This window comes from Aphelocoma coerulescens, chromosome 3 (genome assembly GCF_041296385.1).
Source record: "Aphelocoma coerulescens isolate FSJ_1873_10779 chromosome 3, UR_Acoe_1.0, whole genome shotgun sequence".
In the NCBI taxonomy this organism is placed as follows: Eukaryota; Metazoa; Chordata; class Aves; order Passeriformes; family Corvidae; genus Aphelocoma; species Aphelocoma coerulescens.
The window spans coordinates 1,297,045-1,357,448 of record NC_091016.1 but is presented as its reverse complement, the minus strand read 5'-3'; the positions used below and the strand labels follow the sequence as shown (position 1 = coordinate 1,357,448).

The following is a 60,404-nucleotide window of genomic DNA, read 5'->3' as shown; positions in this document are numbered from 1 at the left end:
AACACTAAAGGTGTATCCAAAAACAAGGATGAAATGATTCCTCCTGCTTTTAGTGGGATCAGGGCTTATGCTGCCCTGGAATGACAAAGAACTTCTCCCTCAGCCCCCCAGAGAGCCCTCGAAAAGCCAAAGTGCAGCAGGGAAGGAAGGAAGGAAGGGCACCTGCTGGGGCAGCACAGGTCCAGCTGCTCATGGGGACTGGGAATGAGTGCGGAGCCAAAAGCACCTTCCCAGGCTGGAGGGGCTTGCCTAAAGCACCACCTCTGGGAAGCAAAGGGCTATGGAAGAAATGGAGTGGGAATTTACAATAATAATCATCATGTATCGGGAAAGAGCAACAACAGAAGCAACAATCATTCCAAGGGAGCAGGAGGGATGCTGAGCTTGAAACGAGGTTTGAGTGAGGCAGCAGCTCCTGGGAGTTCTAACCCACAGCTCCAGCTCTGCGATTCCAGGAGCACTGCAAGCTCCTACTGCCCCGTCCCCGGCTTTGCCTCCTGCCAGTACTCGGCACCTCGGGCACGGTTGGGTGCGAGTGCTCCAGTGCTGCTGCCCCGAGGGAGTGGGAAAATGGCCATTAAACCACTTCCCACTGGGCTGGCTCCGAGCTCGGGCTGGGGAAAACATTTGGCACCCCTGGCATTTCAATGAAATCAGTTTCCATCACTTTGAAGAGGCACTGAATAAACCCAGGGCACATAAGTAAACCTCTCCCCATAAGGACAGCCCCAGGGAATATACAATTATTCCTATGCCTGGCCAAACAAACCAGCAGCCAGGTTTTGGGAAGAGACTCCAGACTCTTATCTCCTTCCCTGGCTGTAAAACACTTGCAGAGGCTTTGGAGTTCATACAAGCTTGTCAGGATTTGGATGCTTCATGTAAATTCCATTCAGATACTGGAATGGAAGTGTCCTAAAGGCACCTCCACTCAGACTTTAATTTTAAGCCCTCTACCACCAAAGAATTTAGATGTTCTTTTCTTAGGAACACCCCACCTCTGCTTCTTTAGGTGTCTCCACGTGGGACATAAATTAAATGTGGACAAATTTTAGAATGCAGCTTCCAAGTCAAGTTACCTGCTAGGAAATTACTTCAGCTCTCTGGTACCTTGGGCTGTTTTAAACACAGCCTGGCCCTTCATGGCTGAGGCTCTGAGCTACACAACTTGTGAGTGGGCAAGTAGCAGCAGCTGAGGTCTCATCCCAGCTGTACACAAAAACAGGGAGTGGGGGCTGCACTTGGATACGTGCAGGCAGGGTTGGGCCCCTTCTGAAAGCTTCAATCCCTGTTTTCCAGAGATTCAATCAGGGATAATGACATTTTCACAAAGCTCTCTTAAGGCACGTGAAAACCCGAGTAAGAAAATGGAATCAAACCCTTTGTTCCACTGGCCTCACGCCCCAAATTCCAACGGGACAGACAAGTCCCTCTCCTCGGAAGGCAACGTCTCCTACCTGGATCTGTGCCTTCCGCAGCCTTTGGTGGCCGCTGTCTCCATCCTCCCACACCTCCTCATCTTCCTCCTCAGCAGGCCTGGCTTCCTCATCCTGCAGAGCAAGCACAGGGACAGTCACCAACCTGCTCATCCCAAACCTGGCCAGCAGGGATGGACTGCTGGGACCCCCTGGACGGTCACCCCTCTGCTGGGCACCATCCCTGCTCTGCAGTCCATTCCCGTTCCTGGCCTGGCATCTCCTTTGAACGGGATGTTAAACCACAACCACTTGCTCGGCTGGGTTTTGGGACATCAGAGACTCCCCCAAGGCAGTGGACAAAGCTCCTGTTCCCACACCCTCTGCCTCCCAAAGCCCTGCTAGGGCCAGGCAGAGCAAAGGAAACCCCTCACTTCCTGCTGGAAATTTCCTCTTGTGCTCGGAAACCCAGGGAAATCGTGGCTGCCCCATCCCTGGAAGTGTTTGAGGCCAGGCTGGCCGGGGCTTGGAGCACCCTGTGGATGGAATGAGGTGATCCTTAAGGTCCCTTCCCACCCAAACTATTCTGCCATTCCAGGATGATTCTGTGATCTCTCCCTGCATTTATTTTGCATCGCTTCCTCTCTAATTTGAATTCCCAAATCAAAATGAGTTTTTAAAGAAATCATTTAAAATTATCCCAGGAATAAAAAGGGGTGCATCAAACATACAAGAATCATTCCTACCTCCATCAAATCATTATTAATTGGAAGCCTCTTTCCTCATCTCTGTCCTTAGTTTTCCTTTCCTAGGAAACCTTGTGATCCCACAGTTTCTCCAAGAGATTTACTGGGATTGCAGAAAGCTTTGCTCTGTCAGGGAGGCAGGGGGGTTGACAACACTTGTTCCTCTGCATCTTTATCCTTTAACCAGCTTTCCCCCAGAATGGTGCTGCAAGAGAAGTTCAGAATTACTAGAAATGGATCAGGTTCACCTTTTGTCCTCACTCTTTTCCAACTACTTCCAAATTCTTGGAATTATCCTCAAATGAGGCCTAGCAAGCTACTGTGAAAACATCGATCAGAGGAACATCCTGAAAAGAGAAAACCACATCCAGCAGCAGCCAAAACAATCCCATTGCTATTCTTACCTGGTCTCCAGGTGCTCCTGCCAGAGCTCCCAACACCCATTGCCATTCCATGAGGGTGAGGAGGCAGTTTTGGACGTGTTCTTTGCCATGGGATGGGAAAACAGAGCCCAGAGGGTCTTTGTGTCCCTTCCAAGCCACCCCATGATTCCATGATACCATCAGCACCTATACCAATTCCATTCTGGAAAGCCCAATTCCATTCCTCCCATCAACTCAGAATTTCTCCCTTCCTCTCTCTGCTCCACATCAGGCATGTGTTGCCACGTGCCACAGGCATGGGATGCCTCAGCATTGCCTGGGAATGCCACTCAAGGCTGCCCTTGTGGCCTCAGCGCTCCAAAATGCCCAGCTGGCTCCCGTTCCAGCTGGGAATGTCCCAAACAGCAGCGTGGGCTGTGCCCTCTGCCATCCCACCATTGGGGCAGCTCCCATAGAATGTGACTGACTTACTGGGTTTGCAATTCCTGGCTTAAAAGTCAGGTGGTTGAATATCCTCTCCTGGGAATATCCAGAAGACCAGAAGGCTCCCTGGAAGCCACAGGTCAAGGACAGAGTCAGATGAACGATCCTGAACTGGTTTTCAGGGGATGCATCCCCAGCCTGTGGCTGCAAAAACTCCAGAGCTGTTCCTTCCCCTTGGGACAGCCAGGGAAAACATCCCCAGCATGGATTTCTGACAGGAAAAACCTCACTGCTCCAGGCTACTTGGCTCCTCCCAAATCCAGGCCAGCACTCCAACAGGCTCTAAGGACAAAACAACAGGAAAGACCATCTCAGGGCACACGCCACAAGCTGGGCGTCACATTCCTCACTGGAACTGGGCTGTTCCCACATCCCTGTGACAGTTGGGAGCATCTCCCGTTCCTCGCTCTTCCATTCAGGACAAAGAGACAACAGAGCTGTCAAACAGCCAGTGTGTAACCCCAACAATCCAGGGAAAACCACCTTGCTCTGGGGAGAAACATCATGCCCAGTTATGGAAAAAACCAAAGAGCGGTACTGGGAACACTCCCAGGCATGGAGGCTCCCAGCTCCAGAAATGCAGCTCACAGGCTTCTTCCCATGGGAACCCCAGTATTGCCCGGGATTGGGCTCAGGGAAAAAGTCCTGCCCATTCCACCACTCTGGCACAGACACCCCAGGAAGGTGTCCCTGACCATGGCAAGGGGCTGAACAGGATGGTCTGTAAGGTTCTTCCCAGCACAGACCACTCCAGGAGTTTAAGGTGGATTCGAGCAGCTCCTGAGGACATGAACACCACCCACACCTCCCACCTGGCTCAGCCCAGAGTCCATCCAGCACTCACAGAGAGCTGCTGGGAGCTGAAATTCTCCCTGCTCCCCCTGCCTGGGAAACCCTGCCTCCAGCTCCTGGGAAAGAGGAGCTGCATCCTGCTGGGTGCTCCCGGCTCTGGGCAGCTGCCGCCTTCAGGCGGGGGGATGGCTCGGGCAGCTCCGGTGACTGTTCCACCTCGATGATTTTGTGTTTTCCTGCATTTCCCTGGGCTGGAGGGGAGCAGGGAGTGTGGGAAGGCAGCGGCAGGGAGGGCAAGGAGTGCGGCCGGGCACCGCACGGCGCAGGGGGGCTTCTGCTGGGAGTGGAGGGGCGCGACCCGGACGGAGACGTCCCCGCCGCTGCCGGCCACTGCCCATGGGGCTCCTGCCCGCCCCCGGCGCCACTGACCCCACACCCCGTGTCCCCACACTGGGAGCCACCATGGAAAATCATGCTGAAACCTCTAATCCTGAGCCTGAGCCTTGACCTTTTACCCCCCCTGACCTTTGACCCCTCGACCCATTCCTTGACAACCTGACCTTTGATCCCTGACCCCTGACCATCCACCTTTACACCTTGAGCCCTGCCCTTTGACCCCCCCCAACCTGAGCCCTTTGACCCTTGCCTTTTGACCCATGACACCTGACCCCAGGACCTTTGACCCCCCTGAGCCCTGTGACCTTTGCCCCAACCTTCTACATGTGACCTCTGTGCTTTGACATTGACCACCTTGACCTTCGACCCCTGGACTTTCACCTTTGATTCCCTGACCCCCCAACCTATGCCCTGACTTTTGTCCCTTTATCCCCTAACCTTTAACCCCCTCTACTTTATACCCCTCACTGCTATTGCTGCCTGGAACCCCTCACTCCTGCTCTACACGCCCCAGCCCTCAACCCGTACCTGTCACTCTCCAGCCTGCAGCTGTCATCCCTAACTTTTTGGTGTGGGGCTTGTCCTCCTCTGAGGGTTCCAGGGTTATCCCAGCACCAGGGTTACTGAGCTCTGCTGCAGTGAGGGTTCCAGGGTTGCTGCACTGTGCTGCTGGTGGGGGGAAAATGGTGCTGTCAGGGGTGGTATGAGGGCTGGTGCACCTTTTCCCTGTATTCCTAACCTCCACTGGGTACTCTCCACCCTGTTAGGGAGGCTGTTTGTTTGGCTGCACCCAAACCTTGGCGATGAACATCACCTCGCAGACAGGACGGGACCAAGGAAAAACAAAACCCAGATGGGGGAAAAAAAACCTCACAGCTGGCTGTTTTCTTATTATAAAGTTAAAAATCAGTTGAAAAAACTGGAAGGCAAAAATCCCACACACAAGGTTAGAACCAGTCACACACGCTCTCACAGACTGACACACGCAGACACAGACAGACACACACTCTCACAGACAGACACCCTTCTTCAGCTTACACACTGACTTGCAGCCCTTACTCACAACACTCCACCGATGAAGACGCTTCAACACATCTTCCAACTGCTGCTCCCTGACGTGGAAGGGTAGATTCTGGGAAAAGCGGTAGCATCGGTGACTGCAGGGATCAGAATCGGCCTCGGGGACCTGCAAGACAACATGAGACAGTCTACAAGTAGCTGACAGCTCGGAGTTATCCCCATACACCAGGCCCATAAGTTTTCTACACAAAACCCCACAGCCAAGAGATGAACCACAAAGTTTTACAACTGTTCGACCCAGCCACGACTCTAAGTGCCAGGGCAGGGCAGCTCCAAGTGTAAGCACACCAAATAGAAGCAAAGATGACACGAGGACTTGAGATAACTCTCCAGAAGATAAATTCTAGACCCGATATGCTTTGAGGCAATGGAACCTATGGAACTACCACAGTGAGGAGGGTCTAATACACTTCATAGAGAAGTCCATGGCCCATGAAAGAAAAGATACTACCAAAAGTGAGAAGGAAGATGGAGGAGAACATCTTGTGTACTTCTCCTGGTCTCCAAAAGCAAAACTGTAAAGATGCCGGAATGAGCCCGATCTGGGAAAGCACGCGAGCAGAGACCCCCGCTGCCGCTACGGCCCAGAGCGAGGCCCATAAAGCACCGAGATGTAACAAAGACCTGTGACACGGGAGAGGATGGACACAAACTACAGAACACAGACACCCATGACATAGCACAGACACGAGCTGAAACTGCCCAGCAACGGGCACAAGATTGCTAGTGATGCCATGAGGATTTTTGCCTTTTCTTTTATACCCCTGTTGTACCTTTTTACAAATTCTGTATTCCTAGTGCTTTTTGCCTACATTCTTGGACTTGTTTGTCAAGCTGAGAGACTCAACATTTTAGAAGCTTCGTAGCTAGGGATCAGTGTGCCCCAGACCCCACGGTCCTCTCCAGAACACATTCTGTAAACCAAGATAGAACCATCCAGGGGAAGGTTCCTTGGGGAGGGGGGCTCACTTGAGCCTCTCATTGGGGAATCTTTGATAGATATGCTAATTAGTAACACCTATAATGTTACACCTAATGTTGGGGGAGAGGGGGGGACACAGAGACTCGGCGGGGTGCATCTCGATGCATATGACCTGGACGTGTGCACCTAAGGATCCTTAAAATAAATACCAAGGTAAAATCCCTTTTCCCCTTCGAACCATGTATGACTCTTGATTTTAAGACCAGGAAAAGGCATCATTTAATCACGTTTCCCTCATTAGAGGAGACAATTAAATGACCACTCAGGTGCACAACCACTCCTGCAGAGCACTTCACTAGACCCCGTTTTGCAATAACTCCCCCAGGCTGCAAAGCCCCGTTTGCCAGGGACCTGAGAGAAGAATTCGGTAGTTTTAAAGGAATGTCAGCAACTAGGAATACACCTGAGAGGAGTTCAGTAGCTGGGAGGGAGCCCAGGTGACAAATAAACACACAGGCCCCAGCAGAACCAGCTCATTCCAAAGAGTGGCACTGAGGAAGGGCCTGGGCAGTCCCACAGGGGCAGGTGGGTGCCTGGCTGCCAGCACTGGGAACGTGGGAATGCTTCAAAGCACCGGCACTCCTGAGAAAATGACCAAACAAGGCCGTCATAAGGCAAGAGATGAGCCGGGGGGACAGTGGGTCCCACACCTGCCCCTTTTCCCTTTCCACTGTACAGCATCTGCCCAGGCTGTGAGCGAGCTTTGGGCAGAAGCACTCAGTTCTCCCCCAGAATCCAGTGAACCACTTGCTCATCTCCAGAAGAGAATCACAGGCACAGCACTGAATGCACCGATACCCGGCTTACACCTCTCAACACTTTCTCGCTTTGGTTTGTTCATTGAAAAATGGCAAAAAAGGAAAAAAGTCAGCCCAGAGCCCAGGAACGTTAAGCGACTGCTCTTTTACAAAGTCCAACACAACCCCCCCAAGGATGAGGCTTTACGTAAGAGCCACCTACTCCGTCCGGACGGGATTGTGTCCGGACCCGCGACTCTTCCCTCGCTGACCTTCGGCAGCAGCCGGCGGAAGCCAATTCCCCGAGCACGGCAGCCCCGCGGAGCCGCCCAGAGCCGCCGGCCGCCCCCAGAGCCCCGCAGCCCGTGCCGGTGCTGGCCCGCTCCATCCCGGAGCGGCTCCGGCCGCAAACCGGGAGAGCAAAGGGGAAGGAACAAAGCCCTGACAAAGCCAATGAGCGGAACACCATTCAACCCATCAGCGGGGAGGGCAGCGCAGCGGCCCCGCCGGCCCCGAGCCCGCCCCGAGTCCCCGTTCCAGGGAATGCCCCGGGTTGCGCTGCCCGGGGAGGGACCCCCGCCCTCCCGGGGTGTCCCCCACAGCGGGGCGCGAGCGCGGGGAAAGCCGCGGGTCCCGGCGGGAGCTGCGCCTGGAGCGGCCGATGCCGCCCTCGGGCCCGCCGGTGCCGCCCAGGGGGTGCCGGGATGTGCCGGGAGTGCCCGGGGCGGGGACGGCGCGGCCCCGGCGCTGCCCCGGTGCCGGCGGGAGGCCAGGCCCGGCCGCGCTCACCTGCGCTGGTCGCTCCGCTAGGCCCGCACCATCTCTTGGCTGCCGCCACCGGCGAACGACGGAGGAGCCGCGGAGCCGCCGGCGAGTCACGGAGCGCCGGGGGGGGCGCGGGGCGGGCCCGGCGGAGGGAGGGGGGGGCGGCTGCCAAGCGGGCGGCCGATCCGGAAAGGTCCCGGCGGTCCATGGCGGGCTGGCGGCTCGCAGGGCTCGGGCAGGGCCGCGGCTGCGCTGGGCCCGATCCCGGCCCGGTCCCGCCTGGCGCTTCCCGGCGGCTCCCGCGCCGCCGCCGCCGCCCCGATCACGTGACGCGCGGGGAACCACGTGACCCCGGCGGAGCGCGCGCGCAGGGGGCGTGGCGCGGGTCAGGCCCCCCCTCCCCGCGGGGCGGTGGGAGAGTCACGTGGCGCAGCGCGCGCGGAGCGACACGGGGAACAGCGGGACAGACCGGGAAACACCGGGACACCCCGGGACAGACCGGGACGCACCGGGACACACAGGGACACACCGGACACCCCGGGACAGGCCGGCAGAGGAGCAGCTTCGGGGTGACCCAGCGGGGGCCGCCCAGTGCCTGAAGGGGCCGCAGGAAAAGATGGAGAAAGGATTTCCAAGGGACGGAGGGACAGGACACAGGGAATGGCTTCCCGGTGCCAGAGGGCAGCGATGGATGGGAGATTGGGAATTGGGAATTCCTGGCTGGGAGGTGGGGGAGACCCCGGCAGAGTTCGCCCAGAGCAGCTGTGGCTGCCCCTGGATCCCTGGCAGTGCTCAGGGCCAGGCTGGACATTGGGGCTGGAGCAGCCTGGGACAGTGGGAAGTGTCCCTGCCCGTGGCAGCGGTGGCACTGGATGAGCTTTAAGGTCCTTCCAAGCCCAAATCGTTCTGTGAGTCTTAGAGCCCTGAAATTCTCATGACAGAGGTGGAACTGCAAGAGCTTAAGGTCGCTTCCCAAAAAAACCCCATTGCACGACTCTGCAGCTTCTGGAGCCCTCGATCCATTGAAATGCAGTTTCAGAGGAGCTCCGAGGAAATGGTGCTTTGGGGAGAGCAGAGCGGCTGGAACAGAGGAACAGGAACAGTCTCCTGGAGCGAGCCCTTGTGTCTCAGAGAGCGGGATCGGCTCGTTCCTAACGCACCTGGTGACTCCCAGAGCGGAGGATGGAAACGCAGCCCTGGTCCGAAAGAAACCCTGCCCGGGAGCGCGGGCTGGGATTGGGAGCCGGCAGAGGGAGCTCGGTGTTAAAGAGGCTCTTTTGGCTGTAAAGGTGCGCCTTTGTCTCTCTGCGAAGCACCCGGCCGTAGCGGCGTTTTTGCTGCTGTCTCCTGATTTTATTAAACTTTCATTAAACTGTCCCTTTTCTTCAACTTTCCTTCAAATTCTACAAAGAGTGAAGCTCGTTTTTCACGGCCGCGCGGTTGGAGCGGCACCAGCGCTGATCCCTCCGCGGGCAGGACCGCATCACAAATAGTCCCTCCTGGCGGATCACTCCGCGTGGGGCCGCATAACCGGTGATCCCTCCGCGGGCAGGACCGCATCACAAATAGTCCCTCCTGGCGGATCACTCCGCGGGCGGGCGCCATCACCGCTAATACGAGTATTTATAAATTCCAAAGAACTCGTTAACGCAGAAGAAAGCAAGTACGCTTCATGCTGGGTGGGAAACATAGGGTCTAAGGGATAAGAATTTTAAAGCTGTCAGAGACCCAAGGAAAGGAGCAAAGGGGAAACAAGAAAGAGAAGGGCTGGGACCCCTGGAAGCATCGCCCCCTCCATTGCCGCCTGCCCCCCCCAAGCCCAGGCTCCTGTGGCGCCGCTCGCAGCTGCAGCGCCGCTCCTGAGCCCGAGGTCCCGCCTGTCCCGGCCCTCAGGCACCGCCCGCGGCTCCACCGCTTGTCCCAGCGGGGCGGCTCCGCCGGTAGCCCCGGTGTTCCCGCCGCCCCCTCCAGCCCCTGCGGGCCCAGCGGTAGCCCAGCCCCCCCTTACGTTGTCCCTGTGCCCGTCCCTAGCCCAGGGTTTTAAAAATCCTCAGGATATTAACTGTGAATTTACGTTTTGTATTAAGAAGACTAAACATCATGGAAACAGCTGAATTTAGGACAAACAATAGGCCAATAAATACAATACTAGTGCTTTAAAATAATTAAATAACCATTTGTTCTTGCATCTATGTTGCTTCCAAATACTGGCAGAATTCCTTCAAATAAACAAACTGCTAATTTTTTTGTTTTCTTTTGAATTTTTAAAGATTGCATTTTGGCAGTCATTCGGGCAAATCTGGACATTTGTTCCATTCGTCTGAAGTGAAAAAAAGCGATACATCTATCACATGGCACTTTCTCTCTTAGGAAGCCAAAACTAGGGCCCTCCAGGGAACAAGAAGTTTAATTACAAACTATCACTGTACAACAAGACAGATTATTGGGCAATAGTGCGTTCTGAAAGGTATTTGTCATAATGAGGAATGGGCAGGGTAATTGGTGTTTGCCAACTGACAGGCACTCGGTGATCGATGCATCTGAAGGGCCAACAGAAATTCTCCATCCTTGCTTAGGCTCTGCTGACAAGGCACTTTCAGCACTTCTCTCAGTGTTTGGTATCTCTCATTCCAAGTTCCTGCTACGTCCTGAACAGTTTTGGTGAGTGGTAATTTGTAATAGAGGATGGATGATCAGCAGGTGATTCTTCAGTCAAAAGGACTAGTTTTTCCAATTTATCTGTGGGATTTACTTGAAGTGATATGTCATGTAGTACTCAGATGACCTATTTCTACAAAGAATGAAAATTACTCAGCTGCATTAACTTACATATATGAGTGAAAATACAGTTAGATATTACTTAGCTCATAAATGTATAACTGAATAAAAAGTGTTCTCTGAAGGATACAAGTAATCTTTACTGCCATTTGGCGGTAGACAGAGAGAAGTGACACACCAAGGTTACTCTGCTCATCAGTGGCAGAGATGGGAAATGATCTCACCTGAGCTCCAGGGCAGCATCTTATGCATGAACTGTACTGCTCTCCTCGTTCATTTGGGAATAAGGTTAGCATCCAAAGATAGAGCAGAAACACATTCTCTGGTCAGGCCTGTAACTCTTTACAGTGCTCCTTGTACATTATTGTGAAGCACTTGACACCAGGCACAATCAAAAAAGGGATACTAGAATACCCTGACCCTTAATTTTATCTAGAGCAAAAAATTGTTACGTAGCAAAGTTCATGTCTTAGGTAGCTAAAGGAGAGCAGCTTCTTCATTTCACAAGATTTAATAGAACAGTCAAAGCACTAGAATGCTACTGAAATTAGGAAATGCTGCAATAAATCACAGAGTTCTACTGCTTGCATTAAAAAAAAAAAAAAAAGTTAAAGTTTCTGGATTCCCATTTTAAAAATAGACTTCACAGTCATTAAAGAGTACTAGGGGTCTCTGAGAAGAATAAGCACAGGCTTTAATCTATTGTTTTTAATAAAGGAAGTCCTGCCCCATCTGTAGGGTCAGAATCACAAATCATCTATCTTATTATCTGAGAATAAAGACTGAACATTAGTCATATTCTTTTTATAACACAGAGTGACCGATACTTCAAAGCATTGTCATCACTGCTCTCTGGCTGTAAATGAAAACGTCATGGTGCTTCACTCTCATCTTGTATTCATATGCTTGACAGACAAGTTAAATGAGAATTGTCCAAAGCTATGAACCAAACCATGACAAAAGTAGCTCTTAGAGTGGTTTTAAATCACTCAAGCTGACATTCCTCGGCCCCAAATGTCAGACCACACAGTGCTGCGATGCACGCAGCAGGCAGAGCGCACTGTCCTGTTCCTCGGCTCCCAGCTTCAGAAGTGGCTACTCGAGTAAATAGAAACCTCAGAAACGTAGTTATGGAAATAGTGCATGTCAGCAGACTTCAAAGGGCAGAACATATTGATAATTGCAGAAAGAGGCCCAAAAGGGCTTCAATCACTCCCTGTCCCTGCAGGTTTTTTTGTTGTCCTCTTAAAGGAGCAATGACTGGGTGAGGATGAAACTGCCTTCCTGCCCAGCTGACAGAGGCTTTACAGGCATTCTAATGCTTCTGTTTGCACGGCTGCCCTTCCAGCTCTGTGCTGTCTGCAGCCTGAAGGCTTCCCCAGCTCTGAGAGCACAGACCAGCACTGGAAACACGACCAGCGCCAGAGGAGCTCCAGCGGTGACATCTGCTGAGCCCCCGGGCTCGCATCCTGAGCCATCGCAGGTCCGAGGGAAGCACCCGGCTCTGGTGGCTCCTTACCTGCCAGCACTGAAGCAAACGGCTGCTGGGGATCGAACGGCATTTCAACCTGCCAGACTCCAGGTTCTGGGTATCCAAACGGAATACCATTTCCTGAGAATAAACACAAATTCATTATCCTGGTGTGGCTACAGAGAAAAACTCACTTAGACAGCCTGTTCTGCTAATGTACAAAGTAAAGATGTGTTAGATCGTGCAGCTGTCATCGCAGCATTGATGTTTACAGTCTGTGTCTCTTTTACATCTGTATATTTTCATTCAGTGTTTTACTGTATCCTGGTCACTCTATAGGGAAACACAAATCTTAAAAAAATACAATTATTTTCAAAAAAAAGGAGATGCATTGTTCATTTCTACTCCAGTGAAAAGCTGGATTGTACTTAAAAGGCATTGGCTTCTATTTGGGAAAGTGCTGATAGACTGTGTTGCAACAGGAGACCCTGAAGGGATTCTGGCTGACTCAGAAATTTCTCCAGGGACTGCTGAATAATGTTCACAGCAGACACAGTTCAGACTCTTTTAAAATGAAAGAGCATATGCTCTCTCTTATTATTTTTAACAAGGCTAACGATACAAGAGATATCAGAATAGATTTTTCCTTGTCGTTTCCAAATACCGTGTGATTAATTCCTGGGCCACAGAACAAGGGCATAGAGGAAGATAAAGAAAATAAATTATTTAAAAATTATTCCCTATGTTTTCAGTGGGTAATCAACAAGTCGATTCCTGTAAGCATCCATTTGAAGCTTTATTATAGTTCAGAATTGCCAACAAGGGCTCTTTTACTTGCCCCTTTCAGTGGTTTCCTGAAAGCACACTTAAGCTGAAATCCACTGTGAGTCCTGCTGAAGGCAAATTGATAGCTCAGAGGAGTAAAGTGAACTCTCTGCAGGTATAGAGACTTGATCTTCAGAATTGTCCTGCCATTAAGAGAAGGGAGATTGCCTAGAGAATGGCTTTTAACATATTTTCATTCACCATGCTTTCCTATCTACTGTGATACTTAAAATCCCTCTAGTACTCAAAAACCCATTCAATGTGGATTTAATGTCTATTGTAGAGAAAAAACTTTAGAAGCTAGTTTAAAAAAAAAATCAAAACACCTCCATGGTTTAAACGATTAAAAATATGTGAAGTGATTTTAATTATTTGTTTCCATACCTCTGACTTGCAAGACGCCTGGAGAGTACAAATGACAAGCAAGTATGTCCAAAGATGGCCACATAGGATTAGACTTCACAACACATTAATTCAATTCATCCTTAATGGACATCAGATTATAAATGACCAAACCTTTCTATGTTATTGAGGTGCCTCCTAAACTCTCTAGGCTCAGAAGACAAAAGCCCAGGATATTGAATAATTAAGCTCCTTAAGAGAAAAGAAAAATCAATTCCAATCCGTGAACATAAATTCAATTTCCTCCAGCCGTCCTAGCTCATACAAAGCAGAATTCAACCAGCAAAAAACTTGTTACCTTCCCAAACCTGTGGAATATCCAGCAAACCAAATTCTCAGGCTCCTACAGTGAGCAGAGCAAGGACAGAACTAAACTGATTTTTTTTTTTTTTTCTTACAATGTTACGCTGGTGTCCAATTGTCCTTAGTTCTAGGATGTGCAACCCTGAGCTGCTCAGGGAACCCTTGCCTTATCACATGCGAAGAGGCTGTCTGCAAGTCCAGCAATACTCAGGGGACCAAGGGAGTTACAGATCAACATCAAGTATTTCAGGCTTCACCCCGACAAACTAATGGACACTACCAAGCATTCACACAGAATTAACCTCCTGCTTTCACTTCGGGCAAAGCTTTCAAAGAAAAGAGCATCCCTTGGAGAGCTGTGGCTAACAGCACCAACCGGGCCAAGCCTCTTCTTCACCAGCCAAGAGAAGTTTTGGCAGCGACTCGAGCAATAACAAGACAAGGACTTTAATCCCCTTTAATTGTGTGATTCTGTTGGGGATTTGTGCTGCTTCAAAAGCAGTGTCTGCTGTGGTTTTGAGTCACCTGATCCACACTGTTTTCCTCTCTGTTTTCACAGCTCTGGCATTGGCCAGGAGAGCACTGTGCAGATCCACGAGCAGCTTTCAAAGGTCAGCAGAGCACTGCCTGGTTTCACAGCCTCCGTGAGGCTATCTCAGGGCCTGGCTCTCCCAAGCATCCCACAGCTTCCTGGAGAGGTTGCTAATTACCAGACATTCATTATCTGTTCTTATAACCCAGAGATTTAAATTGAAAAAAAAAAAACAAATTAAAAAGGGGAGGGACGGAAGAATGAAAAAATACTAAGAGAATGGATCTGCACTAAAAGTGCTTTGACTTATCCTGTAGGACTCCTGGCTTCAGTTCCTACAAGGAGACATTTTCAACTGCCTGTCAAATTCACATCACTGGGCCTATCCTCAGCACCCTCCAGCCTTGTCACATTTATATGGAGAGGTGGTGGAAGGATGGTGGCTGAAGGGTGTTTGGGGCTCCAAGAAGGAAAGGGAAAATATGCCTGATGCCATTCAAGGCTGATAACTCAGTAGGAGGCTGTAGAAGAGCTTCTCTGTCAGAAGAGGCAGGAGCAGTGCTGAACACTGCCCAACCTACCACTGCAGCTGAGCAAGCAGGAGGAATGTGGGAGAGGCAGGACTGGGAGACAGTGAGGGGATTAGGAAACACGATGCCAGGATTCTTCTTCCATTTCCTTTCTAAGGTAATTGGTCCTGTCTAACTGAGACAGACCCCTTGTCTAGACTGGCTGCCGGACTGAACAGTCAGACCAAATCCATAATTTCATAAGGTCTGGTGAAAATAACCTTCACAAATGAAGTAGTTGAAATGAAGTAGGGCAATGGTAGAGTGAATAAGGAATCTTGCTAATGAGCCAGAGGTAAACCAGAGCCTTACTTACACTCTTGCTGAGAGCTGTTCTGTTCCATTCAGCTGTGTATTTGATCATTCAGCTAAGAAACCAGCATGATACAAGGGATCTAAAATTTCAGTTGCTTCAACCGGAATATCTAAAGTAGCAAAGCAAAGAAGCCAACAAATTATTTCATTGTAAGCCAAATTATACAGGATATACCAGACAATACCAGGAGCATTAATGGTTTATTAGGGAAAGAACACCACCAAGTAGATCTCTCATAGCTTCAGTTTTCTGTTGCATAGGCAGCCCCTCTGGGTTGGTCATCCAACACACAGATTGGGGGGTACATAATTATGGGTCTCAGTCTGGGCAAGCTTAATCACTTTTTTTTCCATGAGGACCTTCCCTCGATTCCATGTGTCAGTGATAGAACAAGGGGGACTGGCTTTTAATGAAATATGGTAGGTTTAGATAAGATAGCAGGAAGAAAATTGTTTCCTTTGAAGGTGGTGAGGCCCCGGCACAGATTGCCCAAAGAAGCTGTGGATGCCCCATCCCTGGAAGTGTTCAAGGCCAGGCTAGATGGGGCTTTGAGTAACCTGGTCTAGTGGAAGGCATCCCTGTCCATGGTAGGGAGGTTGAAATGAGATAATTTTTAAGGGCCCTTTCAACCCAAACCATTCTATAATTCTATTATTCTGTTTCAGGTTATTGCATTTATTAACTTTAAACCTCATTTCCTATATTCCTATAGAATTTCACCAAGCCCTGAAGAAAAGAGAAAGCTATTTCTATAGCAGCATAGGAAGCCTGCACCACAGGCAAGCAGAGGGACAGGTCACACACATCTCAACACTGTCTGAGAACAGTATCAGTGGGATAAATACAGCCAAGGTGTGATACATATAGGAGTTAAAAAGAGACTTGTGTACTAAGTGGCTGCTTGACACAACACTAAAATTCTTCTGTTGTGGGGGTTAGGTCTCAAACATTTACCACTTAGGATAGTGATTTCTTTGTCACCAGTAAATGAAGACCAGTCAGCTGCTAACTTCAGCTCAGGAATATGCCACTAGTGATGGAGGACATCCAAGACCTGCTTGGTGACCAGACTGCAACACACTGCAAAGTCCTGAGATGCTGTCTCTGGACTCAGGCTTAGAGAACCTTTTCAAAGTGTTTATTACTCTCACGCACAAGGCACAGGAAACCCTCTGCGGTATATGTACATTAAAAGACAGAACCACAAGTTTCATCTTGAACTCTGAATGTGTGTGCGCAAGGAAAGTATGTGCAGAAATGACTTACTAGAAAGGAAGACATCTGGGTCAGATGTTCTCTTCACTTAGTTAATCACATGGAAGTGTCATTCTGAAGAACTTTGTGTATTAAGCCTGAGGAAAAGTGCTTTGTTCAAAAGCGATATGCACATAGCAAATGTGAGAACAAGAGTTCCCGTCTGACCCACAGAATCCACCACTTACCCTGTTATTTATGCAAGCTGCTGTCAGGTCATTTTTTACACACTCACATAGTATTTTCCAATCTATGATGAATGCTACACAAGATGAGGGCTATTCCTTGACATGTCAGACTAGTGAGAAAGTTAAATTACCTCTTTGTGAGTTCCAAGCTCAATGTATCCACAGAGAGGGTGAAACGCTCCTGTGCCACAGACATAAACATGGGTCCAGTTGTACGGCTGAAGAACTCGGATAAAATTGGCACACTCTGTTTGTTGGGAAAAGAAAGATAAAGGTTACTTTTCATGTTTATTCTTCTCTTTCACATTATACATAGAATATAAGTTACAGCCATATAAGCTTATATAAGTTACAGCCATAGCATTGGTGTATTTAAACTCAGAACTACTGTAGCAGAAACTGTTTACAAGTAGTTCAAACCTGTTAGGACTATAACTTGACAGTGGCTATCTACCAGGCAGTTCATCAATCAGACTTGAAAACCTAATTCTGCTGTATGCTTACAGCCACGAGAAACTGTCTGCTCACACCACGGTTTGGAGGGAATCTGTTCAGCCAGTGTTGTAGCAAACACCACCCGTCAACAATTGGGCAGAGGTCGCAGAGCCACTGGGTTTGTCTGGCTACCAGTCTTCCTGCCTTTGCTCCCAGCTCAGGGTACTGCACATGCTTTAATACCAAAGATCACATGGTTAAAGCGACTGCGGTGGGCTGAAAGGCTTCAACACACTTCCAAGGGCATGCTTTGTCTCTGCACCAACCACATCTTACTGGTGACTTTTATTTGGTCATTTCTGAGTCCAGTGGGACATCCTGGCTCTAGCTGGGCTTGCTCCATGTTGTTGTTGTTGGTAAGTAGCACAGGCATGCTTGCAAGGATGATACATGGGGCTGGGGGAAAAGCCTTGATTTAGCCTTGCCCAGAACGAAATGAACACAAAAACACATAACAGATACTTCAGAGGGAACACACAGGATTTGTTCATATGTTCAAGCCATCACCCTGCATCTAAGTGAGAGTCCGAAACAACTATTTCCCTCTCAGGACCTTCTCCTTTTTCTCTTAGTGTAGAAATAGACCAGCACAAATCTTCCACATGCACCAGTATCAGAATATTTCCAATGCTCAGCATTGTTTAGGTTCTGACTGCTGTAAAGGTAAGGGTAGTAACAAGTTAGAATAAAAAGCTAAACTCTTCAGGCAGAGAGCTGAGAGCATTTTGAGCTGGAAGATACCTTGGTAACCGACATGCTGGAGATTTTTTTTGGAGAGAAAAGGAAGAAATTTTATTTTACAGCCAGGAAATGTTTACATTTAGAGTGGGCTCTAGACACATGACGTAATCTGTGCTGCACAAAACATATAAAAGTTGTATTGTGTACACGTATGTACCTTAAATATACTTCCTAAAGAAGATTTGTGGTTCCTGGCAAAAGCCATTGAGTCTGAGATTTTTTTTTAAACCCCAACTGCAGCTGTCTGCAAATTAAGTTGATTTGTACACTGCTCTACTACTGTCTCTTTAATGAATTATAATGAAGTTACATTCAGGATACACCCAAGAAAAAAAGAAGCATTTTAATGTGAGAAAAGAGGATTCCAGGGAAATACTGCCTGGTATACATTTTTGAGGAAACGCCATTCATCTCTCAGCTGCATTTATTACATAAAAGAACAACATATCATGATTGATGCCTGCAAGATTGAATTTTTTTAAGTATTAATATTTAAAAACCAATAGAAATGTAACTTTGTTTTTCAATTAAGAAAAAACACTTAGGACATTAGTTCAGAAGAAGTGTAACAAGAGCTTACTAAAGCATTTTTTGCATTTAATAAAAAATACATAGATATGCATAATCCTCAGCCATAATAAAAAACATACATCATACTTACATGGGCATCTTTCCCAGCTAATTTGCATAATTCTACCTTTTCTTTTGCTGCAGGCCAGTAAATCTGTAATAGAGTTAAAACAAGACAAAGATGATGAAGATTATACACTGTCCTGTGACTGTAGATTATTCCAGGAATAAACAGTTAAAACAGATTTATGCATGTTGAAGGACCTTGCATGTAAATTGAAATGAACATGACTTCAAGTACAAGATCCCATTACAAAAAGTTAAGAGGCTTTAAATCAACCCCCCTGATTCTTGTTTATTTCTTCATTGGCTACATGTACTTTTAAAAAGCATTCAGTTAATCTGGCCGGGGCACCTTGTCACCATTATGTGTTTCTCTCAAAGTTATGATGAGCCAAATCATCTGGAAACTAAACTGATTGCAAAGCCAGGCAAATTACATTTGTAAGAATTTGGTCCAGTGGACTTGGCAGAACTGTTATAAAAAAAACACTTAGCTCTTTCTGCCAATTTTCAAATGAAAATAATTAGGTTCAAAAAACTAAGGACAGCTGAAGGGAAATTTGTAGAACAAAAAGTACATTTGGCAGGAATCAACAGTGCATGGTTTAAAAACATCAACATTAACTGAGTTTACTGAGAAAATGACACAGAAGTTTAGAGAAGAACTGTGGACCTTAGATAATTGCCAGTATATATTGATACTGTTTCTCTTTCTTTTTTAATCTGCCCTGCAGAATTCTACAAAATAGGTTTTGATGTAGATAAATCCAGATGACAACATACTATCAGTTACTGTAATCCAAATTGTGTTGGTGAAGAAATGTCAGTGAACAACAGTGCAGGTTCTGCCTCACTGATTTCAATTAAGCAGTCAAAACTGGATATGATTGAGTACATCTGATTCTATTAAATTTAAAATAGAAGCTAAATACAGATTCTTCTCGAATCACTGTGTTAAATATGGATATTTTGTACTTCTAATTTTGACAAGAAAAAGCAATTGTTATTTCTCATGACTAGTAATAAAAACACCACAAATCACACTACTTTTTAAGCAAATATTGATTAGTAAATTGCCTGAAGTCCCAGGCACCAGTCAGCAGGTCATTAGTAGTCACAAATGCTTTATAGTAGTCTCCAGTCATGCTTTACAAAATCTTAAATAGCAAATGTATAGGAATGAAGAATTATTATAATATGCACTAGAAATAAAAACAACATCAAGGAAGGACGCACAACTCAGTGGCATGCAAGAGGAGTTGACTGCTGTCATATTCCCCTTCACCCAGCTGTTGGCACCTTACTGGAAGTGGCTTGACATACCCAGGCTCAGTCCCACACAGGTAAGGAAAGCAAAAAGCAAGTGGCCTCCCTCAAGTACCTTTATCACTTTCCAAAACCTACAGTCACTGTTTCTCTCCATCTGGAAACAGTCTGGATTTTACTTCTTTCTCTTTCCTTCCCAGTGAAAATGGATGTATTGGATTTCTGCAAGGAAATTAATTTCCTCTCAAGTGAACTCCGTTACCTTCCTGATAAAAAACCTCTTAGCAGAGACAATGTAGTTTAAGTTACTTAAACCTTAACCCTCTGCGACAATATTTACATGGAGTCAGAGATAAGACAGTGTAACAGCATTGCAGCACTGGAGCACAAATTTGCTTTCCCAGAGCATTTTCTCGGAAAGATCTGGTCAAAGCACCCAGGTATGGAAATGCAATCAGCCATCCCAGGGATGTGTGGATGGCACAGAGCACAGTGCCAGGAAGCACAGAGGAAAGTACTGGAAACATCATGAAGGGCTGAAGGTAGGTCCAGTCTGGTCTCCACTGCAACACAGAGAAGTTTAAGAAGAAAAGCTGATGAAAAGCGACCCGTGAAGAAAAGCTGATGAAAAGGAACAGACAGAGGAATGTAAGATCATGGATCTGCAAATACATTTGGCCACGGAGATTTGTCTGAGATCTGATCCTCAGTTTTCTTGTACATAAACTTTATGCCCAAGATCCCTGAATCACTTACAGGAAAGCCTCGAGGTCTTCAAGGGGTTTGGGAGATTTTTGGCCAAAGTTTAGTTATCCAATGAGGTAGACAAGATGTCCCTTTGTAGGCTTTTGAAAATGCCCACCTGTCCTTGCCAACTACACAGAAGAACTGGAGGAGTTAAAAACAAGAGACATCTGCTTCAAGGCTTCAGAAGTGTTAATGGACTTGAGTTACCCTCAAATCTTCTACAGATTCGTTCATGGGAATCAGTGTTTGTCCTACAAGGCTGAAATACACACATCCCCCCTTCTATGATAATTGACCACAGACAATTATTATTTAAAAAATCAATTGTTTTACTCTCTAGTTACTCAACAGCCTCAGTATTTAGCATTATATAAGGCCACATTAGACAATGAAAAGTGATGCTAAGTGATCTAACTTGAAAATCAATTTGCAATTATATATGGGGGAGTAAAAGTGATATTTATTAGCTTACCATATGAGAAATGAGAGATTCCCAGAAACTGTCAGTTCTAAATCGTAATAGATCAAGAAAATTGCATCATTTGATGAGTTGCATCATAAAAATTGCATAAAATAATGAGTTGATGTGCTGAGCAAAAAAGCATGAACTTCATTTTTTATTACAGGACATGCTGTGTAACAGTGCCACAAGCCTGGTTCCCTCAAACACTGGCACAAGCAACATTATACATGTGTACTGACTTTTCTGTAGGGGGTGAAATTAAATTGTACCATTATATTTTATTCCAATGTGTTACTTAGTTTCGCAATATGCCAAAAAAGTAAGACTGGAGGCTCCTGTAGTTTCTTTCAGATTTAAAATCATTTAGCTTGTAAATGGTTTGAAGCTTTGAAGTTCTTTTTTTTTTTTTTTCTATTTATATGCTTTATTCACAATGGTAACATCTTATTAACAAATTCTCTTTTATTCCCAAATTTCTCAATAAGTAAAAACCTCAAGGAATGGAAAAAAACCCCCAGATAGCCAGGCCTTATATATTAAAGGTGACAACAACATTGACTTGTAAAGTTACAATAATGTTGTGTTACAATCAGTACAAATTATATATTTAATATACTTTATAGTTGTATGTATCTGAAATGTCTGGAGAAATCTTAGAATAGCTAAGTGGAGTTACTGAATTTAAGGCAAGAATGCAACTAGTTGGAATATGTGAACTGTATACTTAAACAGGATTCTTTTCTTTTCTTAATCTTCGGTTTATTTTCCTTTTAAAATAACCATATCAAAATTCCAAAGGTCAACTACTGTCATGATTTCTAGATTTTCTCTTCTATTGCCCAATTAAAAGAAAAAAAACAACCTCACCATTACTTTTAAATCATTCTTCAAATATTTTCTTAAATTTAGGAATGGGAAAGAAATTAAATTCTCCTAATAAATGGAAGTTAATAAACTCTTTTCTATCAGAGAGAAAGAAGACCTCCCAGGAGTACAAAATTAAGCAGTACATAAGTGTAGGACAGATAAGGTATCACTTTAAAGGGTAGCTGGAAATTGATTTCTGATTAAAACAAAACATTTAAAACCACAGAGGTCTTTTCCAGATCAGGAGCAGTGAATTTCTAAAAGTAACATTTTCCCTTCCTCCAAATATGCATTTTACTATAAGAAAGGAATGAAAAAGGAAGTAATTTTTTTTAATACATTATTTATATATAAATAAATTGGTATGTGAATGCTATATATACATATATATATATATATGTATGTATGTATATATATATAAAAATAATATCTGGATCCACCACTAAGAGCCAAATTTCAGCTGCCATCTGTCATGAATTAATAATACTGGTATTTTACTCATTTTTATGTATGCATCTTTCTCTATCAGATTTTGTTCCTAGCCTAACACTTAAGATTATAAATCTTCAGGAGAAGGGGTGCTCAAAGATAAAACAGTGAAATCTGATTACAAAAAAATGTGTGAAAGTACAGCTTTTTCAAGAATCACTTCTAATTAGGCTACTAAATCTAGGATGGTGCAGAACTTTACAAAATGAGTGGAAAATGCTATCTATTGTCACAATACAAAAGAGGAAGATCACAAGCTATCTAAACAATTTAGAAGCCCACTGGTCTTTTTTCATCTGTTTTTAAGGTTTCAGAACAAGTTTTTAGTTAGGGAAGAAATAATACAAGTTTCCAATGAAAACGGAGTGTGGCAGAGAAGACAACAGAACTTGGTAAACAGCCACTATCCCACTCTAATATTGTACTTTTCTTAAATAACCTAGCTGAATTACTTTAAGGTGGTAGAGCTGCTCTTCATCAGGGCTCCATTTAAGTATTCACTACATTGTCACACGGAAACTGATTAGCTCAGCTGCCAAAAACAGGCATTAGTACAAGAAAAAAAAATGGTCTGATAAGTAAAGAACTTGAGGTACAAAGTTACTCGTGCAGTTCCCCAAGAAACAGTGTCAGAGCTCATCCTATTTCATGCACCCTTCAGTAGCTTTGGTAAAAACCCAGAACTCTCCAACAACCCCTGCAGATGACACAAGGTTGGGAAGCATCACTAAAACAAAAGAAGTTAAATTATGCAGGAATAATCAAAGGGCTCTGAAGACCAGAATTATCAACAGCCAGAGGAAATGGGTATAAACTGCTAATAAATAAATATAAATAATAGATTGTAGATTTGAACAAAAATCAAATCTGAAACATCGGCGTAACAAGGATCTGTTCCACAGCAACAACATTCCTAAAGAAGTTGCATGAAGTATCCCAAAGGGCCGCTTACAACAGATGATGATTTGGGACCCTGAGCCAGTGCACGCTGGGACAGATGAAAACAACTTGTTCCAAAGCTGCTGTTGGGGATCTGACATGTTTATCTATTTGGCCCACATGGGGCTGTGTCTTCTAGCACCCACAGCTCCTGCAGGTTGGCAGCTTTTCAAAAGCTTGTCAGGCCTTGACAGCATTCCTATTCCTGCGGAGCTGGGCGGGTCGCGCTGCAGATCACACCGCGATGATCGCGCTGACGTGTAACCCCGCGGGCACTGTTAGCACAGCCACAGAAAGGGGCACCATTGCTTTGCAGCTATTTACCCACTGTTTACCCAGCTGACAACATTTTGTATTTCGTATTTATTTAGCGCAAGGAGTAAAATAGAAAAGGCTTTTGCAAACTCACAAGAAACTTCGATGTACTGACGTCATGTTTCCAGCAGGATCCCAGAGGTTGGTGCTCCTATAGAATTTCTTTGCCAGCTTTCCAGCCTCTCATGCTATTAAACATCTCTCCGTTTTACACTGCACTTCTGGTGGTAATGGCACAGAGGCCTTCAGTAGAACTACTTTCCTTTGCTGACCATCTTTATTTTACTCACAGGAAGAAATCACAATTTTTCCAGTTTGCAAATAGCTTGCAGAATTTGTCAGGGACACTTCATAATGCCATTCCTGCAACAGGAGCTAATGGCTTCTGTACAGGAAAACTTCAGAGAAAATACATCCCTGTTACAGAAAGAAGATTATCCATTGCTATATTTTATATATTTATTGACTATAATCACTTTCGCTTTCTGCATTCATCTGTCATTCTGGAGGACTTGCTCATTACACTGTGGTACTTGCTGTTGTTTTATAATGAGGTTTACAAGCACTGGAAACCAGACAGATTTTTTTTCAAGCTGCCAGCTAAGGAAATTTTCAACCTATTACACAATACATTTCATAAAAACTACAGTGATTTAAGAAATTCTGACTCCAGCAGAACTACTGATTTATTTCATCAGGAAAAATACACCAGGAAATAAAGCTATAACTTAATATATGGAAGTCAAATTAACTAATTTAGGTAAATTAATAGGTTTTAAAAAGGAAGTTATTAAATTATATATATGTATACATTAGAGAAGGGAGCAGGATACAATGCTTTGGATCCTTCTTTGCCAGAAATGTCTTAATATAGAGCATTAGACTCTAAAATATAATCTTGCCAAGTAATTGTATCTACACATGAGAATAAATTGTTGGGGATCCTGACTTAGCTTTTGGAGGTATCAGTAGCTCCTAACAAAACAAATATCTGAAATTGAGAGCTTTATCAAAGTAAGAAGTTCATGTTCAGCTTTGTTTTAAAGAACGGAAACCCCAAACTACGCACAATCTTGCACTGCAGTCTCAAAGCTGTTATGCCTCTCTCGCCCCATCAGCGTGCTTTTAACACTCCTTCCACAAAGTCCACAAATGAACACATCATTTATCGGCAGAAACTTAATATTCTAATCAATTTCTACTCGTTTTAGTAGCTGTATGTAAGCAGATCATTTTTTCCAGATGACTCGTACTCCAGAGGAGTACAAAGGACACACTTCAGACCCTTGTAGTCCCAACATGTGTGGTTTCCCCACACTGGGAAGGCCTGGAAGTGAGCCGCCTGGCCCAGTGCCAACCCAGACCACGCTCAGTCTAAACACAGCACCGGCAAGTGCTACTTTCTGACACTTCACTGCTACTGTAGAGTATCCTTTAGCTTCCTCCTCAGGGGCTGAGATTTTATACACAGCTCCTCACGCAACTTCCTTCATCTCATCCCTTCCCTCCACTGCAAGATTCAACCAGCCAAGCACAGTGGAATTAAAGAGAAACACTCACGTGACATTGCCTTGTGTTACCTGGGCATTTAAGCAAGAAGATACATTTATAAAGTTGTTGAATGCCCATGGAGACCTGGGAAATCAGCACACCAGGACGTTCTGCAAGGCTTCTCAGTCAGTTCTACCCATTTAAATATATTTTGCCTCAGTGCTTTTTTGTGAAAAGTTAAATATTATCTGAATAGTTAAACTATTATTTTACTACTAAAAGAAGTATTTGAACCTGCACACATATTTAGTCCAGATACGCAAGTGGTTAGGAATTTTATTCCCTCCTTTCTGGTTACCACAGATACGTAAGCATGCATTCTCTATTCATCTTAGGAAATCCAAATTTTCTTTCCAATACAAAGTGAGTCTTTTCTCTACCACATTTATACCAAATGGCACTGTCTGACTGCACATTAGTGCTCCTGGCTCCATCTGTGTTCTGCTCTTCTTGGAAAGCACAAGGTCCGTAATGAACAGCGCTGGTTTGGCCAAAGGGAAAATGTCACCAGCTTGGACTGAGGGGTGGCTCACACAGAGTGCTGCCACCTCCAGAAAGGTCTGGGCTCAGAAAGCCCCACTGAACATAATGGGAGGTGACAGCACTCAGCATCTCTCAGGAGGCAAGCAGAAGCCCACAGAAACAGAAGTCTGCTTTTCACACAAACAAAATTTGTCTTCTACAGAAAGCCTACACCAAAAATCAATTTGTGGTCTGAAAATTTGCAGTTGTGAGTAGTGCTGTTATTAATGCAATATCCTGGGAGGGGTAGTGGATTTTGAATCAATTACTGAGATGACAGAAGCAAGGTAAGTGCTTGATAAAGCATGCCAGGAAGAAATTTCCTGAAATACCCAGAATCTGAGTTTTACAGAAACTGCCATGTGCAGCATTGCTGAAGTCCAGATAAGGAACAAGATATTCAGACTGGTACTGTATCTCTTCTATACAATGACAGCAAGCGTTGCTCTCAAACGTGAGGGCAAAATAGTCTCTTGTTCCACCTGTTCAGCTCCTGCCTGCAATCACATTAATTCAGGGTCAGTTACCTCTTCAGAGCTGGCAGCAGTACGTAGTAATTTAAAACCACCCTCTGGTGCCTAAAGAAAATACCAAACACAGCTGAGAATTCAGATTTTCTTCCTATCTGGGACAAGCAGGAAACCAGCTTTCATGTGTTCCTGTTGCAAGCATCTGGTTTCCACTCATAGCAGTCAACTGTGCTTACAAAAGCTCCAGTTCACCATGTCTGCTAGAAATATCGAAGGCTAAATTGTCATCTTATTATCTCAAGTTAACACACTGTCACCGGGCACAGGCAAGGGACTACAGCAGATCCCAGTGGAAGCTTTTCCTAAAACTAGTCATTCTAGATATTAACCAAAATGTTAAAATTGCCACTTTTATTTTACTATGATTTAAACCATCCAAATTGCCTCTGCTCTGTTCAGTATTAGAGTAAAGTAATCCCAGGGATGCCAGGAAGCAATGAAAGAGCTGTCTTCAGTTATTTCCTTCCAAATGCTTTGAAATGAGGAGGGTAACCATGACCAGAGGAATTGAGAAGTGAACACTCTGAGCTGCATTTTTCCTGTCTGCTGATATTTTGATGCTATTTTCATGCACTGCAGGGCTCTTCCACACAGCTGATCTCTTGCAGGTCATCAGTCACAAAGGACATCAATCAGCACAAGAAACTCAATTGATTAAAGATAATCTGTATAACTACGGCAGGTGAGATGATCAAATCTTGGTAAATTTCATTGCACAACGAATCTGCAGTTACCCAGAGAAGAAAGAAAGAAAGAAAAACACAAAACCAACCAAACAAAAAGAATTTAACTTAGGAGATAAACTCCGTGGAAAAGGCACTGACCTTTTTTACATTTTTGTTTACATCGACCAAGTTGAGCAGGAAGATGTGGTCCTTTGCCCCGACTAGTAGCCGGCCCCTCTCCTCATCCGGCAGCAAGGTTCGAAAATCAAGCCCCTCTGTTGAGCCCAGGAATGGGATGCAGCTGTTTGAAAGCAGCAAGTCTGTGGGAAAACGAAGAAAATCTTTATAATCAAAATGTTTATATATGACTCATCGGTGTCTTTTATAAATACATGCAACCAGCATGGAGTGTACCAGGGAAATGAGTGCAGTCTTGGAGCATGTCTTTCCAGAGTTATAATACAATTCCTGTTAACTTCGGGTTCTCTGGGGTTTTTCTTACTTCCAAATTGGGCAATATTTACTTGCACAAAATATTTTTCTATATAAAATTTTCTTAACAAATTATCTGTATGGCATAAAGGAATGAGAAATTCAACAGAAATTAGAAACCAAGAAAGACATATCTTTGCAAGATGTGTGCTATATCTTTCCTTCATCCCAAGAAAACGAATTCTGTTTATATCACCATACTCATGGATACACATGATCAAGGATCAATACCTCACCGTATTTGGTGCTCCAGATATAAAGCAGCGAAGAAGGTCAATGCCAGCCAAGAATAATTAGGAGCAGGAAACAGTGGGTAGGAACATTTGAAGATCATCCAGTTCAACTCCCTCACTATGAGGAGGAACATCTTTCACTGGATCAGCTCGCTCAAAGTCCCACCTAACACAGCCTTGAACGCTTCCAGGGATGGGGCATCTGCAACTTCTCTGGGCAACCTGTACCAGTTTCTCACCATTCTCATCATAAAAAATGTCTTTCTTCTATCCAGTTTCTATCCACTCTCTTTTAGTTCAAAACTATTGCCCCTTGTCCTGTCCCTAAAGGCTTTGGTTAAAAAGTCCTTTTTTCCTTTTTTACATCTTTTTCACAAGCCCCTTTTATATATTGAAAAGTTGCAATAAGGTCTCCTCAGAGCTTTCTTTTCTCCAGGCTGAACAACCCCAAACTTCTCAGCCTGTCTTCATACGGAAGGTGTTACAGCCCTCTGATCATTTTCAGGGCTCTTCCTTCCAAGGTCCATGTCTTTCTTGAACTGGGTGCCCCAGAACTGCATGTAGGACTGTAGGTAATTAAGAAAAAAAAAAAAATGCTCTATGAAACTAATGAAAGAACCTATACTGTTGCAAAAAAGCTAAAAAAGCTGTAAAATAAAAATTCTGTAGCATTTTGCCTAATGAATACTCTGTGGACGTAATTCTGGACGAGGACACAAACAACATATAGAAAAGAGCACAAGAATATTTAAGTCTTGTTGGGTAGTCATTACTTTGGGGAAAAGAAAATAAACATGTGAATCAGTTCTTCCACAAGCCAACTCTCCAAGCTAAACTATTTGGAAATCTTCAGACAGAAAGGCAAATCCTGTATTTAACGGGAAGATAAAATTAAGGGTATTTCCACCTTCCTGGCACTGGATGGACAATGTAGCATTCCTGCTAGAAAACCCAGACTTACTGCACAAGTTATTGGCATATCCTGATCATGATGAAAATTTGGGCCAGTGTTTTGGAGAAAAAAGTCCTGAATTAAATAAAGGGAAAAAAACCCCACCCAAACATTTTTCTCCAAGGTCTTACACAAACCAAGTGACAGGCAAGAAAAGATTAAGTTCTAGTCCTGGCTAATGAACAGAACCATGGGAGAAAAATATTTTATCATTATTAATCTGACTACCTGGTATATAATTATGACAATTATTTTTTGGCTCAGTCACTTCTACTTAAGTTTGTGTACTTTTGTCTGGCTCAGTGCAGGATGTTGTTATGGTACAATCTGAAAACAAATTGTCATGCATTGCAGCTCCTATTCCCCTAGGTGAGATTTATTTGGCAGTACTTTGGGAAAAAATCTTGCTTCACACTGAAAAATTTTATCTGATGCTGAGCATTACATTACTATACACCAGCACTGTCCTTTCCCACGTATCTTTCATGAAGGCAAAGATGTCAGGATTTGTTTTCTAAACTAGTAACACTTTAAAAGATGTTTATTAATTGCCAGCAAGACCACTTTGGAAGCAGCTTATGGTTAACATGGTACTATAAAAACCTCAGTCCTCACCTGCAGAACACAAGTAACTAGCATACAGAATATGAGGAAAAATTCCTTCTCATCTGCAGCCACAGGAATTTGATCTAAGGATAAATTACATGCTTGTGCAAATGCTCTAAAGCACTTTCAGCACTTAAAGCCATGCAAAGCATGGGCCTCTGCAAGAGTGTCAATTGCAAAAATATGTGGATTTGATTCTTCTCCACATACATGAAGGACGATGACTGAGACTGCTGTCTACTTCCAGTTTCCTTATTTGAAAGGAATGATCTCTGAAGAGACCATCCCAAATGGACATTTGTCATCTGTTGTTTAACAGTTCTAGAATTTCTCAGTAAAAAAAAAACCACCTAGAACAGCTACAACAGTGAGGGAAAATGCTGCCTCATGACTGAAATGCCCAAGTGGGAATGAACCCTGCCTGATGCCTTGTACAATCATTTATTTCACTGCATCGTAAGGAAAACATCTGTAGAATATTCCAGATTGAAATGACAACACTGCACACTCCTTTCTTACTGGTGCAAATGACAACACAAGCTGCAAAGTGGTGAAGAATCACGTTTGGTACCTACTATTGAAAACAGCTTGGAAATAAGACTCTGAGCATGGCCACTGATAAGATTATAACTGTAATATGATCTAATAAAACTTTACCAGTAAATATTAACAGAGGGTTGATTAAATTTCAGCTAGATTAATAATTGTTCTCAGTCTATAAAACAACGCATTTTAATCTTACGCATTGAAATTTCCCTTCACAGCGAGACATATTTACTATCACCAAGGATATTGCACTGGAAAAATTTACTGTGAAAAGCACATTTCCCAATGATTCTCAAGCTTAGAGCAAGCTGTTGATTTGAATCACTGCATCTCTGTAGCCTGGCTAACACAGAACCAGCATTCTCACAAGGTACAGTAACAAAGTTACAGGGATGGTCTTTCATGAGTACGTGTTCAGCACTCAGTTTATGGTCTCTAGTTGCTGTTTTCCTCAAAATTAAATACTTTTTTCCAGCCCGGTGATTAACTAAGTATCCAGCTAACTCCCCTTCTGGGTTAATATTTCACTGCTGACTGATAGAAGCTGGAATAGTGACTGGGTTTTATTCATTTCACACAGTATCTCGGTGGACTTGGCTCAAAACAGCATGATCATTGCTTACTTATAAAATCTCCAGCAGCAGAGCCACAGCAAAGAGACTTCAAAAGTAAAAATCTCATTCTGTTCTGATCATATGTATTTGCATTTATAAAACATATTTACACTTGTTAGCATCAAGTCACATGTGTGGTGACCATGTTGCCATTCCTCAACTCCAGCATGCTGTCACAATGCAGCAATGTAGAACCACTTGGTTCAGAATCAGAATGCCCTTTGTGACTAGGTACAGATTTTTTTTAGTGACAAGCCATGCCTAAATTAGCAGAAAGGGAACATCTCAGTCACTTTCAAAACAGTTACAGACAACTTTGAAGGACTCTGAAACTAAAGGCTGTATAACTTTCATATACAGGAAAGAACAAAGGTTGCATCACTTGCCTTTACGGAGGAGCAAGTCCTTTCTCATGTTGGAGAATACACGTGAAGGTTTACATGGGCATTGTAGAAACTCAAGCAAATTTCTGGGATAAAGAAAAGTATTTCTCGCATGACTGCAGCAATTTATCCAATTCCTAAGGTATGCTGAGTTTAAAGTTGACCAGTTGACCCCAGATGTATTGGTATGAAGGCAAAGAGAATAAATACTTCCGGACTACTACCAATCTCTACAATGTAGTGCAAGAAGTAAATTACATTTTGTTTAGCTGCATGTCACCATGGACAAAGCCGTGCATGTGAAGTGGCTCTCATTGATATACAATACTATTAGGCCTGGTGAAAAACGTAATATTCATAGAACAGCAGGGCCTCTCCAAAAGGATACAGACAACTGGGAATAGAGAAAACATGACTTTCTGTGTTCACAGTTTTGTGTTAAAACCTTGGTTATGAGAAGCCCAAAAAAGAGCTGTGTACTAAACCACATGTTTTGCAGTTAGGGACTTCTCTGTTCATCTTTCAGGACGGAATTGTTCCCCAGGAGGGTATTACAGTTATAAAAGTGACTGTGAAAAGAACACTTTTCCAAAGATTCCTAAAAAATTCAGGAGTACTCTGCTGTAGAATTTCAGGCATTTCAGGGCATTTTCACATCAACCTTCAAGCATCTCTATGGGTTTGCTCAAGAGAGAGCACACGCAACATATCCAACATCTCTGTTTGCAAAATGGCATTATTTCAGGCAGGTATATAGGAACGACGTTCTCCAAGATACAGAGGCTTAAATATAAAGAATGTCACGTTTCAGGCAATTTGAGACACTTCTTTCCTTTTATTAATTTTCCAAACATAGCTATCCAGATATTACTGAAAAGGAGACAATCTACTATAGTAGGGTAGCTCAATTTCCTAAACTAAGACCAACTTTGCAAAATAGTTGTACACTGATAATAATAAAGGACCTCTGGAAGCAATGCTAATAAAGAATTCCTATTATAAAAATTTGGACTACCTATTCTCCTATGGTAAAGTGAGCTACAGGTCACTGAACAACTACATCAAGTCCCTAACAGGCCAGTTTCATGTCTTTGAGGTGTGCCAAGCAACCTCTCTCAGTCCGTAGTCTTCTGTAAGGATGTGCAGGTGGAGCCAGTTTCTGCCTCGTAGACGTAGGAACATCACAACAGCACCGTGGTAAACTGGAAGGTGAAGGGCAGGGCAATGCAGAGATGTGTGTCTGCACAGTGAATCCGTGTGCCGCAGCATCTTCCATCCACGGGAGCAGGAAAGCAGCTTCAGGATTGCCAGTGAAAAAAGGAAGAATTATGCAGTGCTCACGTGGCTGCCATCGGGTGTGAGCCCCCCCAGCACAGCTCTGTGCAGGGAATTCCTCTCAGTGGCCGGAGAGCAGCATCCAGAGGCGAAATCGCAGCTGACCGTAAGCTCGCATCGCCTCTGCGTGGGCGGCCGGATCTTGGGCCAGGTGCTCAAAGAGGTTGAGCGGCTCGACCGCTCGCATTGCCGGCGGCAAGCTGATCTCTGCAGGAAGCCTCTGGTTGCCTAGGACAAAGTGCTCCAGGCGTTTCAACTGCAGGCAGCGGCGCAGGTATGCCATGATGTCCCACAGCCGCCGTGCAAATTCCCTCCTGCGCCACTGGGACAGCGGTACGGTGGTCAGCACGTGCATGACCACAGTCTTCCAGGTCGAGCTGGAAAAACCTGTGCCCCTCAGGATGCAGGTGAAGAGCTGCAGGCATTTCAGGTGCAAGCTCTCACATGGCACCTGCCTGGCGACGTGCTGGAAGAATTTTGCCTCTGCCACAGCGTATGTCTCAGGCCACGCTGTGCTTGCGATGGAGTCGGCCTCGGCGGGATGGCTGCTCACAAAGATGCTGGAGCTGCCTGTCTGGGCCTCTGTGGGCTGGCTGACCGCAAAGATGTCGGAGTCCCCGTGGCGCACCCCAAACAACATCTTCACCACCAGGCTCTTCTTGCCTTTGCTCAGCCGGAATTGGCAGGACCGGCTGCAGGGCTGAAACACCAAGTGCCATGAGTACGACTGAGGCAAATGCAGCCACGAGCATCTCACCAGCTGGTAGAACCAGTGGGAGGTTTTCTCCACGTCCAGGTAGGAGCCGGTGCAGAGTGTCTCTAGGAGGCTGGGCTTCTGCTTCCGCCGCAGCTCCTCCTGCGAGTGGTGCAGGAAGCACAACAGCTTCTCGCCCAGCTGCTCCCTCTCACACATGCACACCAGCTCCACACGGACGCAGAAGGTCCTTGCTGCCATCTGCCCTGCACTGTTCAGCTCCAGGTGGAAGGCGTGTCCCGGTGGGGGATTCAGTGGGACCAGCACGCAGTACACCCCATCCTGCTCACGGGGACTCCAACCCTCAAAGGCACTGCCCACCCCGATGGCTTCTTGAGGCACCGGGTAGAAACTATTGCTCACGCTGTCAATAAAGACACGCGTGAAGCTCTCCATCAGCTCAGCTGCCACTGAGCGACCTTTCTCCACGTCCTCGACGGGACACTGTATGCGATCCACTAAAAGGATCCCTCGCTTATTCCCAGCGTCACGGGCGTCTTCTTCCTCTTCAATTCCACCACGGCTGCCTTTGCCCTTGCCAGCACTGCCTTCTTTTTCACTGGCAGCCACATTACCTTGTTCTCCTTCTTTTGCATCTTCATTCTTCTCTCCATTCGCATTTGCATCACCCTGCTTCTCATCTCTGTTTGCAGCACTGGTCTCTTCATTTCCAAGGTGAGTGGTTTTTTCTTCAGTTGCAGCAAACCCACTGTGGTCTATTGCCTTCCCACCATCACTGTTGTCTTCCTGCCCAATCCAATCACTGCTTTGTTGTTCACTGGCATCACTGCTTCCCTGCACCTTCACATCTGCTTTTTCTTCCTTTCCATCTACCTCGTATACTCCTTTATTTACAACATCACTGTTGCCTGCCTTCATATACGCATCATCGGTTTTTTCTTCATTTCCATCTCCGTCTTCCCTTCCAGCATCCTTGTCTGGCTCCACCTTCACATCCTTGTTTTCTCCTTCATTTACTTCATCTAGGTCTTCCACACCTCCAGTAACATTGCCAGGTTCTTCTCCATTTCCTTCAGCAGTATTGTCTCCTGGCATATTCCCATCACTCCAGCCTTCATCTTTCTTTGCATCATGGCCATCGTCACTTTTAACATCACTGTCTTTCTTCAACTTCACATCTTCATCTCGTTCATTGGCATCATCATCGTCTCCTTCATTTGCAGCCACAGGACTGCCTTCTTCATTTCCACTGCCGCTGTCATCTGCCTCCACAGTCACATCTATGGTTTCTCCATCTCCCTTGGAATCCAAACTGTCTTCTTCCTTTTCTTTTTCCTTCTCCTCTCCCAAGGTCTTGCAGGAGCTCTGGTCCTTGCCGCTGCTGTTGGTTTCGCTGGCTTCAGGACTCCTCCTGCAGCTAAACCACAGGCCCAAGAGGAGCAGGAGTCCAGCAAGAGCCCAGAATGGCCACTGCTGCAGGGCACCAAAGAGCAGGGCTCCCCAGCCCTCGTCCTGCTGCTCCGGGGGCCCTTGCTCCAGCTCCTGCAGCAGCCGAGCCATCTCGCGGTCAAGCAGCTCCTCACGCTCCTGCATTCGCCGGTGCGTGGCCTCATCCAGCCCATCCCCAGCTGGCTGGGGGTACTGGATCAGGCTTTGCACGAGCACGAAGAGCAATGACAATAAAGCCATGGTCTGCAAGAGGACACACAGAAGGGGTTCAGTAGGGCCAGCATGGAGGCAGCCAGTGGGGGGCAGGAGCCACAGGGACGTGGCAGCAGGAAGGAGAGGGCCCCTGGCAGCTGGCAGGAGGCAAGGCCTGCACCGCTGCCCCAGCAAGCACCGAGCCTGAGCAAGGCACTCCCACCAGGGGCTGGGCCCTGGATGCAGGGACAGAACACACGCCCCGGGTGCCGGCGCTTCTGCCCCAGCCCTCCCCCAGCCCTGCCTCCCCACCGCCTGTGTGCACTCACCGCTTGCCCAGGCTCTACTGGGGCAGCGGCAACCCATGGGGCCTTTAATAGCTGCCCCCATTGTGACACGGCCCCTGTGCTGTCACAGGCCCCAGAGCGCATCACAGGCCAGCCCCACCCGCCATCCCCAGCCCGGGAACTCATCATGGCCCTGGGCACCCAAAGCCTCAAGAGACGCAAAGTGCAGACCCATCAGTCGTGAACCTGGGAACCCCAGAGCTTCCCTGTACAAAGCAGGCACAAGCGCCCTCCCACACAAACCCTTGTCAAATATAAATATGGGTGACATGATCCATGGATGCTCTTGGTATATAGGTGTAAGCTTTTATTTAATCTTGGAGGGGGACATTTTTTATTAATAATATTTATATTGATTACTTTTGGGGCAGTATGTCATATAGGCTAATGTTTTGTTACAGATTTAGTGAGAAATCTTTCTGAAAGAAATCCAGGCTGCTTGAATGATGCACAGGAAGATCTAACACCCTCCTTTAAGAGGCCCAGTAAGTTAATTACAAAATTTTGGTGTCTTCAGCAACCTCTCAGCTCTTAAAACTCTATGGTTCAACACAGTGCAAAATTCTGGGATAGCCAGGATTTTGTTCAGAAAGTAGAATGTCTCCTTTTTCAAATTTGTAGCAAAGATGTACATCTGTCACTCCCACCATCTTCAAAATTGTCTGCCTTAAACAGAGTTAACCAATCTCTCTGACTTGTTTGATGTTGTGCTGGTTAAATAAAGGAAATTCTGACTCTTTCTGCTATCTCTGTGTATTTATCTCCAAAGGACTGTGAGTACGGAAGAGTCATCCCCTATATTCCTCAGCTCTTCTTTGGGGAACTCACCTAGAAATGGAACTGCAGAAATGGGGAGGGAGGAAAAAGAAACAGGACGTGAATCGAGCACCTGCATAGTGACCACAGATGTCCACTGCTAGACAGACACTGACGTCAGGCAGATCGTGCCCTCCAAATAGTGCTCAGAAAGAGAACAAGTTTGGGATTTCTGAAACTGCTCTGAATTGGATTTGCTTAAACAGATGTCATTAGTAAAAGTAATCAAAGAAAGAGTTTTGATCCCTCTTCCAAGCTGATGCCACTTATCATGTCTCTTCCCTGCATTCTTCTAGGGAAGCTGTTTTTGATGTTGTCCCGTCCTTCTTTTTATAAGAGAGCAAAAATCCTTTGTTAAGTATTACTCTTTCAGTTTTGTGTCCTCTCATCTTCTGAGATATAGTAAAGTGAACATTCAGCAGAATAGTTTTGTATTTTTTGAACACAATTCTTCTTTTATCCAATTGAGGCCCTTCTGTGATCATGAAAAAACAGCCTCCAGTCAGTGACATCAACAGTTTACACTCATAAGAGCTTGACATGGGTCAGTTCTCCAAGGTTATTCTTAGTTCAACTGCTATGTAAGCTGTTGATGTCACTGACTGGAGGCTGCTCTTCAGGACATGATATATATGATAATTATATGACAGAAAATGCAACATAGAGTTGAATCTGACCTTCAAGTTCACTAGCTTAAAAAAGGAAAAAAAATGTCTGCAAGAAATTTGCTGCTTTTCCCATTACTAAGATGTAATAAATGCCTTCAAGTTTATACTCGGTCGACGGCATATACACATGGACAGCAGCACCCATCCATCTTCAAGCTAGGGTACATTTTAAGTCTCAATGATCACTGCCTCCAGAAAGCATTTTTGAGACAAAACAGGCAAAGTCTTTTGCATATCTAGACAATCATCCAATACTAGGATCTTCACTCTCACATAAACACTTCATGTTTTTCCATAGAGGAATCTGAGATAGATTTTTCTGACAAATAACAGACCACCAAAAATTAATTAAACGACAAACAAGGGAAAAGCACCACTTCCTCACTCAGCACATTTTCCTTGATTTTCATTAAGCATTCAGATTTACAGACGCTGATATTGCCACAAGAGCAGTTTTTTTCTGGTTTTACTTCCTCTTCTAGTAGAGCAAGCACAGCTGCAAAATGCAAGCTCATTTCTAGGCTCTCTTACACATCACCAGTTTACCACATTCCAACCAGTCATAGCTGTGCAACACCCCGTCAGGGTACTGGGATTACTGCAGTGTCACAGACAGCTTAAGTGAGGCTCATGGAGCTGTACAGTTTTAACTACGTTTTAGATGTATAATTAAATGATGCATGACATGGAAATAAGCCAGCTGTACTGAAACTGAACAAACTAACTGCTGTGATGCAACAGTTAAGCATCTCATCAGTTATAAAATGAAACAGGTTTAAAGCAAAAGCAATATAGAGAACAGAATGCTTGACACTGTTAAATAGCATGTTCAAAGGATAATTTTTGAACATTAAGGAAATGTACTCACCCAGTCAAATTTTCAAAAGAATTCCTGGCACCAAAATGTTCTCTGTTTGCTTTTTCACCATGTTTTAAGAATGGATCACTCTTAGGGGGAAGAAAATCCTGTGTGCAAAACACTGCGGGAAACTAAACAATCCTTAAACATGGCTAATTGCCATGTGGAGCTGATGGTTTAGCACGGTCATCCTTCAGCAGAGGAGAAAGAACTGCCTGTCTTTAGTTTACTTAGGTAAGATGAAAAAAGTGAGGAGTGTGAATTTGATCTCGCTTCAATTTACTTCAGTGGAAAAACTCTTGCCATGACTTCAGTGAGAGTGAGACTGCATCTTAATTCATTCTATATGGAGAAAAACAAACCAGCTGAGAATAATGCTTTTGTTTATTAGATTTAAATTACTACCATAGTCGTTTTGAACAGTGCTAAGTAAATCCTGCTTTAAAAGCCAAACCTTGCCTTCAGTCGTGCTTATTCCTCTGTACTGTGTCACAGTGCAGGATTCCTGGTCCTCTGACCAAGTCACGGCTGTCACAGTAAGCATGGTTTGCTCTGGGGAATGGCCACATTCCCACACGGGAATGATACATGTTTGTGGATATCACTGGTGACAATGCCCAAATCTGGCCTGGTGCATGCCCCCCAGCCAAGAAACTAGGGTGCACGCTTTGGTAATATAAATGCATTCACTGAGAACACAGACTACACTTACTGAAATGTCCATGGAAAGCAGCCAAGTAAATCAAATCAATAGGGTTAAATTTGCAATTTCTCTCTTTCTGCAGGAAAATTTTAGGATAGCCACAAATTGAGAAAAATTTGATTTTTTTTCTTCTTTTTCTCAGAAGGCAATCAACCTTCTGGGTCTGGCTATTCTTTACTTCTCCCTATGAAGTAAAATCTAAAAAGACACACACGATATTTATGGAAGGACCTCCCAATGAATTAGGAAAAATTATTACTCAGAAGATAAAACAGAAACAAGACTGTCTACACTGTATGAATTAAACATACGAGAATTAGGACACAGAGCCTTCCATCCTTTAGTAACAGAACTGATGCTGTCCTGAAAATGACATGAATGAATTAGACTGGTGTATGAAAACCTTCTGCATCTGCTCTAGAGGTTGGAATGAGGATGTCAAATGAGGCAGCAGACAACAAGGATGTGCTGCTTAGGGAAGCTGTGGTTGTGGAGTTCTGCAGTTTGGATGAAGGTCACAGGTTATCTCCATCTACATGAAAATGAGTGATAAATACACACTGTCGGTCTTAAGACTGAAAGAGTACTAGGCAAAGAGGGTTAAAATATGGAATATTACTCAAAATCATCCCCTGGTTTTCTAAAGATCCTAATCTTCTATTAGAAGACAGTTTGTTACCTTCTCCTAATATTAAAACTACAGTAATAAAAGCACCTCAATCTTGTAGAAGTATCTAAGATACACAGATTAAGTAAGGTATATGCACTGAGAGCACCCTAAAAACATCACAAGAGGAGTGACAATTTCTGGGATAGTAATGACATGAACAAGTATCTAACTTAAGTCTGAGTGAATAAGAGAATTTTTCAACTAATGGATATGGGAAAATGTGAAAAGATGAGATACATGATTAAAGATCATAGTGGATTTGATTAACACAGGTGGAGAATATATGACTTTGATTCTGTACTACAACGTATTTTAATTGATTTGTGTGTAGTTTTAGTTTTATACATGCACAATTTTTTTAGAACACATCTTTAGACTGGGACAAACAATAAAGGAAATCCATTGTACGACTTTACATTGATCCCGACATCATTCACTGGAATATCTTAACATTTCCTGCACAGATTCCCATTCGTTAAGATGACGACCTTGAGAAGAAGGAAACCTATAGCTGCCATTCAGAGAAGGTCTAAAATTTTAATTGCTGTTTGAACACAAAGGAGCTTTGACATGCTGTGGTTTATTGAAGCACTCCTGCAGTTATAGACACATCTTTAACCACCCTACCCTCTCCCTCTTCCTCCATCCACCACTGATTGATGCAACTGGAAAACTCAGTAACTGCAAAGTCCTGCTTACTTCCAGCTCTCCTGCCCCAGCAAATGCTCAGCTCTTCTGGGAAGATGGAGCTATGCCATAAACACATTGCACATGAAAGGAGACGAAACCTTCCCTTCAAAGACACGTGTGACCAGGTTTTTGGAACTGCCTGATGTGGCCAGTTCTCATCTGTTTTCCATAAAGAAGGAGAAGAGCCCTGTATTCTCCTCTTCATGATAGTTCAAGTATTAATTCCAAAGAACAGAGATGCCAGGACTTGTCAGTGACATGACTAACAATTTTATGACAACTGGCAAAACAGTTCATTTCTCCTACATCTTATTCTCAGAAACCTTGGAATTGTTTTGTCTGAAAGATTTGGGGGGAGGAAGGTAGACTTAATTCTCACAACTATATTAAATACTCAGTATATGTGATATCCTGTTGTCAACACACAAAATATAGTTTGATTATGATAAGCCATACTGGAATCATTTACAGTACATAAGTGTGAAAAAACAGCATTAAATTGTTTCTTGTTCCATGTGGAAAAATATACACCTTCCAACCCCCCAAGAAAGTAAGACAAAGCACAATAAATTCTGGTAATTCTCTTTCTTCCGACTTTTCAGTTCCATCACAGCTCTCAAAATTAAGATTTATGTGCTATTTTGCATCTGCATCTGTTGTTGATTTTCCCCCCCTACGGGGATATAGGTGAATAAGTTTGGACAGGAAACGGTATCCCTCAAGCCAAACTGAAAGGTTTATAAAGTTGCTAATAAAAGTTTGGATCAGGGCCTAAATATCAATCATCTGCTCATTGTCTTTTTAAACGAGCTCAGGCATTTCCCCAACTGTTCCCAGCAGGTCTCTGCCACTATTTTAAACTAAGATTTCAGCCATTTTTTTTTCCCTGTGTTGACCTCAATAATTTTTCTTTCTCCCCCTCTTTACCTGCCAAAGGCATCCATCAGGATTTTGCCAAAGGCTATCTGCTTTTGAAGTTGAGAGGAATTCACTAATCGTGAGTGTCAAATCCACAATAAATGCCGTCGCCATGTGGTACATGCTGCTTTTGGGAATTATCTCAAAAGGCCTGGCTGTGAGAAGGCCGGCTGTATGTTAGGAGGGTTTTACTGCTAACTTTCGTAACTCACGTCAGGTCTTTCAGTTTCTCTATTCATTGGCTTCAGTGAGTGCAACTGTTTCCCAAAGTAATAAAAATGTTGTCAAGATCCCTTGATCTTGCTTCCTCTGTCTCTCTCACACAAACACATCCAAACACATTTATATACACAGTGGAATAGCATGCGCAGTGGCACGCAAATCTAGCAAAAGAGAAGCTTGTAAATAAATAGCAAGTCATTCTGCTTACTCAATAAATTTCTCTGGGTGTTAAACTCATGATAAACATATCATAAGCCCCAATGAAGGCTTTACAGCCTGTCCCATCACACCATCCTGAGTGTAACTCTGCAATGCATAGGAAGACATAAGTTTGAAAAACAGAGCAGAAATAGCTCCCATAAGGGCAAGGTGCTGACACAGCTGAAACATAACTAATGGGAGAGCACTTGTTTTCACTAAAGAAGAAAGTATCAGTGACACACCTCTGTGCCTGTGCAGGTGTGCTGTACATTCAAAGCAAAAAGAAATCTACCTTCTTTAAAAACTTGTCCATTAATACATAAATATGTCTGTGTTGAAATCCCTCGGTACCATTCTTAACAAGAACTACACACAAGACTAAGAAATTCTGCAGAGAAACACGCTTTTGTGATCCAAAGAGGCAAGGAGAAAGAAAACCACCTATGAAGAGTTTAACATACCCACTTAGTGATAGAAAAAGAATTATTACAAAAATAAATGTCAGTCCCCTTGAAACACTTGAGTCAGCTCTCTCAACTTCCTCTGATGCTGTAGGAAGGTGTGAACGTCCTCCATGTCTCACATCATCCCTACCAGCCACATAGGAATGTCTCCAATGCACCTCAGAGTGTTTCAAGTACCACTCCCCTCTAATTTATGTAGAGTCTGTTAACATCCTCTTGGAGCAAACAGAAATAATACTTTTAAAAGACAGTTATACTTCAGAAACATGTGCCCCGACACAACAAAAAGCCCAGATTTTAATACTGCCCCGAGGCAGAATTCATCCATCTTTAAGGCTTCTATTATGTATTTCCTGGTTAGTAATACAAAAGAACTGCTGGCAGTATCACATCAAAACGGAAGTGGCAGAATCAGAAAAACTACTGAAAAGTTTACCTTTATAGGAAAGCTTCAGTCTTGGGATATTTTGTTTTGACATTCCAGTGACTGGAAGGAACAGCATCACTAAAGACAGCGGGCTGCAGGCACGTGGCACTTGCAAAGCTCTCATTCTGCTCTCCTCTTCTGTATCTTCTTTTGTACTATGGTGAAGTATCTCCCCACTTTTCAAACAATCCAAGTTTTATCTGGAAGAAAAAAAGAAAACATCTGCAGATCTGCTTTACTGCATAAGTAACAATTCTGTAAGCAAGCCAGACCTATCTTTAAGGAGCACCTCAGTTAATTTCTTTGCTACAAAAGTATTTTTCCTCTAGTACAAGTAAATATGTTTTGTTTCCTTAATACTAAATTTACACATTTTGACATTGGAAAAATATGTAAACTTTTCAGACACCAGTGTCTAGCCTAGCTAAAGTTTAAGCACAAATTAAATTAATGCAGTATCCATAAAAAGAACATATGACATTCAAAAGTGACCATGCAACTTGATAGTTAATACTAGTCCATTGGATATCTTATATGTTTTATAGCTCTTTTTGTCTCAGTACAACAGCTATTGTGTGTTTATGCTATGACTAGAATGAACTGTAATGTCTCAGATGCCATGGGGGTACAAGCTGAGTTAACAGTGAGTACATATCCATATCCATCAAAAACTTTTCATAAATAAACTAAGAAAACTGGACAGAGCAAGCAGTTGTGTTTCGTTTTAATAGAGAAAAAAGTCAAAGCGGATGATGGATTTAAAAGTGTTTTCAGTATGATATTTCCAGCAGAATAACTGCCTCAACTCATCCACCAAAATGTCCTATAAACTTTAATGAGTGTTTCAGGCTGGAGTCAATAGGCTGATATGGGATTTTGTTAGCACAGTGTGTAACTAAGCCAGCTTTGCAACACTTTTCACTTAGTAAGAATCATTCGTAGTCCATAAATCTTAAAGTTTTTTACAAACGAAAGCAATTATCACTGCCCTTATTTTCCCTATGCAAAAACGGAACCATAAAGCTGCAATGAACCTATTTCCTCAAGGTCACACAGCCAGCACAGGAGTTGAAAAGAAAACAGCAACAGCAGTCCTGCTGTCCTTTGTACCCAGCTATCAAGGATCCCTTTTGCCCAATAACTCGACTTTTGCACGTGAAATTATTTGAAACGGCATCTTGAGTTCTGAAGGCAAAACTTCACGGTTAATAAATCACAGAGATCAGAGTATGAAAATATTTGTGAGACCAGATCCTTCCCCCTGCAAGTGCCTGATGCTAGAGGTCAAGGGAGATGGCTGGTGAAATGACAAATGTCAGTGTTTGAGTAATGCTGGAAAACCAAGGAGTAAGGAAATGTTATGGTTAGTCGAGAGATTAATGGCTCATGATGTGCCATGAAAATTCTTTTCTGAAAGGAACTGGAGCTGCCTGATTAAAAGAGCAATCCTAGTGCCCACATCAGCCAGCACTTGCACAGACACCAAAGGATAGGTTCCTCACAAGTCCATGAGAGATGCAGCACAGCTTGTGGCCCCTGAGCCTTTCCACTGGTCTGTTATTTGAACTCCTGCAGCACTAGGTCTTGCAATTCTGTGAGCTACAGCAGCACCCAGAACCAATTCAGCACGTCCTGATACAGGCAGTTCATCCTTCCAGGCATGAAAGGATGGAAACAGAATCCCTTCAGTTCTCTCTGACACAGGAAATCTTGCTCAGATGGGCTTTCTGAGCCTCCAGACTTTCGCTCAGTAGCAAAAGACAAGGAAGTGTGCAAGAAAAGCATGATGGTGAAAAAGAGGGAAACAATCCGTAAAATCCCCAAAGCATAATTCCTATTGCAGAACACTAAGCTTCTTTCTTCTCAGTCCCCTCTTCAACACTCATATTCAGTGTCTGAATGCACTACTCTTGGCCAAGCGTGAGTACACGTTCATGAAATGACATGGAGAGAAAACAGACAAACATGAAATGCCTGTTTCATCTTTCTCTTCCCTTTATTACAGTATCAGATCCTAAGAGAACACCCTTAATTTCTTCTGTGCCAACACATCTATTTGAGGGTGGACCACGAAGGACTGAAGTGGATTAGACCATCCCAGGGTTAAATCGCCTTTAAGAAATTTATTTAGAGGTGAAAAAGGGGAAAAGAAGGAGAGGGGAGGAGGGGGAAGAATATGTGAAAATGAGACACCAGCCCTGTTCATCTTCAGCAGGATGATAGTGACAAACCATACTTCAAAAAGAAGCAATTAAGAGGGAGCCAGTCTCACTGCAAGTATGTTGAGAAGTCATGGCCTGAAGCCATGGGCCTCAGCCAACAGGGAACTCACCAAAGGATATGGGGCTCATTTTCTTGAGGCAAATTACTGTGAAGAATCAGGACTAAATTTGACTAAAAAACCAGTTGTGTCAATGCACTGTCATTTGCTGAATTGATTGAGAATCAGCACCAAACTCGGGCCTTCGGCCATAGCTCACAACCTCACTTTTTCATGTAGGCTTTTTTTGCTAATGGGAACCTTCCTTTGTTTTGGTTGGTTTTTTTTTTCCTTTTCCCCTTTTATTTGAATAAAGTCTGTGAAAAACCATTTGCTTTCACAAGGCAGTTAGTTTACACTCGAGGCAGCTGCTCTGTGAGCTCGAGCCAACCCTGTCCTGTCTTTAGATTCATTGCAATCTGGCCAGATTGTCACATATATTTTTAGTTTATGATGATCCTCTAATACAATTCCACACAGAGTCCTTCCAACAGTCTAGCTCAGGTTAATGAACTTCAGGCCAACTAACTTGCCATTAATCATCAGGAAATGCCCTTCCTCTCTGTAACACATGCAATGTCAATCAGTGTCCTGTGCTGAAAAGACCCACGGTCACGCAGCTCAGTAGCAAACAGTTCCACGGGCAGAAATAAAACATAAAACCTAAACGCAAATTTGACTCCCCCATTCCTTCCTCCCCTCAAAAGTAAGAAGAATTTGGTCAGAGAAGGAAAAATTACTGGTTTGTTCAGTTCTTCGATACTTCAGCTAAGGACCAACACATTGTAAAACCTCCTCACCATGAACAGATCCAAAATAACTGAGGAAAAAGAGTCTGAAATGAAAAATGCTGAGGCTAAAGCTGGTTTCCCACCTTGGCTTCAGCTAGGAAATAGCACCGCACTGTGTTCATTATCACCTGCAAGACCGACCAGGGAAGGAAGCCAGGCATACACCTCGCTGAAACAGGGGCATTTCCAATGGAATAAAGAAGCTTTTATTTGCCCCATGTAGGGGTGGGAGGCACAAGGCTGAGGAGGGGCTGAGCAGCCTGGCTCCATCCTGCTAGGACCTCCCTGCGGGGCCCATAAATTGGGAACAGGCCGTAGGTTAAATGCCAAAAGACAGAAAGCTGAACTGCTGGTGCCCGGCCATCCTGACAGAGAGAGGGGCTGGACCTGACTGGCACATGTGGGATGCCACGTCTCTGAAATGAGGTGTCACCTCCCTGCAATTGGTCAGATTTAGTGGAGCCTATAAAACAGATTGCTCTGAAGCTACTGTCTGAAACAAGAAAACCTGGGGCCAATTTACTAAACATAATTTATTCCAGGCCCTTTGTGGCAATAAACAGAGCTCTTCAGCCTTCTCAAACACACAGACAGTAAGGAGTTCTGTGCTTATGGGAGCTTTTTCAGATCGTTCAGCTCAAACCTATCTAAATGCAAAGTCTTGCATTCACAAATACTGTGTAGTTTCCGACTTCTCCTGGCATCATGAAGTCCAGAGCTGAAAGGACTGTGACCCATCTGCAAACACACGCTTTATAAACTGTATTCGTGTAACTCTTGGTTAGTTCTGTAAAATAAAAACCTTTATGGAATTGGAGGATAATTTAAAACCTGTTTCCAACACTAGGTTTCCGAGGTCATTTTGAAATTCAGAATTTTACATTCAAATAAAGAGTTACGGCTCAGTTTTAGTGAACCTAACAGCAATGCTGCAAATTGTGACAGCTGAAAATCTAGAGCAACCCAGTCATCATAAGCTTATAAATTCATTATAAACTTAATGAGTAAGTTGCCTAGGCCACGTAGCCTCAATATCTAATTTACTATCACTGATGCTAGAGTTTTTCTTTCTTTTCCTCATCTATCCTTGTTTGAGATGATCTCGAGGTTTTATTTTGTCTATGGAGTCAGAAGCCAGCAAAAGATGTCCCTTCTAGACATCAATAAAATAGCATGAGTGGCCTGTCAGACAAACATACTGCTTTAAAAGATTTAAAACTAATCACCTACAAGAAGAAACAAAAATTACCCCGCCTACAATTCAAATTGATTGAAAGGTACCTTATCTCTTTATGATCTCTTCCTTAAGTATATGTACTTTATATACATGCACACAAATTTAAAGCATGTTACTTTAACTGCAAATATACAAATACGTGTCCAATGCATTATGTAGATGTCTCACCTTGAAATTATCACACATATTCCAAAAGAAAAATTACTATTGAGTGGTTCAAAACTATACTATAATCATGAACTGGATATTGAATTGTCTTTGTTAATAAGAGAGAAAACGATAAGCATACATGACTCAGATTAGTAACTTATAAAATCAAATAGACTAAAAATAAAATTGCATCATTAGACTTAATATTCTTAACTTAGTTCTGCAATAACAAAGATGACATTCATCCAGAGCACAATGAAACTATGTTCTTGTGCCACTTAGATAGATGGTCTGTTGATATATTATTTGGCAGAAGATGCTTTTCACTTTACCGTGTTCTATTTTATTTCATTGGCACCTCGCGCGTTGCGCCGGGCGGCTCATTCGGGGACATGCGCCGGCTCCCACAGCGCCCCGCCCGCCGCCGCTCCCCGCTGCTCTCGGGAGATCGCACACCGCAGGCGGCCCAAGCCCCGTCTCGCCGACGGCCCTCGCCACCCGCCGCCCGCCGCCGCGTTCTCCCGCTCCCTACCGGCACGAAGCGGCGCCGGAATCCCTCCTGTCCTGGAAAAGGTGCGCTAAAGAAAAAAAAAATGAACTCCGAACTTTCCACAAACGTCCCAAAAAACGAAGCCGCTGTGAGGGGCTTCGAGCTGGGCCTGGTCCCTCAGGGAACGGCGCTTTCCATTGGCTGCCGGAGTAGCCAGGGCTCCTATTGGCTGCCGCACGCTGCGGCGCTTCCGATTGGCTGCTGCCCGACCCGCCGCCCCCGGGCCGCTGCTGCTGGGGGTCTCGCCAGGCGGGCTGCAGCCAGAGCAGGACACAGCGCAGCGCCAGCAGGCGTCCGGCGGTGCTCCGTGTCTGTCGGCGTCTGCACTTCAGACAGACAAATTGCATCCAAATTGCCGGCGATTTCCACCACCTGCTATTTCTCCTCTCTTTTCCTGGATGGATTTGACAGCGCTTTCTTTCCCCCCACAGAGTGGGAAAGCAAAATGCTCAGCTGCCCCTTGGCCATCTCCGCTTCCTTCCACAGCTCCAGCCTTGTCCCTCTTTCTCTCCCCTTTCCTTTGCACTAGGTTCTCCCTCCTCCTTTCCCAGGCAGCTCGCAGCAGAGACATTTCACCCACCGGCAGCACCTGCTTCCTCTCACTCCGTCCCAATTTGCCCACTTTGAACTACTGGAGCCGCCTGCCCGCGGAGCCGGACCCGCCGCGCGCCTGGGTAATGGTGGCGTGAATGATCGCAGGGATTATTGGGGTGGGCTGGGCCTGGCCAGGTGCCTGGTGCCAGCAAAACCGCTCTGTCCCTCTCCTCCTCACCCTGGGCAGGGAACAGAACACATCAGGAAAGGCCCGAGGATCGGGAGAAGGGCACAGAGAGATCACTCACCGGTCACTGGAATAAGAGACACGACTGGGGGGAATAAATTGAATTTATTGTCAAACAAATCAGAGCAAGAGAATGAGAGGTAAACCTGCAGGGCTTTAAGCCTAGGAACGAGGACTTTTTCCTCGGCAGCTCGCAGCTGTACGAGGGGGATAAAGGATCCCCCGAGCAGCGGCTCTGCCCCCCCTCAATGGGGATGTGTCCAGACCCGCCGGTCCATGCCGGGCTTCTTTTTCAATTTCTTAATGAATTAAGGGAAAACTCCCTTTAGTCACCATTTCAAAGCCTTGAAACAAGGGGAAAACGGAGCTTCCCTCTCAATTTAGACCCGTAATTGATGCATAAGGAGGGTCTCCCCTAAATATAAACCCAAAGAAAAAGTGAATCAAGGGGGACTTTTGCTCAAATTAGCCTCCTAAAATGAGGGAAAATGCAGCGTCCTCTTCGCTTTCCCTCAAGAAACACCATTTTGGGGGCTTTTGGACACGTTTTTCCTCTATGAAGGTCCCTTCAAATGAGGGTCCCCCTCGATGGAACTCTCATAATGGCACATAAAGGGCTTCCCTTTAAAACCAGGGACGGTGGTGTTTTGCCCTCAGTTTTAACCTTAAGATTATGAAAATGGGGCGGTTTCCCTCAATTCAAATCCATCAAACAGCACCATAAAGGCTTTCTTCTTCCAATTAGACAGGAAAATAATGCAAAACAGTGATTCCCAGCCAACTGAGATACAAAATCATGAAAACGTTGTGTCAATTGAGACCCTCCAAACAGTAGATGAAGTGGGATCCTCCTAAGTTCAAGCACAATTAAAGAAATGGAGTGTTTTCCCCTCAATTAAAATCCTTTTTCTTCTTGTAACTCCCCCCGCCCCCCTTTTTCTGGGGGGGGGGGGGGGGCGAGGCACTGGGAGCACTTCCTCCTCCTCACTGGTCGCACTTGGGGCTGCTGCACGTTGGAGAGTGGTGGGAAGTTTCCTCCCAGTTCCCTCCCAGCGTTCCCAGTATCTCTTCCAGTGCTCCCACTGGCAAAACACTGGGGGACACTGCATGGTCTGATGATGGAGGGGTGCATTGTCGAGGATCACAGAGGGGCCCGGGGGGTCCCAGGCGTCCCTGGGGGGGTTCCAGATTCAGCAGTAGGATTTTTCAGACTATGAGTGAGCTATGTGGCCTTTGGAGGTGTCCCTTCCTCTCCTGCTCACAAGAGAGCAGCTCAGAGGTGATTTGGCTCCTGAGCGTTTCAATTTAGGCCCCCAAAGAGAGGAGGAGCTGCTGCCCACATTACACCTTACAGCTCTGCCAAGAGGCCTTTAACCCCATGTGTGCTCAGAAGGTGGGGATGCAAACCCCAAATCCCATCTCCGCCTCCCTCTGCAGTCCTTTAAGGGGTTCCTCTAGTCTGGAAAACCAGTTCCATAGCTATAGTAAACCCAGAGTCTCCTGAGTGAGAAACCACGTACTTGTAATTCCTCTGCAATAGCCTCATCCCACCTCCAGCAGCCCCTGGGAAGTTGCAGGCAAGAACACCTAACCTGGTAAGCAACTCCAATTCTTGGCAGATTTCCAGGACAATGCAAAAACATTTCAAAGTATTTTTTCAAAACATCTGCTTATTGTCCTTTAATGCAAAATAGTGATTCCATACCAGTCCTAAGAAGAGCAGGCCCAGAGAAGACCTTGCTCTCTACAACTCCCTGACAGGAGGGTGTAGCCAGGTGAGGACTGGCTGCTTCTCCCAGGCAACCAGTAACAGGACAAGAGGAAAGGGCCTCAAGCCGCACCAGGGTTGGGCATCAAGAGGACTTTCTTCCTGGAAAGGGTGGTCAGGCCTTGGCAGGGGCTGCCCAGGGAGGTTTGGAGTCCCCCCGTTCCTGGAGGTGTCCGAGGAACACCTGGACATGGCACTCAGTGCTCTGGGCTGGGTGACAAGGTAGGGATTGGGCACACATTGGACTCGATGACCTTAGAGGGCTTTTCCAACCTCAGTGGTTCTGTGATTCTCATGATTCCAAATTCATTTGCAAAAGTTCTCACACCTCTAGTCACACCTTAGCAGGTGTGTAGGCCCAAGCTCATACATTTGAGAGATTTACTGCCTCCAGTGGGATCTACACCGCAATTTCAGGAAGAGGCAGGACTTGAGCCGTTACGAGAGAAAACTTTGCAAAAGCATTCCCTGGAGAGACATCCTGAAGGAAGGTGTCTCCCCCTCTTCTGACCATAGAGGGAGCTGAGTCTCCAGCGTTAATTCTAAAACTTTCGAGCTCCAAGTCTGACTCCCAGAAATTTTATTGGCCCCGCTTCCCAGCACAATACTCAGGCCTCACATGTCGAGGAAAAAAGCAGTGCAGATTAAATAATTAATGCTTCTGGGTACTGTTCTCCCTCTAAACTACACACAATCCCAAAGGAACAAAACCCTTAAAGAAGATGGATTGCTCTCACTAGCACAAGAAGGAGAAATCTGACAGGGATCTACTTCATCATTCTGCCAAGGCTTTGTCAAACACCTCAGCTCCTGCACTTCAGGGAATAAGAAGTGGCTTATAAGAAGTGACTTTTATGTCAGTGAGCATGTTATTATGGATTAATCTCGCACTGGAGAACAGTCTTCATACCCTACTGCATCACCCAAAGAGTCTGGAGGCTGCTGCCTAGTGAGCTCCTGAGTTGTATCTTCCTTGTCAATCTTATCAGCCCCTTGTTTGATTGTAAAAACGTAAACAAAATGCAGCAAGCATTGGCCCAACGGCTCAGGACTTGCATATCTCTTCCAAAGAGAGGGAGAAAAAAGAGTGTTTCTCCCAAATCACAGAGTTTAAAAGTTCATGTTATCTACATATATTTTTAAAAGAAAAAGAGGAACAGTAAAATATCAGGTAGTATGCCAGTGGTGCTCCACTCTATTTCTGTTCTCTTCTTCCACTTGTAGCATCTCTAAGAATACTTTAAAACCAGCCAACCAACCAAAACAACAAAAAAACGACGTTGAAATGAAGCTGAACAAGAAGCAACCGGGCTGCTGGCTTGTGGGCACTCCACTGCCCGAGTTCCAGTAAGGGAGTTTATCCTCTCCGCAGTTTTGAGCCAGATCCCAAAGTACTGAGCATCAGCTTCTAGCTTTTTTAAGAATTTAACTGTAAGAAAAGCTGCTGGGGAGGGCCATGCTCCAGGCATATTCATGGGATTTCACCCGTGCAGCTCTCTAAGCTGAACTTGTGTCTGTCTTTTCCTCTACCTTGCTGGGCTTGGCTCATGCGTTTCTTGAGGGGAAGGCCCTGCACTGATCAAAGCATGGACTGACCTCAGATAAACAGCTTCTGTCAGTGTAGATCTATCCTAAATGGACCATTTCCCAAAGTAATTCAAGTACCTGAATTTCACTTACTCAAAACTGCTTTTAAAGAAACCTGGTTTAACACATTCCGTTTCTAAGAAACTACTGGGCAGCGCTCCTTCACTCCCTGTCAGTGTTATTCTCTGACCCTTGGAGAAAGGCTTTAAAGCAACAAAGGGCTTCTTAAGCACCAATAACTTGCTCAGTCAAGAATTCAAATCAATAGCAAGGGCAGAGCCTGACTTCAAAACCTATTTTAAAACAGAAGTTAAAAGCAGTTGCATTGCCAATTGACAAGATTAGAAAGGTTTCCTTAGCAGTTGTGATTACAAAGGAATGAACTGTGCAGGGAGAGGACCGAGCATGGAGCAAGTGGGGAGCAGGGGGGAAGAAGGGGGAAACCTTCATTTGCACTGTGGGTTTTTAACCATCATGATCATATCTCAACCAGTCTAATCTCAAAAAAGGAAAAGCTTCCTGGACATTTTTCATTTCAGCAAGAGCCTAAGGAAGCCCTCAGCAGCAGGAGATTGGAATAACTGCAATCCCTTGAGCAAAGGGAGCAGGGCGTGCTCCTCAAAGCCAGACCTTCATCCACAGCACCCAGAAGGTAGCAAAACAAGGCTACAACAAAGCCTTAAGTGGGGAATGGGTTATCAAGGGTTTTATAAGGAAAAGTCTGAAAAACAGGACCTGGAGGGTGAGAGAGGAAAGAAATAGTGAGATAGCTGAGGCCTCTTGGAAAAAAAAAAAGGGGGAAAAGGTCGGGATTAAATTCTAACTCAGCTGGAGCTGATCTTAAATGTAATAGGGGGAAATTGCAGCAAGAGGAGACTTCTTTATAGCAGCCAAGTACTGGGATAAATTCACTATAGAAACAGAGAAATCTACATCAGCAGCAGCTCTCTGCAAAGAGGTCAGGCATCCATTCCTCATGGCAAAGCAGGGCACAGGGAACTGTGCCAGACAACCTCCTCCCCAGGTTGATCCCAGCCCTAATTTCAAAAAATTGCACAAAAATGTAATTATGCATTAACACAGCAAAGTCTTCTTTCCAGCTTATCAGGCTTTGAGATGCCTTAGATTGAGATGCAAACCCAGCTCCTACCACTGTGCTGTGCTCAGACTCTTCCCCCCTTTCCCCGACCCCATCTCCTGAGCAACCAACAGCTCGCAAGGAGCCGGCACTCCTGGAATTTCACACTCGGCATCTCTTCCAAGCTCAACAGGTGAACAAACAGGTACTCCAACACCTCCTTCCTTTGTACTTCGGGCAGCACAGACCCACTGGGAGAAACTGGAATCCAAGGGCAGATGTAAACATGGGACTCCTGCTTGCCACTGTCTCCACCCGTTCTCCGGCTCCTGGGCTAGGAAACAAAAGACAACAAACATTTAAAAACCATCCTTGAGGTGTCTTGAGGATGCCCGGGCCTGGAAGAAAGACCTTCCCATCGCTCTCTTGGCCTTTTCCCACTCTGAGGAACTGTGCAAATGCACAGCCACACCCAAGCTGGACAGCCTGGGATGTTTTCTGCACACCAAACACCACAGTCCCAAGCACCAGGAGCCTGAAGATGCCCTGGATTGCAATTCACAGCATCAGTGAACCCTGCACAGGACAGCCAAGTCCTCTGTGTGCAGAAGAAATAAAAGTTGCTATTTTTAGTGGTTAAAATACTCGTGGGAGTTATTGGCTGCTTACACCCGTGGGCTTGGTAGGGCCTCCCATACTTACGGATTTATCAGAAGAAGCAGTTTCAAGTTCCTTCCTTTTGGAGCCCAACTCCAAATGGGAAACTTCTCACGAGTGCTCGTGAGAGAGGCAAGTGGAACTTCAGGAGCTCAGGAAAGCGACTCCCTCCCCTGAGTCCTGTCTCACCTGCCCGAGCACCCAGTGCTTTTATACCACCTCTCTCCCTGCTTTCCACGTTCATTTAAGTGTAAGAAACCTGCAAGTTCTCGCTCCAGCACCAGCCGCCTCTTCCCTGCGCCCCTAAACTGCCGCACTGCTCAGGCGCTGCTCCCCTCGGTTGCGCTGCCCCTTTGCCACGGGGCCGAGCTGGGACAAACTCCCGCTTTTGTTTCCCAGGAAAGGCTCTGCAGGGAGGTCCCGCCGTGCCGCCCGCAAGTCCCGGCCCCAGCCCCGCAGCTCCTCCCCGGCTCCGTGCCCGCGCCGGGACCGCCTTCACCCCGCGCAGCCCCCGCCGCCCGCTCCCGCCCGGCTCTGCTCCGGGGCCGCCCCCCGTCGGGTCTTTTCCCGGCACACGCCGCGTCGCCGTTCTCCGCTCACTTTCCACCTCGCTGCAGCCACAGCAACAGCCGCCCTCCTCCATTGTCACCACAACCCTCGCCCGCCGCTGCCGCAGCCGGGAACCGAACATGGCGCTTCCAAGCCGCTCCCGGGCACCGCCGGACGGTACCCACGGAGCAGCAGGAGCGGGAGGGTAAAGCCAGTGCGCATGCGCAGCGCTGCCCGGCTCCGCCCCGCCCTTCAACACCACATGACGTAACCAGGTACAGCGCTGCTCGTGCGCTTCCCTTCCCACAACACCGCGCATGCTCAGCACTGTTTCCATGGCTCCCTTAATGACCACACGACAAAGGGCTTCCCCGCTGATCAGTGCGCATGCGCACCGCGGAGGGATCCGCCGGAGGGACTACTTGTGATGCGGTCCTGCCCGCGGAGGAAGCACCGGTGATGCGTCCCCCAACCGCGGAGTGATCCGCCCGAGGGACTATTTGTGATGCGGCCCCAACCGCGGAGGGATCACCGCTGACGCCGCCCCGCCCGCCCCGCTGCTCTCGCTCCCTTTGCCCGCTCTCCCCTCTGCTCCCAGCGCTTCTCCTGCAAAGGGCGCAGCTTCTCCTCGGCTCTTTTCCTCCCGGGCTGCAGCGAGCGCTCCCCTCAAGGAGCAGGGGCAGCTTTGCTCGCAGCGGCAGCGATTAAACAGAGCAGGCCCGCAACAATTCCTGCTGAGCCGGGCTTTGATCACATTCCTGAGCCAGCACGGGAGCAGCGCCTGAGGCAGCAGCACGTGAAGGCGGCTGCGGCTCTGGCCGGGCTGGGGAGGGGATCCTCTGTAAAATAAGAACATGGAGAGACAAAGGAACCAGAAAGGGCAGGAAAAAAAAAGAAAAAGCCAAGACAAACTAAACTTTTTAAAAAAAATAATCCGGAGACCCAGGGACTTCCGCCTGGAGAACTTCCTGGGGCGCAATCCTGCCCCGCTGGGAGGCAATGCCAGGGCAACGCCAGCTGCAACCTGCACACACCACCACAAAGATTTCGGATATTTGCAGGAAGCATCCACTTAGCAACTGCTGGTTAATAATTTATTCACTTTCCCATTAAATGCTACATTCAGTCCACAAGACTTAAACACCTTTCTGGTAGTTTTATTTACACTCTGCAGTGTGTTCTGTAAAACACAGGAGTGCTCACAGACACACACACACACAGAACATAGGGATTTCCAAACATTTAAGTAAGTTTAAGTTTATTCCAAAGGAAGTCTACGCACTACTTTTTCCATAAAAATTATAAAAAAAATACTTTACTTGCTGTATTTTACCTAAACTAAGATACTTGAGAATTCTTCCACAAGTGATGCCTCCTCCCCACAAAGGGCACTCCGACAAGAAGAAATTCAGGAGACTGCATCACCAAATAAAATCCTAATGGCAACTGCTTCAATGCACCAGAAGAACAAAGAATTCCCACTCTGCATCCAGCAATCCCTGCGCTGGAGCCTGTCTGCATCTGCGTTTGTAGGGCTTGTGGGGCTTTTGCACTCACTTCCTTCTCCAGGGCAGTTCCCACAAAGAAAGAATGACTGAATTTCTGCAGACTGCCACTCGGAAATCCTGCATTTCACACAGCCAAAGGGAAACACTTTGCTTTGAGCCCTTTATTTCAAGGAGTCTCTTTTTTACTGAGCATCCAGTGAGAGCAGTGCCCAGTTGTGGCTGTTATTATTTCTCTGCTTTTGCTGCGTGGCAATATTGTGCTGGAGCTCTGCAGAACACCCACGGCAGCCCTTGGCTCACTGGGGCACACCGAACTGACAAAAAAAAAGGCACAAAGATGAAACTCCTAAAGCAGCAGCAGCCCCAAGTCACTGAGCTGCTGCTTCCCAACACCAACACTCTGTGTCTCAGCAGACACTTGCAATACACGAGCCAAGGCCACAGGGCAGTGAAAAGCCCAGAGCCTGCGGGCAGGACAAGCACTCCGTTGATCAGGAACAAACCAACACAGCTCAACTGCATGGTGCACTTAGGACTGGACCTGGAAGCATCAGGAAAAGCCATTGGAACACAAGCTCAGCAGCACAGAATCCATTTGCCACCAGCTAATGAGATGGGAGGCTCTGTGTGGGACACGTTGTGCATTCAGCTTCAACAATGCCACAGCTCCACAGCAGCGCTGAAAAACTTCTGCTTTTACCAGTTGGAGAGGATTTTCTCAATGGAGGTGAAGGTGTCATTAACAGAGGAACAGCACACGATGCGCAGCATAACCGGCAATAAAAAGCTTTTGCTTTCCAGCATGCAAACATCCAGGTTACTGGACTTCAGCTCATAGAAACGAATCTGATGATAGATTTTTTTAGAATTTTTCTTGGAACTAAAAAAGTAAAATCTTCCATAAAAGGATACAGCACAAAAATACTCTCTCAGTAAGTCTCAGGAAGCCATTTAATACCTTCCATGTCCTAGGAACAACTAGGCAAAACACTTGGAAAGTGTGAGCAGTAGAAATGTTGACCATTGAATGTTTGGCAGCCGTGTGCTCCAGCCCCTGGGAGGGGCTTCTCCCCCACTCCACACCAGTCCTGCAGCTCCCCAGCTATTTCTTCTTCTTTGGGGGCTCATCCTCAGAGCTGCTGTCGCTGCTGCTGCTGCTGGAGGAGCTCGGATGCGAGTCGAAGTCGGAGGAAGAGCTGCTGGAGGAGGGGGAGGAGCTGTCCTCACTGTCACTGTCCTCGGAGGAGGTAGAGGAGTCCTGGCTGCCAGAGGAGGAGTCGCTGGCTGAGCTGTCGCTGCTGCTGCTGGAACTGGTCACACTTTTGGACCTGGGAGAGAACAAAGAGCTGAGCACAGCCCTGCCAGAGCCCATGGCACCGTGTTCTCTGCTCTGCTGGAATAATCCAAAGATCAATTAGTTGCCTTGAAACTTTCCAGGCCTCACCACCTAAGCTGAATTCCTGTGCCCTCCCTCCCTTTTCCCCTCCTGGATGAGTGGATTTTGGCCATTTGAGCAATGGCAGAGTGGCCCCAGGGCATGACATAGCCCAGCAGGACTGCAGAGAGGGGAAAGCTGGCCAGGATCTCGTTCCCAGCCCTGAGCAGGGGCTTTACTGGCCTGACTGTCCTAAACTACCCGAGCTCTGGGGACAATGAACCAGGCTCAGTCCCTGCCTCACCTCTGCCACCATGAAATTCTGGCACTGCAAGAGTCAGGGGAGGTTTCAGAAGTGATTTCAGCAAGGTCAGAGCTGTTCCCAGCAAAAGCTGTTCTTGGACTACTCCTGGCAGAAGAACCCAGAGTACCTGCCACTGCAGGATGCTTGTGACTTCCAGGTGGAGGAGAAGGGTGGAAACAATCCAAGATTAAGACAGAATGATGAACACAGCAAAGAGGTTTTTTCACGTTCGGCCCTTCCTGGGCTGTTCTCTGCTTGTTGTTCTCAAGATCAACATCTCCGAGTAAGGGGGGGTGATGTGAATTCCAAGGAAGTACAATTCAATTCTCCCCTAGATCTTTCCCTAAAGTACACGATACTGATTCACCTCCCTTCCCACCAGAGTCAATCAAAGAGTATCCCAAAACGTAAATTATGATCATGCGGAATCTGGTCTCCATTAGAAAAATTAATGTAGTATTTTTTATCAGAGCTTTGGTTAAATGTAACAACTCAGGAAGTGCCTGTGCTCAGGTTATTGAAGAGTACGAGGTTTTCTCATCGTATCAGCCCTGCCAGCTGACAAATGTGGGTGTGCACTAAGGCACAAAGCACCAACGTTTGCACACTACAGCTGTGATCTGCTATCTCTGTGTGCAGACACAACCACTGCTCATTACAGATAAACCCACAAGGCTGCTCCAACACTGACTTACCTGGGGAAAAACCAGCACTAAGAGGAGAAAATAAAAAGCATGGGAGTAGTAGTTTCACCCTGACCAGCTCCATGAGATGGGCAGGAATCAGAGGATCCGCTGAGTAACTCTGAACTTGCTTTTCCTGATCACCTTTCACAGAATCCATAGCAGCAACCCATGGACAGCCCGTGTGTAGGTTTATTCCAAAACCCACTCCCAGAAACATCAGGATATTGCACCTAAAGCTGCCTCTGCCAGAGGGAAGCAAGAGCTGGAGCTGCACTTGGATACGTGCAGGCAGGGTTGGGCCCCTTCTGAAAGCTTCAATCCCTGTTTTTCAGAGATTCAATCAGGGATAATGACATTTTCACAAAGCTCTCTTAAGGCACGTGAAAACCCAAGTAAGAAAATGGAATCAAACCCTTTGTTCCACTGGCCTCATGCCCCAAATTCCAATGGGACAGACAAGTCCCTCTCCTCGGGAGGCAACGTCTCCTACCTGGATCTGTGCCTTCCGCAGCCTTTGGTGGCCGCTGTCTCCATCCTCCCACACCTCCTCATCTTCCTCCTCAGCAGGCCTGGCTTCCTCATCCTGCAGAGCAAGCACAGGGACAGTCACCAACCTGCTCATCCCAAACCTGGCCAGCAGGGATGGACTGCTGGGACCCCCTGGACGGTCACCCCTCTGCTGGGCACCATCCCTGCTCTGCAGTCCATTCCCGTTCCTGGCCTGGCATCTCCTTTGAACGGGATGTTAAACCACAACCACTTGCTCGGCTGGGTTTTGGGACATCAGAGACTCCCCCAAGGCAGTGGACAAAGCTCCTGTTCCCACACCCTCTGCCTCCCAAAGCCCTGCTAGGGCCAGGCAGAGCAAAGGAAACCCCTCACTTCCTGCTGGAAATTTCCTCTTGTGCTCGGAAACCCAGGGAAATCGTGGCTGCCCCATCCCTGGAAGTGTTTGAGGCCAGGCTGGCTGGGGCTTGGAGCACCCTGTGGATGGAATGAGGTGATCCTTAAGGTCCCTTCCCACCCAAACTATTCTGCCATTCCAGGATGATTCTGTGATCTCTCCCTGCATTTATTTTGCATCGCTTCCTCTCTAATTTGAATTCCCAAATCAAAATGAGTTTTTAAAGAAATCATTTAAAATTATCCCAGGAATAAAAAGGGGTGCATCAAACATACAAGAATCATTCCTACCTCCATCAAATCATTATTAATTGGAAGCCTCTTTCCTCATCTCTGTCCTTAGTTTTCCTTTCCTAGGAAACCTTGTGATCCCACAGTTTCTCCAAGAGATTTACTGGGATTGCAGAAAGCTTTGCTCTGTCAGGGAGGCAGGGGGGTTGACAACACTTGTTCCTCTGCATCTTTATCCTTTAACCAGCTTTCCCCCAGAATGGTGCTGCAAGAGAAGTTCAGAATTACTAGAAATGGATCAGGTTCACCTTTTGTCCTCACTCTTTTCCAACTACTTCCAAATTCTTGGAATTATCCTCAAATGAGGCCTAGCAAGCTACTGTGAAAACATCGATCAGAGGAACATCCTGAAAAGAGAAAACCACATCCAGCAGCAGCCAAAACAATCCCACTGCTATTCTTACCTGGTCTCCAGGTGCTCCTGCCAGAGCTCCCAACACCCATTGCCATTCCATGAGGGTGAGGAGGCAGTTTTGGATGTGTTCTTTGCCATGGGATGGGAAAACAGAGCCCAGAGGGTCTTTGTGTCCCTTCCAAGCCACCCCATGATTCCATGATACCATCAGCACCTATACCAATTCCATTCTGGAAAGCCCAATTCCATTCCTCCCATCAACTCAGAATTTCTCCCTTCCTCTCTCTGCTCCACATCAGGCATGTGTTGCCACGTGCCACAGGCATGGGATGCCTCAGCATTGCCTGGGAATGCCACTCAAGGCTGCCCTTGTGGCCTCAGCGCTCCAAAATGCCCAGCTGGCTCCCGTTCCAGCTGGGAATGTCCCAAACAGCAGCGTGGGCTGTGCCCTCTGCCATCCCACCATTGGGGCAGCTCCCATAGAATGTGACTGACTTACTGGGTTTGCAATTCCTGGCTTAAAAGTCAGGTGGTGGAATATCCTCTCCTGGGAATATCCAGAAGACCAGAAGGCTCCCTGGAAGCCACAGGTCAGGGACAGAGTCAGATGAACGATCCTGAACTGGTTTTCAGGGGATGCATCCCCAGCCTGTGGCTGCAAAAACTCCAGAGCTGTTCCTTCCCCTTGGGACAGCCAGGGAAAACATCCCCAGCATGGATTTCTGACAGGAAAAACCTCACTGCTCCAGGCTACTTGGCTCCTCCCAAATCCAGGCCAGCACTCCAACAGGCTCTAAGAACAAAACAAGAAAGAAGGGAAATGATGCTTTTTACTGGTTTCAGTTGAGCTGCACATTTATCTTTTCCCATTTTGCATTTCAACGATGCAAAAAGTGAGAAGGAACTTGAGGAGATGTGCTCGGTCCGAGAGAAATAATTTTGGAAAAACTCACCTCACTGGATACTGCAGAGACAGTAAAATTCCAAATGGATTTCATGATCCTGACAATGCCAAGTGCACTTCAGGGATAAGCCACAAGATCTTACAGAAAAACAGACCCAGCAGTACACATCCAGGAAAACATCTTGGAATTAAGGGGATAAAATCATGGTTTATTTTCCTGCATCTGTTTGATTTTAGGATCCCTAAAAATGTTACATTCCTAGAATCAGGTGTGGGGGGGTAAATTAGAGGTAGTTTGTGATAAAAAAATTGTGGTTATAGATAGGGCAGATATTTATGACTTACATAACTCCGTAATGTAAATATGTCATATATTAGGGCACATAGATATCTATTTATATATAACATTTTTTATGTGTGCACAGATATAGTTTATATCAGACACTGTGCCTGTCTGAGGGCCTTGCTGCTTAGCTCCCAACTCATTCCTGATGAAAACATCAGGCAAAAGTTGTTTGGTTTAACTGTTTCCTCTTTTCCTTAATAATTATTTTACTCACTTGGAATAACCGAGAACAGCTGTTATAGATGTGCAGCTCCCAGTGGGACCAAGGCGCTTTTCTGCACAATGCAGAGTGGCTTTTAAGAGATTCATTAGTCAAAGAAGTGAGGATTAGGATTTCAAATGCTCTTGGGCAATCAGGCTGGCCAGAGCTCCCTCCTAACTGTGGGACAGCAAAACCCCACAGCCAAGGGTAACCAGGGATTGTGGGGATGGAGAATTTAATGGCATCAGGTGGCAGCTGTGCCAGTTCAACTGATAAAAAAGTAAATCCAAGATTCCTCTAGAGGAGTATTGTTCCTGGATGTGTGTAAATACAGGGACACCTCTTTACTCTCAAGTGAGGGAGGGTTGTGGTTGTGCTGCCAGTTTACCCTTGAGATTTCCAGGCTTTATTTCAGCTCCCCTGGCCGGGCCTGATGGGCAGGGCCGGAGCCGTCGGGTGGCTTTGGGTGCGCCGATGCCGTCACGGCCCAGTGGGGGTGGGAGCTTAGGCTGTGGTGGCAGCCTAGGAAAGGGATCAGATGTCTCCTAGAACGGCCCAGAGTCTAGGAATGGAGGGGGAACTGAACTGCCCCCCCAGAATGCTGCCGGGCTACAGTTCTGGGCCAGGCCCGTCAGAAAAGTGGCATCGTCAGTGGCACCTCAGTGGTTATTGTCCTTGGAATGATCAGGATCAGGATGAAATCATGTTCATGCACTACTGGGAAAGCAAGGAGCAGGATCAGTGCTGTAACTCTCTACACTCTCTCCAGGAGTGCCTCAGGTCATGGCAATTTAATGTGTGGAATAGTTTCCTGTGCCTACCTGGGCAGCTGCAGTTATTGCACAGGCATTCAGGGCTGACAGTTCCCTGCGGGGAGAGCTCAGCACATGTCCACAGAGGCAATCCCAGCATCTGAAAGAAAGAAAGAAAGAAGCAGCAAAAGGTGATTGCTTCTCTTTCCAAGTTATTTCAAGTGCTCA

The 60,404-nt window shown here is 45.8% G+C and overlaps 3 protein-coding genes and 1 long non-coding RNA gene across 4 annotated transcripts; all 4 read right to left on the bottom strand.

Annotated features, from left to right (window-relative positions):
• Window positions 1-4,307: 4,307 nt before the first annotated feature.
• LOC138108848 (uncharacterized) lies at window positions 4,308-9,384 on the bottom strand. Its single transcript, XM_069012035.1, has 4 exons — window positions 9,311-9,384; window positions 7,804-8,176; window positions 5,275-5,401; window positions 4,308-4,884 (listed from the first exon to the last, which is right to left on the bottom strand). The coding sequence occupies exons 1-4, from the start codon at window positions 9,382-9,384 to the stop codon at window positions 4,733-4,735; spliced, it is 726 nt and encodes a 241-aa protein (XP_068868136.1). The 3' UTR covers window positions 4,308-4,732.
• Window positions 9,385-18,226: 8,842 nt separating this feature from the next.
• On the bottom strand, window positions 18,227-51,423 carry LOC138107493 (uncharacterized). The gene is made up of 4 exons (XR_011149555.1): window positions 46,113-51,423; window positions 41,152-41,342; window positions 26,800-26,960; window positions 18,227-18,377 (listed from the first exon to the last, which is right to left on the bottom strand). It is a non-coding gene; the product is annotated as an uncharacterized lncRNA (long non-coding RNA).
• LOC138107492 (inositol 1,4,5-trisphosphate receptor-interacting protein-like 1) lies at window positions 31,306-33,434 on the bottom strand. The gene has a single exon (XM_069008739.1). It carries the CDS (start codon window positions 33,432-33,434, stop codon window positions 31,863-31,865), a length of 1,572 nt encoding a protein of 523 aa, XP_068864840.1. The 3' UTR covers window positions 31,306-31,862.
• Window positions 51,424-53,105: 1,682 nt separating the features above from the next.
• LOC138107092 (zinc finger CCHC domain-containing protein 10-like) lies at window positions 53,106-57,348 on the bottom strand. The gene is made up of 2 exons (XM_069008417.1): window positions 56,914-57,348; window positions 53,106-55,386 (listed from the first exon to the last, which is right to left on the bottom strand). The coding sequence occupies exons 1-2, from the start codon at window positions 57,003-57,005 to the stop codon at window positions 55,161-55,163; spliced, it is 318 nt and encodes a 105-aa protein (XP_068864518.1). The 5' UTR covers window positions 57,006-57,348; the 3' UTR covers window positions 53,106-55,160.
• Between the last annotated feature and the right edge of the window lie 3,056 nt (window positions 57,349-60,404).

What these genes read in the sequence shown, in the direction of transcription:
- LOC138108848 (XM_069012035.1), bottom strand. Translation starts at nt 9,384, where the DNA reads ATGGCGCCCGCCCGCGGAGTGATCCGCCAGGAGGGACTATTTGTGATG. An exon ending in TGCCCGCGGAGGGATCACCG is followed by an intron (nt 8,177 to 9,310) that starts GTTATGCGGCCC and finishes CCCCGCGGGGAG; the next exon opens with GGGGGGCCTGACCCGCGCCA. An exon ending in TAGCGGAGCGACCAGCGCAG is followed by an intron (nt 5,402 to 7,803) that starts GTGAGCGCGGCC and finishes GTTGTCTTGCAG; the next exon opens with GTCCCCGAGGCCGATTCTGA.
- LOC138107492 (XM_069008739.1), bottom strand. Translation starts at nt 33,434, where the DNA reads ATGAAGGCAGGCAACAGTGATGTTGTAAATAAAGGAGTATACGAGGTA.
- LOC138107092 (XM_069008417.1), bottom strand. Translation starts at nt 57,005, where the DNA reads ATGAGGAAGCCAGGCCTGCTGAGGAGGAAGATGAGGAGGTGTGGGAGG. An exon ending in TGCGGAAGGCACAGATCCAG is followed by an intron (nt 55,387 to 56,913) that starts GTAGGAGACGTT and finishes GTTCTCTCCCAG; the next exon opens with GTCCAAAAGTGTGACCAGTT.